We start from the raw sequence: 71,720 nt of genomic DNA, 5'->3' as shown, positions 1-71,720 counted from the left end.
AACGCAGCATATAATATTCATACCTTGTCAGTGGTGCAGTATAATACCTCACTGTGAGCGAGTGAGTAATTTTTCGCTGTGTGAGTTTGAGTCTGAGCAGGGGAGTTATTCTCCGCCTGATAACTGCCAAAATAACAGCAGATAATTAGGCCCTTTAGAGCACTGGGTGTCTCTTAACAAAGGCACCTGCGTTTCCTGTGGTGTTTGCCGTGCACCCCGAGTGATTGTCATTTTTAATCTAGTGCTCCCGCTGAGACTTCTTCGGGAGCAGCCGAGTCTGTGGGGGGGCCCGAGCGTACCTGCATGGGAAGCGCGTGGGCGTTAGTGTGCTTGTGCACGCCGCGGCGCTTGTGTGAGAGACTCTCCGGTTAGCCAAGCATGTGTCACTGAATGCACATTAAAGGTGATGTGTGTAAAAAAAAATAAAAATAAATAAATAAAAATAAACGTGTGTGTGTGTGTACTTTTTGTGCAATTTAACTATTTAGTTAAAATAGTGGACCTGAACAGTTAACACCAGATGTATAGAGTTTGTAGGCAGTTGACTCTCTTCACCTGTTCATTTACCAAGTCCATCTCTGAATGCTGCTTGTAACTAAATGTAACTAAATATCCTCTGATTTCACATTTTTATCCCCTTTTCTGCGCATTTAAAATATTTTTTAAATTTCTTAACATAAAAATCTCACTAAAACTGTTCATATGTCATTTACTTTGAACATTTATTTTTTCTTTTAGTATTAAACAACTTGAATGTTCCCCTCTGCTGTCATCGTTTGTTAGTTTTCAGAGGTTGTAAAGGGTGCAATAGGGTTATAAAGGGTTAGGGTGCAATACCGCTGCTATATGGCGTCTTGGCACCTCTTGGACTCGCCGTTAGCCTTAGCCTGCTAACGGCTGATCTTTCATCTGAAATCACCAGACCTCAAGAGTATCTTACTGTAGATCTTGGATATTACCTGCTGATAACCTTTTAGCAGAAGCTCACTTTGAAAGCTTTGAGCCTCACTTGTTCTGAAGATGTTTCCGGTCATTGTAATGTTCTCTATGTTTTTTGGGTTTTTTTTTTTTTACAATGTTATAATTTTTTTAGACGGTTCACTCTAACAAGAAATGTTTTACATGTTTCGTTTCACACAGGAAACTCGTTGATTAGGCGTATCCTCCTACTCTGTTTCCCATGCAGTGCATATGATTACCATTTCTTTGTAAATCACCAGCAAACACACATAAAAGCATGACAAAAACGGTGTTTGGACAAACCACAACAATGCAGATGCTGTTCATATAACTTCGTGCAAGTTCTTCACCAGTCAAAGCTTTATGAAAGATCGGTAACAAAAAGCCACTGTGGAAGAAAACTCATCAAGTCCTGACTGGAATTTGCCAAAAGGCATGAGGAAGACTCCATGGTGAAGTGGGAGGAAATTTTTGGGTCTTTCTGGCCATTAGACAAGACGCTATGCTACACTTGGCGGACATCAAACACTGCACAGCACCACAAACGCATCATCTCCACGGCCACAGACGTACCAGAGCGTCACATTTGTCATTGCACTGATATGACACATCATTGGGCGTTTGGGTTTAACCCAAGTGAGAGTCCAAATTCTCTCCTGAATACGCCGGACTATAAAATACTGTAACACTCGATGGAAACAAGGCATTGTTTTCTATCTAGACAGGAACCCAAGAAATCCTGCTACAGTCACATGGAAATGCTCTGAAGACGACAAGGTGGGTGTTCTGGAGTGGCCCAGTCAAACCCCAGACCTCAATCCAATGAAGACACTTTGACTGGTCTTAACAAGGACCTTTCACATCTGACCCCTAAGCGAACTGACAGAGATTGAAAAGTTTCGCAAAGAATTGTGCAGTTCTTTTCCAGATGTCCAGCCTGAGATGCTTCCACTAAACACTTGAAGGAAGTGAATATTTGCATTCACTTATTTTTATTCTCTATGTAGTAGAAATCTATTTTCACTTTTACATCAAAGATTTTTCTGTAAAAAATTTTTTGGGGTAAAAAAACAAACAAAAAACTTTTAACCATTTTGGTGAAAAAATAAATACATTTTGCTTGAGTTTATTTGCAAAAGCAATGAAAGAGTAGAATAGGATAGATTTTTTTCTATAGGCACTGTAAAGCAAGACACCGAGAGTAATCCACTGGAGTTAAGACATTAACTGCTTATAACCTTTTCAACGTCGCCTCATTTCAGCAATGTTGAACTGTCCCTTTAAAGTTGACACCAGTAAGGGTTAATGGCATCAGTGGGCCTCTGGAAAAAATGATTCCATGTGTGTTTTCCAGCTCCCAGTCAGGACTGGCATCTCCAGCAGCCAATGTTTGCAAATGTAACGTAAAGAGGTGATTTTTCACTTCATCTGAATGAAATAATTTGCTGTGAACGTCCTCCCTCGTTCCGACTGCTCTGACGGGGAACAGAAGTCCTCCTCCTCTTCCCCTCCTCATTCTTTTCAACTCTTTTTCTCTACTCCCAATAAAGAAACAAACCGAGAGCCAAATAGACCCGACGCCGCTCCTCTCCAGTGCAGCCATCCACATCCTGGACCGTGCCAGGTTGGGGAAATCATTGCAATTGTTTACTCCCCGCCCCAAATCACACACACACATGCCTACTATCTTCATCTCCCTTTCCTCCACCCTTCTCCTCCTCCTCCTTCTCCTCTACAAAATGAGATGCCCGTGTCTGATCGCCTGAGCCAATTTGCAGACCCATGTGGCACCCTTCCCTCCAGACCTGGGCATTGTGCCTCCCCGCTCCTTGGCAAAGAGGCGAGGAATTATTTTTATCCCCCAAACACGCGGATACGCGCCGGTGATTTCAAATGCCTTCCTCGCACATTGTCGGGGATGATTTTGGCCAGGTGCCAAACCCATTATATTGATCTCTCTTTCTCTGTGTTTCAATAGCCGCAGACAATGCAGATTTACTGCGCGCTATATTAGGGAAATAAAAAAGATAAATAAAATTTGAAGAATCGGTTGCCGGGTCCGACCTCGCTGAAACCGACGGCGTGCGTGGCGGTGTTTATCAGAGTCTAATTGCTCTGAATGGCGGTTCGTAAATTATATTTATGATGGTAATGTTCCCAATTTGGGTCAATTCTGGTTGCAACTCCCACACCCACTGATTTAATTGCTTTACCTGTAAAGCCACCTCATCCGACCCAAATGTCTAATTACACTGTGACATATTCCCATCATGTTTTTAACTATCATAACACTTCAGCCATTTTTTTATTTTTTTTTTCTCTCACTACCTCGACTTATTACCTTGGCACCTAGATCGCTTTCCTTGGAGTGTGTTGCTGGCACGTCAATGCTGACTTTGCCTGGAAACGACGGGACCTCCGATGTTTGCCGAGGCACACGCGGGAATATTGAAATGTTGAAATTGGCAGCGAACGGCTTGTCGGCTAATGAGCGTGTCTACGAGAAAATGATTTGGTTGTTTCCTGAGAGGGAAATCACAGAGAATGGCTAAATGGGAGTTCTCCGAAGAGACTCAGGCGAGGCTCTCTGTACGGCGATGAGACCGTGTTGGGAGGCCAGCGGATTGGATGAGCAGTGTCTGTCTGCCTCTGTGCCAATGTCATTAGCGTGGAGGACTGAGAGCGACCACGGCGTCTCTTTTGATTGCCATTAGAGCTCGAAGCCAAACAAAGAACCAAACAAAAAGCCCTGAATAGACTTGGAGTGGAGGTCATGCCAGCCACAGAGCTGTATCAGTGGCAAAGCTACATGTTGTCCTTTAGACCAACAGTTTAAAGCCTTTTTTGGAGCCATGGACCAATTAAAAACAACAAACGGACGTATCAATCTGCTCAGATAACTGAATGATAGCTTGCAGCAATTAATCTAACACACTATGAGTGTTTGTATGAGGCCTTTGTAGCTAATTTTGTAAAGAATTTACATCCAGCCATCAGAAGGAGATGCTCCATGCAGCCAAAAATCTGTGAGATACAAAATACCCTCGATAGTCTTCTGTCCAAACTTTTGTTGGACGTTTAAAACATTACATGCGTCACATGTGTTAGCAGTTGTTGGCCTTGGAAAGTGCCTTGCATGGCAGCGAAAAAGTACTGGGTTTGGATCTCAGCCAAGGGTCTTTCTGTTCTACCAGAATGTTCTACCAAAGCACAGTTTTGTTCTCCTGATACTCTTCCTTCCGTCCATCCACCATCCAACAAGTGCTGATGCCTATCGCCAAAAGGGTACACACTGGACAGGTCGCCAGTCCCTCCCAGACTCTTGCTTCCTTCCACAGTAAAGGAATAAGCCGTATAAGACCACCACTGGATGGATTAGCACTGTTTGCCTCTAAATGATTAAAGTTAAGAGTTGGCGTCAACATGAAAAACGCTCAAATCCTCCCGTTTGAGGGTTTTTCCTTATTGTTTCTATATTGCCATTAAGCATGAGTGTATTCGCACAAAGTTGGACGTCTTGTGTCTCTGTGCCGAACTGTGACAGACTGGGTGTCCAATGACAAATGGAAATTGCCCTAAGACTGTGAATATTATACATGCAGAGAAAATGATGAGATGGACAGTATTTCTTTTGGGGTGCTCTGGAGGTAAGCACCGTAACCTTACAGCAGTGTTCCTCAATTCACGCCCCCTGCCATGCATTTTTAAGGTGTTTCCCTTCTGCTAGACCTGGATTGAATCTGTGGGTGATTAACAGGCTTCTGCAGTAGTTGATGGTTATGCAATCATTAGAATTTGCTTCTGAAACAGAGACACATCTAGAACATGCAGAGCAGGGGGGCCTGACGACTGGAATTGAGAAGCACTGTGGCTTACAGCAAGAAGAGCTATATGAAGTTAGCATGTTATCGAAGTGCATGGCAAGGTTTTCTCCTGCACTTGCATTGTTGTTCTGTTTGTCTCTGTCAGCATTGTAACCCCTCTCTCCCCCTTCACCAGGCTATAAAAACTACAAAATATTTGGTATACATAGAACCCTTTTCACGCCTGAACTACTCCAACACTCAGAGACAACAGCAAGCATTTGAACAGTGTCTGGTCGCTCAGGCAACGTCGGATGTGATCTGAAGTCCTTAATTGAATCGTTCTTGAGAGGTGTCTCTTGCAACACTACTTCAAATCAGCCTCTCAACTGACACATCAACATCCGCTGTGGGTTACTGCCATTAGCATAAAGTTGCATTTAATCTCAGGTCAAGTTGCGGGGTAGCAGTAGGTCGGTTCCTGGATTCTACTGAGCGTCTTGGGCACTGGTAAATACAAAACACACTTGGTTTTTCCAGTCAGAAAAAACATTTACGGATGATAGCGAACCACACATGAGGTCAATCAGGGCATGGAGGCAACCATGACCCCTGTAATATTTTTAAATGAGTTTTGGAGAGCTGGTTGTGTGTCGGCGGTTCGATTCAAGAGACATCTTCACCTCGTTGCAGCTGTGTGCTAATACTGTGAAACATTTACAATCCCAAACAGAGAAACTCTAATGAGGTCTTTCAGTGACCTCTGAGCATATTGGAAGAGAGCAACTCATCACTGTTTGGCCTTGAGTTTTTCACTCACTTGTTTAGATCAGCTTCCTTGTTAATTGAGGTCAAAATGTCTTTGCAGCTGTGGACAATTAGTTAAATACTTGTTTATATTTCAGTCTCTCATAGGTGATGGCCAGGTGCAGGAGCCTTTTGGAGCATAGCTGCATGCTGCCGGGAGATTTTTCTCTCTTTTTTTCCTGCTTGGATTGTGCCCAGGCATTCCCCGTGTTGATTATATGTATGTATGATAAAATAAACCTTTGATACAAACGACTGAAAGAAATAAACATTTCTTTTGTTCTAAAATCAGAAGGATGAGGAAGATCTGGGGCTTGAATATCAGGGGTCAAGTCAAGCCTATTTATATAGTACATTCACCAAGAAGGCAGTTCTTGGCGAATGTACATAATAAAACCATCACACAGTCATCAGCTGTGAAGCAAGCATTACACAAAATCATCAGCATCAGATATGTGGATCATAATTTTTATATATTAGAATGTCCCAGTCAAAGCATAACCACTGACAGACGTAAGTCATTTGCAGTTGACTTTTTTTTTTCAAGAAAAAAATTGGCAAATATTTCAGAATTGACTTCAGGGACTGATGGATAAGTATTATGTAATTATATTATGCTTCCATGAGATTTTATTTGCATTTTTAACCATATTCAGACATTCCTCCTCTTCATAGTTATGCTTTACTTTCTGATGGTCAATCCGATAATATCCCAATAAAATACACAGACGTTTGGGACTGTAACATCACAAAGTTCAAGAGACACAAGTCACTGCAGCATTTAATGATTATGACATATTTAAAGCTTATCAAGCCACATCCAGTCATTCTTGTTTAATATTTGTGCTTGCGTGCGATTCCACCGCATCTATCACTTGGCAGGATCCGCTCGCCGATCTCGCAAGGCTCCTTTTTTGGCTGCCGTCCCGTCAGAACTCGTCTCTTGAATGAGGGATGGCTCGATGGTGCTCAGATGAGAGAGCACCGCCTGGAGGAGCTGCGTGTGACTAATCAGGACCGGGCTCGGCTCCCTGCCTCCCCAAACCGTATTCTGCTGATTCAAAAGGCCACCGAGACTCCGCGGTAATGGAAACGCGTGAAGGGAGTCGCACAAAGTCAAGAAATAGTGTGGCTCGTATTGCTTTGGTGGATGTCCAACGCAATATGGGGCAATATATCAGCGGAGCTGTTGAAACTTATTATGGGATTCATTATATGATGTGCATAAACAACTGAGTGACCCACCCTGATGTCAGCAGCAAACCAAGTTATGATCAAACATATGGGTTAGCCGTATCTAAGCAGCTGCCTCTGCTGCTTTCCTTGCCTTCTGCCATATGCTACCCATTTCCACGTGTCTGTCTTCTTCCTCGCTCTTTCTCTCTCTTTTATTCTTTTTATCTCTTCCTGTTCTGTCTCTGGTCATTCTTGGGCTTGCTCCATGCCTCCGTCACACATAAAATGGAGGGCAGCGGCAAGCTTCCAATTCAGAACTCATTTGTGGCGCTGCCGGCCCCGCAGCCCCTCCTCCCCCAACCCACTCACCGGTCGCCGAGGGGACCCAGGGGAGCCCTATCACAGCTCTATATGCAAATGTCCTCGCACCTGGGCAATAGCGTGGGCATGCTGGGTCCGTCCGTGTGCTTTATTTATGCAAATCTCTGGGAGACAGTCGGAGCACAGCACACAGAGCCGGCCACGGACGCCGGTGGCCGTATCTCTGCCCGGCAGCTCAAAAAAAAAATAAAAAAATAAAAAAATAGTTGAAAGATGCGGAATCTGAGGCAATAGGGAGAGTGGTCTATATGAAACCTCCGGTAAATAAAATATTACTGATGAATGCACATTGTGTCAGAATTTCAGTTCCGCATTACAATTTATAGCATCCACACATCATGTCAACATTTTGACAAAATCTAATGTTCGTAGCTTGTTTCTCAACTGGTTTTTATGAGGTGAAGCACTTTGAACTGCCTTCTCGCTGAAATGTGCGACACACACAAACTTGACTTGATCTCGTGTTTCATATTAAGTGTAAAGTGATGAAAACGGCTCTAAAACTCTCAAATTTGAGATTTTTTTCCTAACCCAATAGACAGAGCTCACCCTAAACAATCTCCAGCAGGTGTACATGCAGCCACACACACACAAGCACGCACACGACAGAGGTGTTTGTTTACCATCGCAATGCCGCTGACAAGAAGCAATAACGCTGAATATGTTAAAGTGCTGCACAGCGAAAGCAGAACAAAACCAATCTCTGTGTCTCAGCTGGCCCTGCCTCCCCGACTGGGCCGCACCACAGTGTGAGACATCACACAGGAAAATCGCAGCCTCTCCTGCATCCAGCGGGCCGCATCAGTGTGCAAATGTATGCAGGAAAAAGCCAAAATTACAGAGCCAAATTAGGTAGCTGCTCTCAAATTGTTGGGATAATGAATAATTACTCCACATTCTCGGGAACTTTCCTCAATTTGCCGTGAAACAATAGCGGCTGTGGATTAACTGGGGAAAATCCCCGGTTTGAGTGGGAAGTTGGTGTGAGTTTCAGTGGCCGGAGCGCATGGAGGCGGCGCGGGGCAGTGATGGCGTTTCTCAAGACTTCTAGGATGATCTGTCTTCTCTTTGTCAACCTTGTTAATTAGCTCCAACATATCAGAAAAGATCTATGTTAAACAGTTAATGTCGGTATGTAGCATGAAACACATAATCTGTCTGATGACCCAATTCATAGTTTTTTAGTCAAATGGCTGGCAAAATGAATTGCCCATCATTACCATAGTGGGCAATTGTGTTCTTATGGTGATAGTGTGTTGGACAACTCTGTTAAGTTAGTTCTGATTTGCTCTTTTGGACGAGGCATTGCTTTTCTTTTTGTTTTGTTTTTTACTATTATTTTCTTTTCTGGATGCTGCACTTTTACTTTTTTACCTATGGAGAGATGTTATGATGCGTAACTGTGCCAACAAGGTTTAATATATACACATATATATATATTTTATTTTATTTTTTTACAACCAGGAGTAACTGATTAGCATCTCAATAGTTCAGATGATACCTGAAGTATGACCTTGAATTCAAAACATGAGCAGAACTTCCTTCTTCACAAAATGTAAACAAGAATGGAGTGGAGTCAGATTGAAGTGCTTGTAGAAATTCTCTTTTGTCTTTGGTAAAAGAGCAGGAGCCATTTCTCCCCTTGCACTAGACTTATGTGTTTGTTTTGGTTGTACTTACCCAGAATGCCCTGGGTCATAGTGTACTTCATGGTTTTGGAGCGGTCTTGGCGTTCCCAAAAGCATTTTGAAAGTACCACAGTTCATTTCAACTGATTCGAGACGGACCATAGTTCCCCTCCTCACCTGTGGTGGCGCTGCGCCAAGAACCACCGACACACAAACCTCTGAAGAAGACGCTGAGCAAAATATCCTTCTTCATAAAATGTGAACATAAACGGAGTAGCATCACATTTCAGTAGGATTTCATTTTTCCACATCTGGTAAGTTGAAAACAAACCTGCTAGACACGCAGGTTTGTTTTGGTTGATTTTACCCAGAATGCACTACACTATCGTCCGCTTCCTACTTTTGTAGTGGTCTCCGGGCCACTTGGCTTCCACATATGCATTCGAATCCCACCAGATTCAATCCAAGCGAACATAGATCTAGGTTTTTAAGCGGACCAGAGTTTGTTTTTGGTCCGCATCAGATTTCGATTGGATAGTCACGCCTCCCAAAACAAACGGGTCTTTCTAGGCAACTAGAGTTTAATTAAAGTGGACTAAATAGTGTGAATGCACCGTTAGTCTGCACCAACACTGCTGCTAGATAGTGGAAATGTTCTTATCTAGTCTTAGTTTAAGCAAAGCCCTAACCTTAAGTAATTGCTCTACAATTTGAATGTTTGTCCAAGTACAGCAGGAATGAGTGGAGGGTTTGGAGTGTTTATGTGAGCGGTGGACATGTTGTACCCTAAAAAGCGGCGGCCATTGGGGAATAAGTCTCTCGTAGTATTGTAATCCACCACAAGATTGAAGCACCAGCCTGGGGGCAGATTGGCGGCTTTGATGCTCTGATCACTAAGATGTTTCCTTCTCACCTTCTGGTTCTGAAATGTGGGGAGACGGAGAGAGAGACAGTGAGAGAGAGAAAAGAAGAAGACAAGAAACGAGTTGGTTAAGCGTGATGGCTTTTCGACTTTGTGGTTTGAAAAGGGCGCAGCAACAAACTCGAATGTGACGTAAGGTTCTTTAAAAAATAATAAATAAATAAAAAATGTAGATGAGTCCATCATGAAAAGGAGATGAAAGGAGTCTTTGGTGATGTGGACCAAAGAAAGTAAAATGTCAGTGAGGAAAATGACTTAAAGAAGAAGGTAGAAAACGATAGGGAGGGGTAAAAGGAGGGCTGGGACTGTTGTTGTTATTGTGTTTGATGTAGTGCTTGACAAGAGAGAGAGAGTTTAAAAATCCTAGTGCAGAAGGAAGACAAGGTTCATTTAAATGCAAGCTCACTCTGCACCCATACAGAGTGGGAGTCTGCTGAGAATTCATCATGGTCTCACTGATAAAGCCCCCATCCTCTTAGAAAGGGGAAAGGAGAGACAGATCACTCTCTTGAGGTGAGATTGCCTCATGGATGGACACTTGTTACGGAGAAATACACGGCATTAAACGACGTTACCACGGCATCCCTGCATTCACGCCTGTGTCTGTCCTTACACCGTCTCCTGCTGCGAAGCGAGTGTTCTCCAGCTGAAGACACTTAAAGCGTGGAGAAAAGATTGTTAAATGGGTGATTTTAAAAAATTTTTTAAGAAACATAGTCATAAAGATTGGTAGGGATCAAGAGCGTCAACAGACGTCTACATGTGAACAACCCAGCGTTAGCTTTCGAATAATGATGAGGTTTATTGTCCCGTTTTTTGATCTGTCTGCGGTTCAAAAAACACAGGTGGAAAGAAAAAAAACGCATCCTTCATATTTTACGTCACAGCACTTTTTCTCCCCCAGACTGAGATGTCTTGTTATGCGATATTGGCTGAATTCTGAGGACGAAAAGTGAAATAACTTTTCAAAGAGAATAGCCAGTCGACTGTTAGGTGCAGCACGGCGTAAGCTGAAAAACGCCTTTGATTGTTTTTATTGTAGCAGGGCTGATTGAAAGGCACAGATACAACCTGCTGAGATGTATCCCCCAAAAAACAGACTGGGACATTTATAAGCTATTGATTGTGTATTTTTATGGTTTTGTTTCAGTTTTAGTTGTGAACAGTTTCACGCTAACAAAATCTGCACGCAGTTTAAACATTTTTTTAAAAATATTTGAAAAATTTATTTGTATTATTTGTTTTGTCTAGTTGAATAATTTTTGTGTGTGTGTTTATGAATCTTTATTTATCTGGTGTTATTTCACAAAATTACAAAATCACAATGCCTAAGTTCCTGATGCTCCTCAGTAGTTTGATTTATATTAAAATCCAGTATTGTTTGTTCCATTGATTTTACAATTTCTAATTAATTTCTTCAAATTGCTTAAAATGACCATTCTCTGCTTAAAAATTGCTTCACAAATAAAGACTGGCTGGCGAAAGTGGGGTTCTGTTGAGTCATCATCACCAGTCAGTGTCTTTCCAGGAGATTTTGGCTGCATTGCTGCCATTTTCAAACCATGGCAGAAATGAACTTTGGTCATCTTACGCAGTCCAACATTTTACGCCAAAGACTTTGTTGTCTGTAGTTCTTCACAAACAATTATTTTGGTAAATAATATGCCAGACATGTTTATAAGAACTGCTAAAAACAACACTGTTTGGTGGAAAATCTGTACCAAAACGATACAGGTTTTAGTTTTTGACACACTCCTGCACAATAATACGACTCAACTACATCCCGTCCTTTTAACTCTGTGCTCCTGAGTGCTTACACCCAAATTCTGCATAAATACAAATAACTAAATTGTTGTTCAAGACGCCTTTTCGTTTGTAGAGCACAGCAGCTGTTCGGCAGTTTAGGCAGCGACAATATTCCGTACTCTCTGAAAAAGTTTCGGCATGTTTTTGAACCCGACACGTGTAAATCTGCCTGAGAACGGTCATGTGAGCCAATGCAATTAAATTACATCATTCAGCTGAGAGAAGCAATTAGCAGGGATCTGAGCGAGCAGACAGGAGAACAATGGCAAGGTGCTGAGTGCTGAATATGTGTTTCTCCAAGTGTGTGTTACAGGTTTTTTTAATTTGCATGTTTTAAAAGTTAAGCAAAAAAAAAAAAAAAAAAAAGAAATCCAACTAGCTTTTTTATGTTCCATACTTAAACACACTGGCAGATCGTCAAAAGCAACAAAAACATTTTTTATATATATTTAATTATAATTTGTGTTCTCTGCATATTTTAAGTCTGAGATTTTACTCATTTCTTTCAATATAATTTTGTATTTAGATGAACTAATCTTTACCCCTGGATGATCGGTTTTGTGAAAGCAAATTCTTTCCAAGCATGTGAGCGAAGTGGGAACATGGCGGTGACACAGCTGTTGCCGTAACTTAGGTGTTAGTGAGTTTACCTTATTGCTGAATCGGCACAATTGTTGTGCTTGTATGCACAATTATCTTTGGAAATTCCGTCTTCTTATCGGACTCAGATGTCCTCCGTCCATCCATCTTAGAAACGAGTGCGTTGCAGACGTTTCTGGCTGTAAGGTTTCATGCGCGAAACAACTTCTGCTTCTCTTGACTCTGTTTGACTCTTTATCTGTTTTCAAACTGAAACAAAGGGAGTTGTGAAGTAAGCGAAAAGGGGGAAGAGGGGGGAATCTGAAAAGTGTGGCTTGCAAACGTATTTACCCGTGCATTTATAATACAGTGCAATCAGTAATTGAATAAAAGTCCATCTGTATGTGATATAATCCCCATATAAATAAGGGAATTTTTTAAAGAATATTAGTAAGTAAACATGAAGACCAATGAAGACAACAGACACGTGAAAACCTAAATTTTGAATCCACCATCGATGGCGGAAAATACGGAAGTGTGGTAATGTGGTAGAAAATACAGCACAATGTCTGGAAGCTGCAGCAAAGGCTACAAAGTATTGAAATACCATGTGCACGCCACACTTTTTTGATCTTATTTGTGAAGAAGTCTGAAAACCACATGTAGTTTTCAATTTTCACTCTGCTTCAGGTGAATAATGTTACAAGGCACCGCATAAAGAACTGGGTTTTTTTTTACATGTGAATGTTTTGCTGCCAAACACAGCATTCCAGTTATAACAGAAGAACCGACCTCAGCGACATTTCATACAAGAAAGACATGAAACACATCCCCCAGTCATTATAAATTAAGACGGGTCTTAATTAAACCTCACCTCTGTCGTTGAGGTGAACAGTTTTCAAAAGCTACTAAACGGCTTAGTTGACTTGTGCCTCACCTCCGCGGTTCACCATGACCCGGCCGACTCTGAATCCACACAGGTAACGACGCTGTCTGCAGTGCGATCAGGCAAACGAAATCCTTGAGTCTTCATTTCATTGTTGAGCAGACAGACTGCAAATGTTCCAGAAAAATGTTATTTTTGTTGTTTTTTTCTGTGAAATTTGTGGCATGAGGCTGGATTTATAACAAGTATGTTTAGTTCTGACTGGTTTTTTTTTGTTTTTTCCATAAGGTGCAGCGGATCAGGGAATTGTTTTTTTTTTTTTTAGAAAAAAGAAACTTAAGTAGGAAACGGTTTGTCGTTGTCCGCATTGATGCGGTGACGTCAACAACAATTTAAATTTTCTCCACAGCTTTAGTGTAAAGACCAACCTCTGCCGCAATGAAGTTACGCGACGATTCGTCTGGTGCAATGCTTTACTATTTCTGCTTTTGTTTTGGCTGGGGGGAAAAAAGTTAGCTTTAGGAGAGTTTTACTTTAAAAAGTACTTTTTCCTCTCATTTTCTTCATTTCATAATAATGTCGACAAATGTCATGTAGTCAGGCAAAATGAGAAAGGAAAAATATAATTGCAAGAAAAAAAAGCCAACCATTAGAACATGTGGTATGGTATAATCTGATGGATTTAGACGGTCGCTGTCATTGTCAATGTTCCCAATCAAGCGTAAAAATAGTGTTTTATTCCTCTCCGACTGTTTAATTGGCACAACAACCCGCTGTAATGTCTGGTTTGATATTTTATGGCATGATATCTTATGTATCTTGATCGTTCCTCCTTAGAAGCATGAAGAAGTGAAAATGAGTGGATGTGTCTCTTCTTCCAACCTAGGTAACAATTTAAGCTCAAGCAGAAACACGCTATGTTTACTTACATTAAGGAAATAGGAATATTTTTACAGTTTCTCACAATGTGTCGGTCACGGTTCCAAGAAAAAAACAAGGTTATAATAAAACTAAACTTGGACAGCTAATTAATAAAATAATCCTGTCAAAATAACACTTGAAGTTCATGTTTTAAGCAGTCAGTATCTTACCAATCCTAAATTACTCTCTTAACATTGTCACCTTGATGAAGCAAAAAGTTGGTGTCAAAAAGTTTCCGTTTGTGCCACTATCATTTTAAAATATATTAGGAAATGTTTCCAGAGGTCATGAAAGGTCGACCAACTCCTTCCCCATACCTCAACCAACTGAACCACGTTTTGTTTTTTGTGCTGCTTTGGCTTTGAAGAGATTAATGAAAGTTTAAAGGTCAAAAGGTTAGCCAGCTCCTTTAAACTTTCATTAATATCTTCAAAGCCAAAGCAGCACAAAGATTTTTTTGCTACAAATGTAGTCGAGTTGATTGACACCAGTTTTATCTGAGACGGTGGCTTGTTTAGCGCCAGGTTTCTTGCCAAAAAGTTCCGCTTTGGTCTCTTTTAATCAGACGTTTTTGTTGCAGCCTACAGATATCTGCATATAAAGAGGACAGTTTTTCTTTAACAGCGACTTTCTTCTTGTAGTTCTTCCATGGAAAACGGTTTGTGGAGAGAACAACTACCAGCTTCTGTACTCTCACATCGTAATGTACTTTTTTGTCTCGTTTTATGCAATTATTCAAACTATATTACAAAATGTTATCTAGTTTAATAAGTAGGTTGATCGTAAAGTTTATTAAAAACACAATGAGAATGCAATCGTGATTGACCGTCTGCTTCTACTACAATGCGCTGAAAAGTCACACATTTGTTTTCTTTCTTTTTTTTTGGTGTCTGCCTTATGTGACAGACGAGGAAACTTTTCTCGGAGTGCAAGGGGGTTTTGGGGCTGGCATGGCGGCGGCGGTGAAAGGAGGCAGCAATTAGAGTGGCGCTAATGAACTCCCGCTCATTATCGGTGAATCAACAGGCCTGCGCTAATTACGGTTAGCAGGACAGATCCTCTCTCCCACTGCGACCGGCTTCAAGGTCCCTCCGGAGTAGCGACGCACCGGATGGTCTGCCAGCAGCCACAGGTGCATGGAGCTCTCTGCCAGCGTTAAAAACAGAACCGAACGCCCACAGACGCGGCGCTGCAACGTGACCTCTGTCATGCGGTGGTCATCTCACAGCAGACAAACTTTTTTTCCTCCCCCCCCCCCCCCTTCTACAGTATTTTTTAGATTGAGATGTTTTTCTTCCTTCATGAAGTGACACCAAAGATGCTGGAGTGCAACACTTGGTGTGAATTGTGTGCAGCACCTGTATTTGCCGCAAATGTGACTTTTAAACCTGTGTGAAGTTGTAACATTAGAAGTGGTGTTCACTCCACATTTCAAATGCATGCGTTTTTTATCTTTTCTGATATAATTACTCTGTAACGCATATTAACATAGCGACTAGTTTCACGGTTATGTGCTGGAATCAGTTTAAAGAACATTCCCAACATATCTGACAAAACATGGATTCATGAACCAGAGAGCAACAATAAATAGTGAGCATGAGCAACAAATGAGAAATTAGACATTCCATATGCAGAATGGAAACAAAAGGGAAAACAGTACAAATAGTTTTATTGGTAAAATATGTCCTACGCATATTGTTGGAGATGCTTCTGTTTCAGGTATCCAGATACATATAAGTGTTGCCTTATTGTGATTAAAGAGAAAACATTTTTTATTTGCTTATCCTTTCAGAAATGTGCTTCTTTTACTGTTTTTATTTTTCTAATTGTAAAGTTATTCATTTTAACATTTTTTCATTCTGACTGAAACCTGTGCAACCAGACATGTCCTGCTTGGGTTTTTATTTTTTCAAATTATAGTTCATCAAAATATTTGTTGTTTTTGCTCTGACCTTTTCATCGCTCCAGCTTCATTTCCAAGGACGTCCAATCCTGGGTAGTGTGGCAGCTGTCGTAAATAATTTCGACTTGTAAGATCTTTCTTTGTGAAACTATTGGACAAGCGGACTGGAGATCACTACTATTGCACAGATTCATGTGTGACAATAATTGTCTTCTGCAAAACAATGGCGTACAAACCTTTCGTCCAAAACTGGCAAATTCAAGCGCAAACTGACTCAAATTAAAATTGCAAAAAATTCTTGTTTTTTATTTACTCCATAATAAACTTTTTTTCTGTTTATTAGAAAACAAAACATAAAAATGGCTTTGAACTGTTGCCTTATTAAAAGAAAAACAGGCAATTTTCAAATTTTTGAGTCATCAGTTTTTTTCTGTTTCATTGGTCTTTTTTTTTTAACCTTTCTGGACTTGTGGTTGGAGCCAAACAAAATCTGTTCAAGGGCCACAAATGATGCCCCCAACCACACTTTTGACACCCCTGCTCTAAAACCATTACAAGCTGATGCTTGCCTTTCCCGCCATTACGCTGGCACACTTCTGTAAATTAACGAACTTCATATTTATGACTGGTGTAGTGGATGGCCACCTACGTTTGTACTGGCGTTATGAAGGTGACTGTCAAAATCTGACTCAACATTCGAGCGACTAGCTTGTTTTAATACAGACTAGCTGACATAATACAGATTTACCAGATGTATGTGAGCTCCGTGAGACATCTCCAAGAAGAGTGAGAAAACACTCCCTGAATCCAGAACTGGCTTCTCATTGAGACCAAATTTTAATCACTTCAAGCCCTGCCTCACATCTGGCAAAATGTTGATGATGCAACTTTACCCACAGTACGTAAAGAAGAGCTGCTGACAAACAGGCAAATCAGACCAGCAGCGTGAAAACTTTGGCAGGAACCACTTTGACTTCATCACAACTTATCTGTGTAAGTTCAGCATTGCTGTATAAAGCATCACATTATAAAACAGCAGAAGCTACAACCTCTAGCCAATCTCACACTTTAATGAAGCTGAACACTAAAGCACAGTTTTTATTTGTTTCTTAAGGTGAAGTAATGTGTAAATTGAACAAAATTTAAGAAGACTTTCATACTAAAATTGGTCACCAAAGTGTTTCAGGAGTTTCTTCTTCAGAAAACCTTCAAAACAATCTTTAAACATCTACGTTTCACCCGTCAATTAGTCCTTATCTTGCTTAGAAGCTAAACGTAGGGGGAAAAAAGTGATTTGAATGAGCAGAAGAAGTTAGGCATTCTCCACATATATTAAACTTTCAGTCTCAGTTTAATTTGACAGCTCTGCAAAACCTCTGCTTTGGTGGGTCAGTGCTGCTCCTTCATTCAAAAATATTGAATCCATCTGCTTCAACCTCATGCTCCTTTTCACATTCATCTGATTCATCAAACAGGTGCAAGCTGGCTTCATTTAGAAACAGAAAACAGAACATCAAGGCATAAATACAATAAAGAAAAATGCCACTGTTGAAGGCCAAGGAGAAGACACAGCTAGCATATGGAAGAAGTTGCTACTGTATGGTCAATTGGGTGGGAGACTGAATTTCTTCGCCGATAATCCTGTTGCAGTTCAATCCAGTTGTGGTAGACATGCGATCCTCATGAGACAAATGTCAAATAGGAAAGGTGACAAAAATGACAACAACAAAAAGAATTCTACTCCGCCTACAAACCTTGGTCTCGGTTTGGTTGAAGTGAACTCTGGTGCGGTTTGAATGTATATGTGGGCGACAAGCGGACTGGAGATAACTACAACAGCAGGAAGTAGACTATAGTAAGGGGCATTCTGGGGAAATACATCCAAAGCAAACCCATGTGTCGAACTCTAGCGGGAGAAATGACATTTGCCAAAGACAAAAGAGAAATACTACAACGGTTAAAATCTGACACCTCTGTTTTTGTTTACACTTAGTAAAAGAAGGAAGTTGTGCTTCTGTCTTCTTCTGAGGTTTTCTTGTAGTTTCCTTTCTTTTCGTTCAAATACCAACTGCCCTTTTCCGATTTTATTTGAAAAACGATGCATCGGTTCCCTCCCACTTAATAATTATGTTCTACTGTAGTGATAGCACTCTATTCCTGAAAAAATTTATAGTTCTAATTCAGTCAAACGTAAAATTTCAAGAGGTATGAAAACTTTCACAAGCCATTGTAACTCAAAGATGGATTTATTCCACTGGTCTTTCCAGACCTCTTCAATAGGTGCCGATAATTGTGCAGTTTCCTGCTATTTATCGCCAGTTTGAGATACTAGACAACCCAGAACTTTCCCTGTTGAATGCTTGAAATTTGACCTTCTAAACGTTGGAAGTGTCTTTAAAGTAGTCGCGTTGCAGCCACAATATCCTTTCTAAACCCAGAAAAGTAAGACCACCTCTTAAAGACGACTTAAAGACAGTGTGGGGCCACGCTGAGGTTTGCTCCTTTTCGAAACGGTAAATCACCAAAAGACCTTCCATCTACCTCCCGACAACCTCCCAACAGTCCCTTGTTCCGCCAACAATTGTTTTACAATAGACCCGGCATGCTCTATTAATCAAATGCCACTTGTGAGAGGCGGCGGTGGCCCTCGCCTATCAAACACTCTAAATACTTAGCGGAAAGCACAAGTTCCAGCTGCACTGATAAAGGCACTTTACGCTTTTTATTGAGTCTCTGAGGCGAAAGACGAAGATGACGAGAAAGGGAAAAAAAAAAAACACCAAAAAAAGATTTCCAGTGTCAGCCCACAGCATGAGCCATAAGATGGGACCTGGGCATGTTAAATATAACCCCCCTCCTTTTCCATCCATAACTTAAGCAGAGATCAGTGGCTAACACTCTTAATCCCAAGGGGGTGCTTTCTGAGCTGTAATTTAAAAATAGCGTTTTAATAACACACCACTGCTACAGTACATTAATCTCAGAATTAATTATCTACCCCACCCCCAGCCTATTTGCTTGAAAGAGGCTCTTTGCTGCATTTCTTGTGTTTTAGTTCTATTTATTCCACGAATGAGCGGATAAAGAGATGCATGTGGAGTGTCTTGTGGGGAGTGCAGCAATTATGCGGCAGCTAGTATATTAGCAGCGTGTATATGAGAACCGGCAAGTGAATTAGAGCCGCAGGGTGTTGGTAGCATAACGGTCAGCAAGGTGATTGTACGGAACCGTCTCTGGGTTTGCAGGACATAAACAGGAAATGATCTGATTAAACAGTTTGCTTTGAATATAAATTATCTTGAAGATGTTGGAGGGGAAGAGCGGCAGTATGGATAAAGTCGCCATGATTGTTCAAATGTTTTTCACTCAAGAAAACACTTTTAATCAACCGACACTTGAATTAAAAAAAAAAAAAAAAAAAAACAAGAAAAAGAAAATCAATTCCAAGGAGAAATTAAAAGCGGAAAATGCATCTTCAAGCCAAGCCCAAAGGCACTACAAATATTCAAAAACAATATTAAACTGCAATAAATAATATATGAGCCTTCTTCGGGCAATATAACATGCGAGTGTCGGGGGATGTGGGCACTTAGTGCAAGTTAATGAAACACAAGAATCATGTTTAAGGGCCCCGGCAATCACGGTGCATTTGTCAGAAGGTGATGATGGAGCTGACCGAGCTTCAAGGTGGATGTCGCCGGCTGACAGGCGAAGTGGAGCTGACAGTGATTATAATGGTGTGACCGATTTGTCTTGGAACGGCGGATGACGTCACACCCCGTTTGAGCGCATTCTAATTGCATGTAAGGTTTTCTATGGTTAGCGGGGTATTTTTTGGTTTTCTTTTGAATTCAACGACTGAAGATCGTGTTTGCAAATAGAACTTGCATAATCAGGATTGCAAATTCTCACTCTTTTGAGGTGAGAGACTCAAGGTTTTCTTTGATTCACTCACCCTGTCATATTCTAGTTAACATTGAGATGTGGAACTGACAGCATGACTTACTTTTTGATTAATCCGGTTAATAACTATCAGGACTGCGTGGCATTTTAATTCCAAGGTGGTCAGATGATGCCTAAATATGGAGAAAAGCAAACAAACAAATAAAACCAAATTTTCAAAAATAATCAACCCTGATGCAGTTAAACATGGGAAATTTTGAATCTTGATCCCAATACAAACTTGGATCACAATAACTATTAACATTTTTTGTAATTTACTGTAAATTATATGTTATGTGTGTTCATACGTGTGTGGATCAATAGTTGTTGTTTTTCTAATGTTACTATCAATCTGCTTGGAAACCTTAGATGAAAATTACCCCATCTGGAATATTTACATGCCAGATTTAAAGAAGCAGCAATATGTGCCACTGTATTCTTTAAATGGGGCCTGCCATAGAAATGTATGGCAGACACCTATTGTTCTTTACCTCAAAATAACTGCTGGTTATTTTGCATCAAAGCGGTCGGTACCACTGCGTGGCCCCCTCACAATATATATATCAAAACATGCGGCTCGGTCCCGGCATTGGAGTTATTACTTTTTTTGGCATTTTGAGTAAATGTGGCGACGTAATTAATAAAAAACGAGCCAAATTCAAGTCAAAACAAAAGACTAACTGACACAAAACAGAGTCAGTTACACTCAAAATAGACATAGTTTCTGCCTCCCCCTGTCTGACAGCTGGCAGAGGATCCATTACCATAGCAATGGAACACAGCAGGCCAGAGCAGCAGATTAGGACTACAAAAACGCATCACTGTAGTTTTAAGGATGGAAGAACTCTGAGGACTGAGCTGGGCTCTAACATTAGCACAAACATTAGCATTTCACTGCCCCCCACTAGTGCACTGCCATATGCAGTACATTAAGATTACCCTGCATTATATTTTTTCTTGGGTTAGGGCTCTGCATTAGCATTAGCCTTTTATTTTAAATAAGGTATTAGCTATTTCTCTTGCTTATTAGCCATGTTTAGTATACTGAATGGAACATGCTGATGATGCCCCACATGCTACTGACAGTATTCATGCTAACATTAGCATGTTGGCTAATTTTGGCTGATACACTACTTTAACATACTGAATGGTGCAAGTTTATGTTAGTCAACATGCATGTGACTCTCCAGGGGCTACGTTGTTTGTTTGTTTTTTTTAGCTAAGCTTAGCATTTATGCTAATTTTTTAGCATTCGAATGCTGGGTTGAAACCAACCGGTACACTTTGGCAGGCCCCGGTTAAATTTCTCCAGGAATTTTCTAGTATTTCATTATAACAATGAGATATAATATGATATCTCATTATGTAGTAATAAGACATGAGATGCAACAATATAATATTTAATTATGAGATTGTATCTCACAGTGTCTCATATTGAGATAACTATCTCATAATAAAATATATTGTAGTATATCATTATATCTCATGACTATGTTTCTTCCTGCTACATCTCATTACTATGTAAACAACTGTTCAGTGTATATCTCATTGAGATATTTTTGGAATGTTTTGACCTCTCTTGGTATTGGAATTGGGAGGCCAGATGGCCACATCTGTATTATATTGAGATGTAATACTATTTCGATATCATGAGCTAGTATTATATCTCATTGTTGTCATGAGATATAATACTATAGAGTATTGTATATGTTTAAAACTAATGTTTGTGATGCTGTCATTAATTGTGAAATGTATCTTGTTTTGTTAGTTTTTGTTTGTTTTGTGTTTTCTCCATTGATTTTGGAGTTAGGAATTTTAGATGTGTCAAGGGACTAACCTCATGACCTAGTGAAACATCGTTTGGTACCACCTGGGTGTGGGTCGACATAAAGGCCGAGCCGGGCATAATTTGGCCTTCATGCCAACACCAACATGAAGGCCCTCCATGCAAACGGTGGAGGTTGGTCGCATGGAGGTCTGTCTCTCCTTGGACCTCCATGTTTAATTGTAGGTCGGTATTTCGTGACACCATTCTGGTTGATTGGAGGTCCATCTTGCTGCAGACCTCCCTGATTGATTGGAGGTCCGTCTTTCGTGGCATCTAGGGAGGCCTGTCTTTCTTCAAACCTCCCTGATTGATTGGAGGTCTGTCTTTGCTTGGACTCCTCTGGTTGCAGGGGGACCTCTGGTTGGGTGGAGACTCTCGGATGGTTGTTTTCATCTGAGATTTTAAACTTTATCTTCAGGTCTGCAACCAGATCCTGCAGAAATTTCACGGTTTCCTATTGTTCTCTGAATTTGGAAACTTGCTCAGAGTGACTTTTGAGCTGCTCCTCATACTTAAGTCTCACTCTGTATTCTTCCATCATTACTTCAATCAGACCTTTGTTGCGGGAGGCGTATTTTTCAGCCTCCCTCTTGAAATAATCCGGCTATTGAAAAATACTCTTGTCAGTTGTAATCTTACAAGAGCAAGAAACCTTTGAGCCACCTGTAATCTCTTGACCGTTTCTTCCATGGTCATGCTTGATGTTCATGCGACATTCTTTTTCTAGCATTTTTTGCAGTTTTTGAATCTTGTCCTGCTGGGATATGACTTCAGTCTGACATGCAGTCCTTTGCTCTCTTTCCTCATTGAGATCAAAAGAGTTACTCTGCAGTTCTTTTTTCAGATCATCTACCTGCCTAGTGAGATCACTGATGTATTGGCTAGTCTCTTCACTCCAATCATTCTTGTAGGACAAGGGATGAGAACACTCATCCCTTGTGGTACTTGGTTCCCCCTGGTTCTCTGTTGCTTCATCTTCCGGCTCACACATTACTCATAAATTAAACATGGAAGTATGTTGTTGACATGCATCAGTCTTATGACGTAATATTTTCTGAGGTTATCCATGAAGACAATGTCTGTATCAGATGTCACTGTGTTAAATAATCTCTTAAAGGGGTGAGACATACACACTGTGGTTCAGAAAATACAGAGTGCTGACTCAAACTGTTGATCAGAACCAAAGGTTTCCATTCAGTTTGACCGGAAATGAATTCTTGAAGCGCTCATTAAAGTTTGGAGCTGCAGTCCAATGACTGCAGTCTCACTGGAAATAAAAAATGAAAATGACATGACATAAGCTAAACGCTTTTTAATTAGTAGCTGTATAATGAAATGATATTAAGTGTTCATTATAAAGATATTTCAGGAAAATGAACTCGAAAGGTCTTTTTTATTCTTTTTTTTTTTTACTCACTTAAGGGTTAATCAAAAAGCGAGAGAGGAGAATAAAATCTCTCGTCTTCAACCCTCTCCACTACTTCTTGTTTCCCCTCCCTCTTCCAGAATGACTGACTGACTGACCTGCATTGTCATACGCAGCCTGGCAGCTGACAGTGATCTCCGCGCATGCATTGCCTGTGTACGTTCCTGGCTGAATGGCGTCGATGTGCGCGGAGGCAGGCTGCCCCCGGGTCTGTGTATCACTGATAACCTTTACAAGGAGGTGCGTTCACCGCCTCCCCGGCCCCTGCACCTTCCAGCTATCACTTCAAAGGATCTGGATCTGGTTAAATTCACACACTGGAGAGACATTCAGAGGCCTGGCGCACATGATTGATGTCGACTTTGTAACATTAGGTATCATAAGGTGTAATATGGTAGATAGCGGCGTGATTGCAGCTGAGCGCGTTCAAGGAAATAGGAAGCCGCCTGACAGCTCTCTGTGTTTTATGGTTCTGCTGCTGCCGTACTTTCTTTCTTTTTTTCTTCCTCTTCTTCTTCTTCGCTCCGGATATCTGACCATAGCAATAAAATAAAATGTCGAACCCGCTATTAAATCTGTGTTACGTAATGAGGAACACTCTCTATCTGCTGGCTTTTTCTGCTTTTTCAAGAGAGAGAGAGAGAGAGAGAGAAACGCTTCACACTCTTGGAGAATCTCTCTTTGACTTTCATGTTTCAATTAACGTTTGATTGAGTCATGAAATATACAAAGAAAAGAAAAGCCAATACATTTGTGTTTGCGAAATGACAACACTCACATTCTCTGATTAATTTAGTTTGCTTCAAGACAGGTGGTTGTCTGTAAAAGTCATCTCTCTTTTTCTTTCTTTTTTTTTTTCGTATAGGCTATTTTTTTAAATGGGGGGGAAAAAAGTTGCTAATTTTGTCAGTGCTCTTTCTAGACACTGCAGGTTTAATTGCTAATTGTTAACTGGGAATGAATGAATTTGCATATTAATTAGTTAGCCCATTTGCATTTTTAATTTGCTGCCTTCAAAGGGGGTGAGATAAAAGGTCGCACAATTCTGAATAATTTAAATAATTTATGCTCCATTGGTGAAAAGAAGCCGAACAGAAGTGTTCCGCGGATATTAACCCCTGAGAGCTTTTACCGAATAAAGCACTCCAAAAATTGTTTTAACAAATCTAATTAAACGGAAAAAGGTCTGAACACACAACCACCCAGAGCACCAGGCGCTTAGAGTGTGTCCTCGGGAACCAAAAAAAAAAGAAAAGAAAAGAAAAAACGCTCGAAAGAGTGATGGCGGGAGTATGGGTGTTGGAGGATGAAACTTCCAGCCCTCTATCCGGGTATGAAGGCCTCTCCATCGTCTTTTCATCATTCAGATTGATCAAATAGCCCTACAGGAATGCTGATGGAGTCGGTGCTCGGTGATAGTAACTCTCTCTGAAGTTCATCTGCTCTTTGCGACGTGACAGACTCCATAGGGAATCAAAGGCGTGCATCTTCTGTGGTGGATCCTTGAGACTAATTTCAGTTACGATTTCTTACTGCCATCTTAAAGGGACAGTCCCAATTTTTCTTTTTTCTTTTTTTTTCAATCTATATATTGAACAGTTGCAAGCAGTAAATATCCTACCTGTGCTAGACGACCCTCTATGTCCTCTAAATTAGCATAAATTAAGGTAGACCAAATCAGATATAAGTTTATTCAGTCATTCATTTATTTCTTTTGTCACATTTTGACAATAGATCTGCCTCAGAAGGCAGCAGGAAAACTGCTGAGTTACAAATTTCATACAAATTGTACCCAGACAGTCTGTGCTAACTTGTATATAGTTAGCACAGACTCTGCGGTTCCCCAGAGGTCTTTGAGGTCTTTCAGATAAATTTCAAATTGAAGATTGTTTCAGGCGTATCATGTTTTTGTTGACATATCAGATTTACTTATATTTTCAGACAGAACTGACCTTGCTTTTGCTGAAATATATTGCCCTCCCCCCACCCCCCACGACCACCACCACCACTTAAAAAAGTCTTGGAGATACCCTCTGCAGGATGTAGTGGAAAGCTGAGGCTGGAATGCTCAGTCCCAGGCTATTACTATCAAAAACAAGAATGGACCGAGAACTGTACCTTGTGAAACTCCTTTATAGATTTGGAATGTGTCTGAAGTCTAAATTTTGTAGCCTACCTAAAAAGCTATTTAAAAACCATCCAACCACTTGTTCTGAAGAATGAACATCTATAAGACATGTCGACTGTCTCAGTTTAAGTTTATTATGAACTTCCAACCATCGCAGCATTTTCAGTTGTTGGTTATTTTGACATTTTACAAAGAAAAACTCAAGAGACTCATCTACTGCAGGTAAGACTTCTTGACACCTTCACAGAACCTCAATTCAAAAATCCTGAACTATCCCTTCAAGAAATGGACCCCATGAACCTCTTGGTAGCAGAAAGAGAGACGTTTCTTCATCTTTCACCTCAATAACTTTGTTCTCCTTCTATTGCTACTAAGGAGTCCATTTTAAAATATATGGGTATTATATATATATGTATGTCTTCCATTTTTGGTGCAAGGAGTTGATATTTTTCACACCCCTCTTCTTCAACCAGGTCCCGACTGCATTGTCGAACTGTCTCCTCTCCTTTGTCCCAGTGATCTTAATTACAGGCCCTGAGCCCTGAGCAGAGAAGCCCATTTAAATCTGAACACAACCAGCTTCCATTATGGGCTTGGCATTTGGTCTTTGTGCCCATGCTTTTAAATTACATGCTGCCAATCCTAGTGGGCACGGGCGAGACGAGGAGCGGAGGATGGGTGAGAGATGAGGTGAAAGAGGGATGAGAGAAAGACAAGAGAGGAGGGGAGGGTGGGTGAGCGTAGGATTGGTGCCGTTGGGGGAGGAAGGGGTTGATCTGGGGGGCACAGGCTTGTAGTTCTCGTCAGAGAGCTCACCCCTCCCTCTCCTCGTCTGCCCTCTTTATCACCAGATAACTTATGTAAAGCAGCAGATGAAACCCATTCCCATTCATGTCTCCCTGATTGTCAGAATAAGCTTGCATTCCTTTGAAACGTGATTGACCGTCTGAAAGCGTACAAATTAGGGGCCTGTTCGTCTTTTCTTCGGCAGTCGTGGGGTTTATTTGCGGCAGATTCACCCAGGCCCAAAATTAAGTGAACTCAGGCAGGGATGAATGGGAGAGCTCTGATTGAATAATTGATTTCCTTTGTGTGGCCTGTGTTTAAGAGGGATAACTAGACATCCTTTGGAGTGTAATGATTGTAATTACTGCGATGACTGGTCATGTCAAATATGACACAGGAAAGGACTGTTATTAACCTTTATTCTCCGCATAGAACAAAAAAAAAAATCTAGCCTAATATCCTCTTGTCTCCCTGGTCTGCATATGGATTTCACCTCTGGTGAAAACGCGGCTGCTGTAGGTTGAATGCATGGATAAACTCATTGCCTGCCTTGTGCTGCTGTCCCATGAAAGGTAGATGTGTAATTGACTGTGCAGTCGAGACGCTGGTATGTCAATGACTCACACGCTTACTGAGCCTTGGGGTAGCTCTGTTGTACAGTGCGTTATGCACGCAGAGTTTAAGGGTAAAAGATAGGAGTTAAAGCCATGTTCATTGCATCTGTCAGAACCCCCTCCACCCCTACACGCCGCAACCTCTTGAGCACTGTGGCCTGAAATGGCTTGTAAAGCTCTTGACGCATCGGAGGGCTTCGGCGAAATGGACATTTATCACGCAGCGATCCGACACGTGCTGCCGAAGTCACTGGACATGGGATCCATTGGAGCTTTTGCAAGGTTTTGGAATTGTAGCGTCGGCGCTAACTTACAAGAAAACTGTAGTTGGTCTCCTTCATAATCAAGAGCTTAGGGCTTCTTCTACAAGTCTGGTCAAGGATGGAAAAAGGAAATAGAGTGTTTTCTTTTTATATTTTCCTCACTGTTATGTCTTCATTTACTTCCTTATTTCTTCTTCTGTTTTTCTACTTTTTTCTTTTCTATTTTCATATATTTTTCTTTTTTCTTTCCATTTTTATCTCCTTTCTTCTTTCCTTCTTTCCTTCCTTCCTTCCTTATTTTCCTTGCTTTTCCTTCTTTCCTTCCTATATATATAGAAAATGGTGGGGGCACAAATAAAGCTTGGTGGCCCGCCAGGCTTATAATACACTGAGGAAAACCTTGGAGTTGTTGCTGGATTCTAACAGCGTCTACTTGAAAAAAGTTAGGAACAGGTTTCTTTTCACTTCGGGACAGCCTAAGGTTGCCTTCAAAGATTCTGTTGTCACGGAGGAAGACAGTTTACACAAATCACACGTCTCGTGATTACCGTGAGCAGATGTTCATATAGTTTATAAAGACAGTTTTTAAGCAACTGCCTGTGTTTATTTATAACTTTCGTTTACAGCCGGATCAAGATCTGGACCATGAGTTTCAGCACAAGACATGACAATGCAAAGATTGACATTGTAAAAGCTGTCGATGCCGATAAAGATTGATAGACAAAGGCATTCCGCGTTGTAGATTTGACATTTGCTCTTATTTTTGGATGTCAAGCTATAAACCTTAATCAGCGACTAAGCTTTAATCTTTTAACCCAACGGAAATACACGTCTACCTTAATATTTCAGCGTTTGGGTGAAATACTGGAGTGATGTTAGAGTTGCATATTTTGAATCTGTCACCTGAAACCAGGGACTCCTGTCCCTCTGCTGAACTTCTGGTGTCAGCCATGTCCCACCCAGGCAGCTGTGGGACTTTTTTGCAACATTATTTGAAGCTTTTAATTAGGCTCCCTCAACTAGTTGTATTTGGGGGAAATGATGAGTGAGAGCACCAAACAGATGGCACCCGGGAGCACTACTGCATTTTCAACATGACATAAATGAGGCATGGAACATTATCAAAACATTAAACATTGTACTTTTTTCTTTTTTCACATAATACTGGGATAAGACATCTTATTAATAATTATGTTTCAGAGTTGACTTTTATTGGGAAAAGGGTTTTATACAAAAAAAGAAATGATCTGGATATGAAACAAATGCAACCAGTAACTTGCATCTTTCTCTCCTTCTATCAATGAGGACGCAAATGTAGTGGGGAGTTTGGTTTCGGCAGTGCCATCCTGCTATTTGTGTTCCTTAATGACTTTCTAATTCCTCATCAGCGGGTAGCTAGCCTCCACAGCAGGCAGACAGAGATCAGTGGCAGAGTGCCATGCAGGAACAGGTGCTCCTCCATGTCCTGCTTATGGTGTCCGTAGGCCCCAATTACATCCGTTAGGATGCCTACAAATTAGGTGCCTCCTCCGTTTTACATGTCTTTCTCCTTTAATTTTGTTTGTCTTTTACGACAGGATCAGAAATGTGATTTTTATGAGTTTTCTTCAGGGAAACAACAGAAACCATGACACGTCACATAATATGTCAACCTTCAGACAGTAGATGTAATCTCAGTTTGAGCATTTGGTCATTTGTGTCCAAAATCATCAGTGTTACGTCATTTGTGCTCTATGAGACACATCTGCAGTTAATTAGCGTGTTCATTTCTCAAAGAATTTTCTTTCTTTCTTTTTCTTTTTAATCTTTTGCTGGCTTAGCTTAATGCTATAAGCTTTTTTATTTGCGATGCTGAAAGGCTGTGGTTGATTTAGAAATTGTTCGGAAACCTTACACTGGCTGCCGTCAAGGAAGAATAACTTTTGCACATATCTTTTAAAATAGAGCCTGAATGTATTTCATGTACATTTATGAAAAAAATAAAAATAAATGTTACGTTTTTGAATTTAAAAAAACAAGAAAAAATTATACGTACAAAATCAAACGTGTCCTTGTCTTGACAAAGGAGAGCCGTTTTTTTTTTTTTTGGAACTTGGAAATCTGTTGATTCATTTTTATTTCCTCATGACTTCTCTCAGTTTGCCCTCAAGTCAAAGTGAAATATTTTTGGTCAAATTTGCCCAAAGAGACAAAGAGACCCCTCCCAGCCCTACTAGGGACAAGGGTGTAAGGATGGATGGATGGATGGATGGATGGATGGATGGATGGATGGATGGATGGATGGATGGATGGATGGATGGATGGATGGATGGATGGATGGATGGATGGATGGATGGATGATGGATGGATGGATGGATGGATGGATGGATGGATGGATGGATGGATGGATGGATGGATGGATGGATGGATGGATGGATGGATGGATGGATGGATGGATGGATGGATGGATGGATACCACATCTGGTCTAGCCAGATGTCCCCCTCCATCTCTCTGAAGGGACAAATCAGCTGAGCTACTGCTGTTTTATGTCAGTTGTTACACAATTTCTACTTAGAAATAAATCCATGCAAACACATGCAAATCATCTTAATTCAGTTCAAACAAACAAGAGTTTGTTTGACACACGCCGAAAAAAGCAGCGTTACATTCACGATTGAGGAAAGCAGCTCGACTCTTTTGGACCGGCATTGTGATAAATCCCAGCAAGGACAAATTGATCGACACGAGCGTGTGGTGAAAGGGAATAACAATTCTCTCCCGCCACACTGGTCAGATCAGACTGCTGCGCGTCTACCAGGCCTCCTCTGATCTCACCCAGGAAGAAGACAACATTTTCACATCAACAGCCTGTCATCTCTCAATGTGCCATCTTCCCCTTTGAAGGCGCGGCAGCATTGCTGCAGTCGCTCAGATGTGAAAGTCCAGCTTTTATCATCCTTGTTTTCAGCAAGGAGAAGAGAAGCAGGAGATGAAGGAAGCGATTTCTTTTTAACCCGGGCCCACCAAAGTGGAGGGAAACAGCGTGTTGACAGGTGTGTGAAGGCAATCCTGCTGGGTCAACTGGGATGCTTCAGAAACCGGCTTACGAGGCTTCATGATTCATCCCTGAAAAGGGGAACAATAGACTCTCCGGCAGCAGAGCAACTATTAGCGCTGGTTTACACTGATGGTGGGTTTCACTGCACATCGTTGTTTTCAGTCTGAGCAGAACACTGAAAGGCTGCTCTATGTGCCACTTCCTTCACAAAGACTCTCAGGACACAAGCCAGAGAGATCAGCTCCTTGTCCTAAATTACCAGCCAGCTGTAAACTACAAGTCCCATTCGACTGCAGGAGGATCTCTCCTCCCATTAGCCCTGGCACAGAGCCCACTACAAATGGGAGGTTAGTCGTCGTCGTGGAGGCCCGGCTGGGACGGGACCCTCTGTCACTCACCGCCACGCGTGTCATAAACTCATTGTCTTGCCATCAATCGGAGGACCTAAGCACCTCCACAGCAGATGGAGGCCCAGCAGGACGACAGGAGGCCACGCCCGGAGCCCCCGCCCCACACAGAGAGCACACGGTAGGAGGAAGAGAGGCCACAACTTTAGGGGTGCCCCATGGCCCAGACTGGCCCTCCTGTGGATACGCCTCTGGATGAAGTCCTAATGTCTTCCATGATTAATCGGAGGCAAATATGACGGAGCCTCTCCTGTGAAATATCAGTTGGTTAGGATCTGGAATCAGTGGCATTTAGATCAAAACTAAAACTTTTCAGAAAGTCTCACTAAACACTGAAGCATCTCCTCTGAGCTCTTATTCTGGATTGCAACTGAATTTGCCAGCGAATGTTCAGACTAGTCCTGATATACAGGTTCTGCTAGGGATAAAGGTGTCTCGCCTCCTTTGAATGGGGATATGTAATGATATTCATAAAGAAACCCCCCTGCTGGGGAACGCAGGAGGAATAGTTTCTTAGCAACAACATACACACGCTTACAAGCCTCATCTTGGGAAATTTTGACCAACTTGGGATGCAAACGACAGGAACCCTTTAACTAGGCCATGTTATGAAGCTGCTCCCTATGGCGGAGTATCAACGCGTCTCGTCTGGCACAAATCTCCTCCTGATGAAACGTACTCCGCATTCATAAGGCCCAATAAAGAGAACAATAGCCAGCTTGGTTTGGTTATCCAAATCGTAAAACAGTTTTTTTGTTGTTTTTTTTTTAGAATGATTACAGTTGAAGGTGACAAATTAGGGAATGAAGGCTATAATGTCGGCTAAAATGCAAATTACAACAATTTGAGTGTGTAAAAAACATTTTATAACTGTAAATAATAATTGATGTACATTACATCAAAGAAAGACACAGTTTATTCAGGAGAATCCTACAATGAGGGCAAAATCAATCAATCAAATCAGATGTAGTTTGATGCTTGTTTTTGTAAATGATCAAAACTTCTTGCTTATGATTAAATGTGTCAGAAGCCATGAGGTGGCGAATCTTAATCCAGACCCATTAATTCTTTTATACTATCGCTCTAGTTGAGCGTTGATATTACTAATACCCTTTTAAAAATTCATTTTTGAGGATATTAATTATTAATCATTAGAAGAAATGAATTAGACACAGTACTGTGTAAGGGCAAAAGTCGCAAGCGGCTAAATTAAACGTTAGCCACTTTATTCCATTTTATTTTGATGAGAATTATTTATGTTGTTTCAATCAAATGTTAGCTAATCTCTCTTGTCCGGAAAACAGGAAGGCTGGAATTTTTTACAAGGGTTGTGTGATAACAAACCAATGTGTCGTTTTTGGAGCAAGGATTTAAGTTTGTTTCAAGCTTTAGCTAGCTTAGCAACACCGCTAATGCTAAGGCGAATCTTTCTAACTAGCTAAGCCTCTTGACCCCAATGAATGACACATTTTAGCTTGTTTGTCAGAAACAAGTCACCTTAAAAAAATAAATATCAACATTTTGTTACTTTTGTAGTGCCTTAATCACAACTTGATTTTCTTTTCTTTCTTTTTTTTTTTTGCTTCGTTTTAACATGAGAGGACAAACATGAGACTGTACATGATCTTGATAATTAGCAAGTATTTTGCTAGTGGGTTTGTTTATTTCGGTTGTTAAATTTACATAGCTTCAACCCCCCCCAAAATAATGACAAAAATAGTTTTTTATGTAAATGAAATTCCAACGGTCCTTTTAAAAGTGCGGGAATCCCAGTGGTATTTGAGTTTGGGCTGGAATTAATTTAAAAAACCAGAGAACAAAGTTCATGGAAGAAAAGAAAAAAAAGGAAAAAACTGCATTTAGCAAAAAGGCTCAAAGAGTTCAGCAAACAATTAGCATCGTCAACATGCTGCCAGAAAAATCAAAGAACAACGATGCGTGTATTATTTAAAGTAATGTTATATATTACGCTTTTGAAGACGGATCACAACGCGCCGCATGAAAACAAAACTACAAACATTAACAATTACAACATATCAGTTAGGCAAAAGCAAAAAAAAAAAGTAGTGAAAAATAGTAAGATTATGTCATCTTTAACATTAACAGCAGATAAAAATTGTTAGAATCAATTTAAATCCACCCATTTTTCTTACTTCTAACACTGGAATGTATTTGTAAAAAAAGATCCACGAACATAAAGGTTCTCCAACACCTCTAAACCTCACCAGTTTCTCACTGTCACCAAAGTGACAAGTCCTTGAACAATGTGTGTTTGGACCAAATGCCACTATGACTGAGCAGAAAGGCTTCATTGCCCTCTTGTGGTGGAAATACCACATTTGTCCCAACGAAGCCACAAACCTTCAGTGAATGTCATGTGTGTTGTCTGTGAGGAAGACGAAACAAGGTGGGAGAATACCTTCCTGCGGGAACAGAAATGTCTGTTTGTGATCTGTGGAAGGGGAATAAGCTGCATCTTCGCTCAGGGTTCAAGGAACATCGATTAGTTGGACTGAAGGTGAGTCCTTTCAGGTAAACATCAGACATTTAAAGGAAGTTAATACAGTTCAAGAAGTTTCAGCATACCTATTATCACGAGGGGACAGACTTTGACTGAGCGAGACTCTTAAGGAATGTTAGTCACAGCCAGTACATTTCTGTTTAGTAGCTGAAGCCTTCAGAAAGGGACAACAACGTCCTCCTGTCCTGCGATGCTCAGGCAACATTTCCCAATGACCTGTGAGAGGTTTTTGAGAGGCTGGGTCATTACCAACGTTGAGTTTATTACGTGATCTCCGGATTAGGAAAGTGATTCCTCTGTGAAGACCTTGTGGAGGGAGAAAGCCGGAAATCAGACGCATGTAACTTGTAACTTTGAAATCCTCGAAAATAGAGCATCATCAACATATCAGAATACTTAATGCAATGAAGAACCTCATCGTGTTTTATCGTTCTTGTTTTCATGCACTTGACATAAATGGTGGTGTATCCTATGCATACAAAGAATTGGTTTCAACCATGACGTAAAAGACAACAATTACAAACATGAAGCAGAAATGGGATTTCTGAATTTAGCTATTAAAATTTTTTTTTTAAAACAACAACATTACAATACATAGTGACAAAACACTTGAGAAAAGCACATTTGAAGAAATTACCAATCACTCACATTGTTCTGTGTTTATTTCTGAAGCAGGCAGGTTCACTGTAGGCAACCTGATGAATTACAGCCAGGAAGATGGGCATAGTTGACCTTTGACCCCATGGGACTATATTTCTGGCAAAGTAATTAAAACTCCCTTTTTCAGAAAGGTGAACTCTGTACTGTGTGTGAAAATCACATATTAAACCGAAGAGAATTAGTCCAAAAGGAGTATTGTTAGTTAGGAAATAATTTATTAATCTGTCTAATAGTACGCTGATTAAACTCTTGAAAGTGGTTATTACTCATATTTCAAGCTGCTTCTTCTCATCAGCCCAAGAGGCCTCCAGCATAATGTAACACCTGTAAATGTGTGAGAGAGAAAAACACAGGAAACAACTTCTGTTCACTAAAAGTATTTTTTTTTCTCTAATGAATCTTTTTTATTTTAAGAATGATCTCAACTTCAAATCAAATCATTATTTTGTTTGTATTTAAGTAAGAAAGTTGAATAAATGCATAGTAATGGTTGATGGATAAATCAGCTGGAAATGGTGGGAAGTTTTAGTTTTCACCTCTTTAATGAATAGTAAAATATATATTGATTTTTTTCAGTTATTGATCCACTGATCACCAATAAGTGATCAAAGAAAAATCAGCTCGAGTTGGTTTGCTGTGAGAGTGAAATGCGGCGAAAAGGTGATTTATATCTGAAGTCAACTAAAGAAGCAAACAGAGATCAGAAGAAAGTAGACAGTAATTTTCTAAAACGCGAAACAATACGACCTGAAGAATTTAGAGGGAAGCTGAAATATTAGCCACGCCCTTAACAACACACTTCAGAACAGACATGAAACCACTTTCCTTATTTGTGTCTACAAAATGATAATAGAAAAAAAATAATATGCAGCAAAGAACTGACAGACTTCTTACTTACATTACCTGTGCAAACTGATGTCAAATTGAACATCCGATTGTCACGTTCATTTACATCCAGAATTAAACAAAAATGGGTACAAATCTAAATTCATTACAGCTGCAAACAAAAGACGATCCCCTTTTGAATTGCTGCGAGGCTGAGTGCTGAATAAATTACCACATCCTGGAGAAAGTTCTGGGAGACTGTTCTACATCCCGACAATGAGCAGGAAACGAAGGTAAATCAAAAATGTGATTTGCATGAAATGGAAGTCACATGCAGCAACAGATCCTTTACCAAACAGGTAAAGATTCAGAGTGACATCGAGGATCATTTTCCTCTCTTAGTTTGTAATAAAACCAGCTTACAAAGGAGTTATTATGAGTCATGAAGCAGATCAGAGGAAGCGCAGCACATTTTTCTTATTGGATGGTGCAGGTGACCAGAAAAGTCGATTCGATTAACTTTTTTATATTTAACAGCTTTGTACTGTTACACATTAGTTGTTTATTATTATTATTATTATTATTTTATTATTATTATTATTATATTATTATTATTATTATTATTATATTATTATTATTAAGTATGTCTTGGCTTTCATTCATATTATTAGTTTTTGGTATTTTTTGCCAATTCCATAATTGGCAAAAACTTAGTATTTTTTTTTTTTTATCAAACTATTTTTTTTCTCATTTATTTATCTGTGATGTTGTGATTGTTGTGAAGCACTTTGGTCCGTTTATAAAGCCACGCTTTATAAAAGTGCTTTATAAATAAATCTTGACTTTCCAGTTTACCTATTGTAACTGCTAAAATCGCCTGCTTTTCACTAGACTTTTCAATAACCTTAATAGAGGAGCAGAAAACTTGTCAGCACTTCAGAAAATGAATGGATTAACTGAATGGATGTAATGTTTGATAAATATCTATTCCAGGTGAAGTGTTGTCATTTAAAAATGAAAAAGAAGTAAGTGAGACCAAACACGTTGTTTATATATTAATTCTGTGTTTTGTCTTGTTTTTTAAAATAAGAACACTTTCACAAAAATAGAAAAGTAGGATATATACATTTTCTTCTGTGTGATGGAGGAATTTGTGGAAGAAAGACACTTTGGGTAATTGTGGGCACTTGGTGGCAGTGTTTCTGTTCATTTACCTTTCAATGCAGAAGAAAACGCCATCATCAGACCATTCTTTAAATGTTTTGTAATCGACTAATCAGCCAAACTAAATAATCGTAAAATTGTATCGTTCTGATATCTTACAAATAGTTTTCAAGTTTGAAAACTGAGCCCAGCAGGTAACTGGTAAAAGTGTCAAATTACAGTGTTTATTTGTTTTTATCATTATTGTACGTCATTCTCATATTGGGCTTGAATATAACGAGTGTGTTTGCTTACAAGCCTAAGCACAAACTATAAGCAAAATCACATGGCACCTAAATCACAAAAATATATCTTTTTTTTAACCCTCAGTTAAAGGGAACTGAAACTTTTGAGTGCGCTCGTTTAAGTTATTTACGGTTTTATTAATCATTTATATCGACTGCGTGTTTTTTTTTTTTACTAATGATTGCACTTTATTAGGTGTGGGTTATTTTTTGTTTGTTTGTTTGTTTGTTTTTATTTTGGGGGAGACAGATTTTTAATCATTCAGTATTCCAGCCTCTGTCAGGCTGTAGTTTCTCCGGAGAAACCTGAACGCAGCACCGACATTGATGTATTGAGGGTTAGAACGGACGGCGACAACAAACATGGACGTCGACCAAAAATAGCCCGGTGAGACTAAACACGTTGTTTATTCGCTTATGGAATCCGTTGGAGAATAATTGTGTTGGGAAAACGCGCGGTCAGAAAGGAACAATTTATGGTGTATGTTTCCCGAGCAGTCGCTGCTAGGTTGGTTGCCAGGTTAGCCTCGGTAGCTTCGAGAAATCCTGCTAGCTGAAATATATCATTAACGGCGACTGCTGCTCGGAACGTTATTGTGTTGCGAGCTCGCGCGGTTGTTTAGATAATGTGGACGGCGCGTTGTTTGTGTTTCAAAGGCTGCTGATTGACGCCCCCTTTACTCCCTGCTGGGTCAGTCAGCTGTTAATGTTGTTTATCCTACACCTAAACAAGGCCGTCCGTGGCTGCATCGTCATGTAACACGGTCGCATTCGGGTTGATAAGAGTTGACAACAAAGCAGCCATTGCTGAAGAGAAAGCAACCGTTTTGTGCGCGTGTTTAAAGAATAGACTGCGCCCTGTTTGTTCCAGACACTGCTGTCGTTCTCTGAGCGCCCACAGAGCGGCGCTGTTACGTGCCGACTGGAGGGATTTACAATATTCTGTTAAATATTTTAGCGTGTGGTGTCCTTTCCACTGATTCTGTGAAACTCACTTCACGGTTGGAGAAGTTTGGACTGAAACCAATGCCCAATAGCTGATTCTCTGAATACTCATTGGACTTGTCTGTCTTATTCTTTTTAAATTGAGATATGGAGAATATGGAGGCCATGTGAAAGCCTGGAAATTAAATTTTGCTTTATGTCACGGCAACTCCTGCTACTAACAGAGAGTAGTGTGATGAGGGCACGCGATAATGCCCAGCATGAGGGTGAAATTATTTTTATGCAGAACAAAACATTGTTGCATGTCATAAATTTGCATTTTTAAAAAAATTATTAAAGTGTTAGAAGCTATGATATTTTTGATATTTCTTTTAATGAATACGTTTTGTTTTTACTATTTTTCTGGTTGTGCACGGTTTTAATTCACAGGAACGGTTTATTTCAGGGTCTTTCTTTCTTCTTTCTGCCTTGTTGCTGAAATGTGCTAAACTAGAGCCCTCCAGGGGACATGGGACTTTTTTTTCTTTTGCATTTCCTCGCAATAATCTACTGATCAGTTATGCGGCATAATTGAATACTGTAAAGTCTTTCTTATGGTGGGCACAATACTCTCTGCCTTAATACAAGATTATGTAAGGTTTTCCATGTTTGCTAATATCTCCTTGTGAAATACCTGACCTTTTATATCTTTTTCTTCAGGATAGAAAGGCACCACAAACCTATGATATAAACAGAAACTTTTCGTAAGTAGGAAAGAAATAAAAATACATCCAAAATATTTGGACTATTTCTGAGTTATTATCGCCGGGAAATAAGTAATCTGACAGTTTTGATTGTGTCTTTGTTGTGCTGGTTGTCTGAATGGTTTTCATGTTCAGTTCCATCTCGACCTTAACAGACACATAGGAAACGTGGCATGTTTTGTACCCAGATTTTACATTTTTTTCACAGGTTAACAGTGTCAGATATCTGACTGGCACTTAATAATCCGCCTGAGTGCAGAAAGAGAACTGTGTTCATAGACATGGAGGTCCGCTTTGGGAACATCGTGTTTAGCTCCAAGTTTGACTCTGGGAACCTGGCCCGAGTGGAGAAAGTAGAGAAGGGCATCTCAAGCCCTGTGTCTGATGGAGCCCAAGTTGGAAGTTCCCCCTCAGGGCTGCACATCACCCCCGACTACGAGTTCAACGTGTGGACCCAGCCGGACTGTGCTGGCACAGAGTACGAGAACGGAAACAGGTGAGCCGTTGTCAATAAAAATACGTCATCGGCGTCGCGTGGCAACTTGCTTTCTTGACGTTTGGGATGCGTTGTTTCCAGATCGTGGTTTTACTTCAGCGTGCGCGGTGCCATGCCCGGGAGACTGCTGAAGATCAACGTGATGAACATGAACAATCAGAGGAAGCTTTACAGCCAGGGCATGGCTCCCTTCGTTCGCACCTTACCGGTCAGAAACCGCTGGGAGAGAATCCGGGACAGACCCATAGTGGAGGTATGAGCACACCCGCCGCGTCCTTCTCCGAGGCTGTCAGTATCACAATCTGGGAAAGAGGCAGCTAATTATTATCCTGCTAAAAATATGCCTCTCTGTGTCTCTCTTTCGCTTCCTCGCAGACTGTAAACAACCAGTTCATTCTGTCTTTCACTCACCGGCTGCTGGAAGTGCGAGGAACAACCACCTACTTCTCCTTCTGCTACCCGTTCTCTTACAGCGAGTGCCAGGAGATGCTGCAGCAGCTGGACGAGAGCTACCCCAACGCTGCTCAGCTCAGTCCGAGCAGGTGAAGACGAACGGGGAACACCTGAAGTCACGACTAACCCTTCTCACCTCCGCCTTCTTTAAATCAAACAAAATTGGTGCAGAAAAAACGTTTTGTTTGTGATGTTATTATTTTAAAGATATTAATAAATGTTTCCAGACATCATCAAAGGTCACCAAGACCATTCTTTAAATATTGCATTTAAGATAAAAACACCTTTATCTGGAAATATGTGGCATAGTTTTAGCTTCACTTGGTCCCTATTCACTAAGTGAATGCTACGTTATAGCTTCTTAGAGAATAAAAGGTTGATTTTCTTATTTTAAAAAGGAAGTGAATTGTTCATATTTGGATCTTTAATGTAATTCCAATTCTGTATAAAAAATGCTGAAGTGGTAAATGAAAAATCTGCAGAATGTGGCGATTTAAATTTTATTTTTATTTTTTTACCCGATTTATTTGTCAGAATAATCGATGGATTAATTGTTTACTAGAATAATCATTAGTTGCAGCCCTTATTTAGTTTTTTGTTAATATGTAGGGTGGAGGACAGGTTGATCTCTGGTGACATCAGGAAGCTTTTATTTTTTTGTAAAATCTTAAAAATTATAACAGCACAAACTAAACGTTTTGCTCCAACAAACGTTTGACACCAATTTCATTTAACTTGAAGAAGGTGGGAGTCTGCAACTTCGTGGCTGAATTGTTATCAGCATTTTTTCTCCTCTTTGTCTTGTTTTTAGTGCACCGGGCACTGTGTACTATCACAGGGAATTGCTGTGCAACTCTCTCGACGGCAACAGGGTGGACCTCCTCACTGTGACCAACTGCGCCGGCATGTGGGATGAGAGAGAAACCCGTCTACCCAAGCTGTTTCCTGACACCAACACCCCCAGACCGCATCGCTTCCCGGACAAGAGGGTAAAGTTTTCAGCTTTGATTAGAGCGCCAGAGCTCTGGTCTGGCGTGTTCTTGCATCGGGGGCGGAGCTCATCCCGGCCTGGTGGTTTGCTCCTGCAGGTGTTTTTCCTCAGCAGCCGTGTGCACCCCGGAGAAACGCCGTCCTCGTTCGTGTTCAACGGTTTCCTCAACTTCATTCTGCGGCGAGACGACCCCCGTGCGCACATGCTGCGCAGCATGTTCGTGTTCAAGCTCATTCCCATGCTGAACCCAGACGGTGTGGTCCGAGGACACTACAGGTGACGATTCAACAAATGCATCCGTGCCCCTGGAACTTCTTCACATTTTGCCACATTGCAACCACAAGCACTAGTTTGTGATAGACCAGCACAAACTAGTGCTTGTTTGCAAGGGTTTTCAAAGAAGTGTGACATTCTTCTATGATTAGTTTGATCTGAATTAATCCATTCTAGAACCACAATTTTCTTCATTGCAAAAAGATAAAATCTTACCAAGAATATTTGGTCTGCTTTCTAGTGCAAATATCTTGAAATAAGATCAAATTAACTTACAAGTAGCTTTTCAACATGATCGAGGACCTTATTTTTAGTCAACAGTTCCTTAATTTTGATCAAAAAGTACTAGCTCCACTGGCAGATTATTTCACTTACAACTTTCTGCCAGGGGAACTAGTACTTTTCCATTGATATTAAGAAACTATTTACTTAAATCAAGCTCTGATGTTCTGCAAAGTCATGTGTATGTTAGTTTTTGCTTTATTTTAAGTGAACTAAGATATTTTAACTAGAAACTAGATCAAAACCACATAATGAGATTTTGTGTCTTTGCATTGTTTAGTAACGCCATCAACTCTTTGAGATAAATTCCCACCAACTTTACTGGAGACTGAATTTCATTCCCCATTCTTCACAACTTTTAACCTCAATTTTTTTTGTCTCGCCACAGTTTCTTAATTGTATTTAAGCCTGAACTTTGGTGACAATGATGCTTTGATCTAAATAGTGTGAACATTGCCTTTGCCTCAAGAATTTGCCGTTTACGTAGTTCCATAAATTTCTCAACAACTTTGGCGGTTTGTGGTTGTGAATACTTTCGCAAGGCACTAATGTTTTTTTTGTTTTGTTGTTTGTTTTTTTCTCCCCTCGCAGAACTGACTCCAGAGGAGTGAACCTAAACAGACAGTACCTGAACCCCAACCCTGAACTCCACCCTTCCATCTATGCAGCTAAAGCTTTACTGCTGTACCACCACACACACAACCGCTTACACGCTACACAACCAACCGCACACAGCATAGGCACACTCCAGACGCAGCCCACCCCTCTGAACAACATGCTGACAAACCAGCACCAGTCCCCTCCCCTGACGCCGCTGGAGATCAGCTTGAACCAGCGGAACGCGGAGAAAGGCGGGAGCTCTCCCCCACCGGCCGAGGTGTCCATGGTGATGGAGGAGAACAGCTGGAGCACAGCAGAGTTGGGGAACGGGGACCAGAACTGCTCCGCTGACTCCCCGGAGAAGATGGCGTCCGGAACCGGGGACCGGGGCGATCCGGAGGAGGCGCAAAGCGAGTCGGTGCCACCGCACGATGGAGGCGTGGCCTATTACGTGGACTTACACGGCCACGCCTCCAAACGGGGATGCTTCATGTATGGAAATAATCTGGCTGACGAGACCCAGCAAGTAGGAGGATCATTGTACATGTGTACTGTTTTTGTCAAAAAAAAAGGAATATTTTGTGTTAAATAAGCCTGTGCTTTATTTTCCCGTTGTTGATTCTTTCTCTCCAGGTGGAGAACATGCTGTATCCCAGGCTGATCGCCGTCAACTCGGCCCACTTCGACTTCTTGGGCTGTAACTTCTCCGAAAAAAACATGTACGCGCGGGACAAGCGGGACGGTCAGTCTAAAGAAGGCAGCGGTCGTGTGGCTGTCCACAAGGCAATAGGAGTGCTTCACAGGTTACTCTTCTACAAATGTATCAGTGCAACATTCGATTTTCACCGTTACTGAAGAAGGCACAGTGATTATTTGTCAAGTGGCGATGATTAGCTTTATGGAAGTCTTGCTGAAATTAACCTGCAGAAAGCTGCTGATGTATTTCTTTTAACAAACATGGTGATAATCACTTCTCTCTCTTTTTGGTGGTCACCAGTTATACTTTGGAGTGCAACTATAACACAGGAAAATCCATGAACTCCATGCCGCCCGCCTGCCACGACAACGGCCGGGCGACCCCGCCTCCACCCTCGTCGTTTCCTCCCAAATACACTCCAGAGATATTTGAGCAGGTGGGAAGAAACATCGCAAAAGTATTGACAACTTCAATGTATTCTGTTGAAAAGAAGCCTCCATAGCATCCCACACTTCTGGTTGAGTAACGAGAGAAAAGCCAATGTTGAAACAAAACCGTAAAGTCATACGGGCAGCTTGCCTCGGGCCGCAGCCATGTGGAGAAGATCCTCTGTTCACATGAGATCAAAAGTGAACTTTTTGGCCCATAATCCAAATCACAATAGTACACCATATCCACAAGAAAACATAGTGGTGGCAACATCAGGCTGTGGGAATGATAGATGGGAAGATGCATGGAGCTAAAAATGGTACAGAAATGGGGAGAAAAAAACTGTTAAAGGCTGCAAAAAGATTTGAGACTTAGACAGCATTAGAGCTGCAGCCAATAATTAGTTTTAGTCATTTATAATTCTGGAATAATTCTATTAGTAGATCAACTGGATAAAAACATTGCTGCATTTAGTAGATTTTTCTGTTAACCACTTGAGTTTATTTTATGTAACATTAGAAATACATTCAATACAAATAAATAAGTAATTCAATTCCTTTTTAAAAAAAACATTTTATTGCCTAAAATGCAACAACATAACATACCTTCTGTGATCATTTTCAGCTAAAGAAATACTTCTAACATCAGGATGTAAAAAGCTCAGCCCTTTCTGCCTAACATTGATACAGCATAACTTATTCAGATTAGCAGATTAATAATTTACATAAATTTTTTTATCTTGAATTCAAAATTGTTGTATCTTGTGCACAGTTTTTGCTTATTTATGTGTTCTTCTTACAGCAAAGAGTCTGAATACTCTAATTAGCAATTAATCAATTACTGAATTAATTGACAATTATTTCAGTAATCAATTAATCAGATTCTACATAACATACATCCACACCACGAATGAAACAGCTTGGATTAAAGCAGACTCATGTGTTAGTGATCCAAAAATAAATATTTTTCTTTGTAATGAATTTTATAGCAGGACTAGCTTAGGATATCCTCATATGTCTGTAGTCATAATAGCTGACATACTGACCATTTTTTGTCACTAGTTTTCTTTCCATTTCATAATGTTGACCTTTTTTTTACTTTTTACATCGTACTTTTCCAAGGCAGTGTTGTTCATTGCTGTTTGGTTTTCCATAATTCTTGTCGATGTGCACCAGGTGGGCCGTGCCGTGGCCGTCTCAGCTCTGGACATGGCGGAGTGCAACCCGTGGCCTCGCCTGGTGCTGTCCGAGCACACCTGCCTCACCAACCTCCGAGCCTGGATCCTCAAGCACGTCCGCAACACCAAAGGCCTCAACACGCAAATCCAGCCGCCTCCCAAAGTACAAAACAACGGCAGCAAGGTGTCGCCACCGAAAAGTTTCAACAAGTGAGCCCTCTCCGTAAGACTTTATCGTCCCTGCTTCTAGATAACAGTTGGACCAACTGGTTTGTTTTCGTCCCGTCCTCCGACAGCCTTCTGTCTGGGTCAACATCAGAAAACAGGAATGGCCGCATTCGCTACAACAGCCAGAGCAGCAGCAGCAAGACTCCCTCTCCAAAAATCCAAAGCTCTCCGAGCTTCACCTTCGGCTGCACCCCGCCGCCCCGGCATCACACACATCACCACAGCGCACACGCCAGTGGACGTGGAGGCAACAAGTCACTCGAACCTGTCAAAGGTAAGTTGATGTCCAAACCGTCTCGCCGTATCACTGGAGGGGATTTTACCTCATAAACTCCATTCTCATGTGTTCATCCCTTTTCTTCTGCTCATTTCTAGTTGACATGTTTGGTGGATTTTTAAGTCCGACCATTAATCTTCAATGAGTCATTTTAAATGTTTTCCTTCATATTGTTTTAGGTTTTGCATTTATTATGTTGTTTTTCTTCATCCAGGATTATTGAGAGGAAGCAAATATGTTTTAGAAAAAAATGATTGCGTTTGCATTCCATAGTTTCGGTTTCTATAAGCGGGTAAGGATTTTTAATTATTCACTTTGGAGAAAGAATTATTTTGCTTTTTTTTCCTCTTGCGTCTCGAAAACGCTGACCTTTACAGTCAGATTTATTTAAAATCAGTATATATGCTTATTTACAAGGGTCCCTTTCCCAAGTTCATAGCTCCAATCTTACCTATGCAAAATATGCAAAATACTTTTATTTCATACATTCAAGCAAATTCCAACACAAAACGGCAACTTTATCTTTGAGTATCACAATGAAGATATTTACTCAGGATGTCCATGCATCCTTAAAAAAATTCTGAGATTAATTTATCTAAAATTAAGGCTTTAAAAAATGTCTTAATCTTGTTTTTAAAAAAAAAAGTAAGTTTTCCTTAAATAAATTCATCAAGCCTTACATTTTGTTGTGGCAGGACTATTTAATATCATATAATCTAGGTAGTTTATTTTTCTCGATGTGCTTTTCTCACAAAGCGAACGTCTTAGTTCCACGCAGATGTTCTCATTCTGTTCTGACTAGGCGCTTGGGGCTACCGTTGACTAGCTCTTAATGTACCCCTTTTTAGCTAGGAAGCTAGCTTCTTTTGCATCTGTTAGTGTAAATTTATCACCAGTTGGCTGGATGATGCTGGACAACCCATACGATGTTACATGCATTTTGTGAAACACTTCTTGTGTGTAATATAGAATAGGCAGTTTTCTTTTGTAAATTTCTGTTGTGGTGCAGGCCTTAAATTTGAATTATGATTGTTTTAACAAGGCCTTAAATTTGATTTGGTGAAACTCTATTTTTGTGATTATTTAGATTTCATGTCCTTTCTTTCTTTTCCATCATCACAATGTCCCCCCAACTCCTCTTCAAGTAGAAAACTTGGAAACCATTTTACCTCTGTGTGTGTGCGCACAGTTCCCTGCATGTTTGTGAGCCGGGTGTACGTGTGTGTCTCTCTCTCTTTCTTTCTTTTTCTTTCTTCAGACTCTAAGCCTCAGGAGAAGAGACGTCCCTCCCACAGTCGTTCTGTTCTCCGGTCTCCCAGCAACAGCCACAAACCCCCCCGCCACCCTCGCTCGCCCCCTTCCTCGTCGTCGTCCTCCTCTTCCTCTGTGTGCGCGGCAGGTTCTTGTCCTCTACCGACTCCGGTCAATATAACAGGTCTGTACACCCTTCAACCTCCCCGCCTGTCCACCTTGCTCCCCTCCTTCCAGGCTTTGCCTCGACCCGGCTTGCTGTCCAAGCTGAGCCCGCTGCTCCTCCAGAGCCTGCCGCCTGCCACCAGCTCCCCGACGGGGCCGAACTCGGACTAAATCTAACCTATCCCACCCAGTGAGGCTGAGCGTGTGTCTGCGTGCGAATGGCAAATCATAAAGTGTGTCAAGTCCCATATAGAAACTTTGCGCGTTTCCGCGTGCTAAAACATCGACGGTGCTAGTTTTGTAGGCACATCAGTGCCGACTGCATTCCGTTGTGGACGTTTTGGAATGTCAACAGTACATATACACTCACTGACAAAAACAATGTTAAACACCCTGAGGGAATGGTCTGGTTCAGATGTGGTTTCGGTCCACATTCAGAACAGCGATGCTTTGACTTTAAAGGAGCAAAAGTGGGCACAAAGTGTAAAGCGTTACAGGTAGATGCAAGAGTACATGAAGGTCAAAACAATGAGAGAAGGTGTTTTCAGTGCTTTCTTTTACAGAGATCGCATGTTCGGTTTACAGGAGGTCAGGCGATTTTATTGTAGCTGATTTGGGATGACACAATTTGTGGGTGTGTTCAGATACCTTGAGGAAAAAAAACAATTTTTTCTCCATTTCTCAAGGAAAATTGATTTATATCAACTTGACATGCCAGCATGTTTTGTAAGTCAGACGTTGTTTTAACATTATGCTTCTCAGTCCTGTAATTTCCAGACTATTGAACAGAAAAAAAAAATGTACACAAGTATAAGCTGTACTTGCATATAAGTCACAGGTTGCAACATACAGACACGTATAGTTGGCTACACTGGTGATTACATTAACATTTAAATTTAGTAGTACCGTAGTCCTGAAGTTGCTTCAGCTTATTGTAGAAGTTTATTCTTTTTTTTACTTTTCTCTTTTAAGAGTAACACTGGCAGTGTAACAAGTTTTAGCTGATTGGCTAGCTGGGCTACCAATTGTTCTTTTAAAATTGGCGCTTTACCTTAATGAGAGTAATAGGTGTCACTGTGTTGTAAAAAAACTGACTACCTTTGTTGTAAGGAATGGATCACATTAAAAAGATTTGGAACAGTAGGAATGGTATGGTGGGAAGTTTACGTTGTTTTGGAGATGTAACTTCTTACAATCTTTCATTGCTAATTAAATTCTTGACATAACGCAGACCTGGTCTCCATGGGTACCAAATTATGTCCAAACTGGACCATTCCTTATGGGTGATTGTCGTGGTGCTTAACTTTTTTCTTTTTGTCCGTTTGTCAGTAAATGTAGATGTTGAAATTCTAATATGATAACATTCACTTTATAAAGAAGTAATAAGCTACAAGAAATTAATGTAATTTACATTTTTAAGAGCCGATCCATCAGTTTCCATTTTCTTTATTCATACTTCCTGTTGGATTTTAAAGGGAGTTCCTCATTACCACTCAGAGAACAGAAATGTTCCCATGTTGCACTTATAACTGTAGCATTATTATTTTTCTGTTAGACTGAACTTTTCTTGTTGTGTTTTAGTTCTTTATATATAAAACAAGTGCTGACTGCCTCCTAACAGTCATTTGGTTTATAGTAGATGTTAGGATTCTCTTGAGTCTCTATTTTATCAGAATTTGATTTAAAAATGAGCTATATACATAAACATATGTGTATGCAGTTCAATGATTATTTGTTTTTCTATTTATCTCAAAGCTGTGTCATTCCGGTGTCGGACCCAAACGGGTCGTGACACGATGTTCACTGAGTAGCCTAATGCCAAAATCCTCATCCAGACCATCACTGGCTGAAATCCTCATAAGTGGTGCAATCATACTGTTGCTTGAAAGTAAGCAAGGGATGCCAACATTCAGTAATAAAAAATGAAAAAAAAAAAAATCAAACATCACATATTTACTAGAAGATGTCAGTATTAGTTGTAAATAATATATGTGGGTCATTATTTATTTAATGTATTGTGGTGTAAACAGGACACCGTAGGCCACCACTGGTTAAAGTCTCTATATTTTTAGCAGCTAGAAAAACCATAAGTGATGACCATTAAAAAAACAAAGATTTACATATATAAACGTCTTTAATCAGTTGTGGAATAAATACAGTGATCGTCTGCACTTTAGTTTTATGTGTCGTCCTCCTGGCACCTAGAGGTGGTGTGTGTTTTAGTTGGTGCCAAGGTGGAGTATCTGTGATATTAGAAGGGTTTATTAGCAGAAACATGGATGGGTTGATTTGGATCAAAATAGTTTCTGACGTGGCTGTGCTGGTCCTGTGCTGTGAGCCACTGTAGTTCTAGCGTGCCTTGCTTTGCTTGTGAACTGTTTGAAAAGCTCTGTTCATATTTTTGCTAACTTCTTTTCAGAGTTTTTATGGTACAACTTAACATGAAATGAAGAGACGGCTGGCGCACAATGTTACAATGAAGATTTTAGGAAAATCTAACTTTTAATTTGGATTTATTTATTCAGTGGGGGGAGAAATAAAATCCTATTTTAAGAGAGAACTTTTTTTTTCTTCTTCTTCTTTTTTATATACACATAATTTAAAACAGTCACGATCCCATGCACTCTTAACACGACATCAGGAGCTTTGGAAGAGAAACAAGCCCACAGGATTACAAGATCTCTACCATACCCAAACGTTTGCTATGGAGACTTACTGAACCAAAAATAACCCAGAGACACTGGAAGTAATTGATTACTAATTAGGAGTTAGGAGTTGCTACAATCTGCAATCAATGTGAAAAAGTCAAATATAAATGTGAAATTACATTTCAAGGTTACATTTATGTGATATTTTTAGGGGAACCAAAAATTTTGCAATTTGATTTTTTTGTTGTTGTTAAGACCAATTCTTTCTTATTTTGGGATGTTTTCCTCACTTGAATATATTTGCTACAATTAAAAGTTGTACTTTTCTACACTTTTCTTTGTAATATTATACTACTGCAATAGAAGAAGAATTTATATTAAAGCTTTTTACACACCTTGACAATTAATGAATCCAGAACCTTTATAAATTATGGTAACATAGGTCCTTATCTGTAAATTACTTGAAGCAAAGTTTCAGCTTTTGAAGAGCAAATGAAGCAAACAACTGGAAGCAGGTTGGTGTTTGGGGAACGAACAAGTCTCATTTAATGCTCCCCTCAAATCTCTAAGCTGATTATTTCCATGTAGCCGTTTTCTAGTGTTCAGCCAAGTGGGGAGAGCCGTTCGGTGCGTCGAGTAACGACCGGGATTAGCATACTGTAGTCTTATTCTACTCACTGTGAATTTTGATGTCTTTGTCCGACTTGGTTCAACATTAACGTGCGCCCACCTTTTTATTTGAAACCAGGAAAGCAGCTTTAGGTGCGTGGTTACGTAGATGCTTATGCTTTATACTCTGTGAGAATCGTGCCATTTTCCTCAATGTGGTGCTAACCTCCTTCACCAAACAGATGTGTGTTTTGTCCTTGTAACAATTGCTTAATATCATCTTTCTTGACTGTGCTGCTGTCTTTCACCACCTCACTGTTTGACTTCTGGAATAAAAAAAAACGTCTCCCTACAAAGCAAATGTGTTGAGTCCTCTGATCTCTTTTGTTACAGAGTAATAATTTAAGCTAACTTTGAATTATTTCAAATAATCATTTGAAATAAGGATTCAAATGAATCCTTATTTTTTTAAATAATACAAATTTTTTCAAATAATCATTTGAAATCATTCCTTTCTTAGACAGGAACCCAGTTCCTCCATTATTCTTATTATCGTCACAGTTCAGATTACAGACACTCTCAGTGAGTGCCGGTTGGAGACATCCTCACAGGAAGCGGATCCAAGTGGAATCCGCTTCCTGTGAGGTAGAGTGCGACTAGCCGTAGAGATTGAACATGTTTTCTTTTTAAGTGTTGTGCATAAGATGTCCATGTACTCATGTCCCTTCCTGTTGTCGACAGGCGTCAGCAACTCAGATTTTAAGCTTTATGGAGCCAGTTCAAGTAGCTGGCCCAGAATGCCTCTGCACGTGCGCGCCGGGCGGCCAGGCCGAGGCCGCCGAGGCTTTGCGGGCTCTCATCACCCAGCAGACACCTGTAGAGAGGTTAGCTTACGTAGACCCTCAAAGAGAGGAGGAACTGCAAAAAAAGTCTACTTGCAGCGCGAGGTTCCAGACTCGATTTATGACATCTTAATGTGTCGATCTGTCGCAGAAATCTAAAGTCGCGGGCCCTGAACATATCCTGTCTTCCATCAAATTCAGCAGGTAAGTCCAGCTTTTTTTGTCAGATGGGATTGTCAGCCACAAAAAAGTTGCGTGGAGATTTGTCAGCTTAAAAAGAAATTATAGATGCTATTTTTTGTTTAGTTTTATTTTTTGGTAAGTTTTCTCTCGCCTGCATAGGTGTGAGCCTCCGCCGCACGGAAGCTGCATCCCGATTCGCCGAGCGGTGTCAGCTGACGTTACTTTCCCACTCCTTAATACGTCGGCCACCTTGTCTGGAGACAAGGAGGTGTCCTCCACCCTTACAGTGTTTAAGCTGTTGAGACCTGGGATCCACCGACATATGACCATATCAGGCATGTATGCCCACTTTTTCAACTTTTGTGAAATTATCCAAATTGCTTCCATTTGCCTAAAGATACATTTCAAAACCTGAAGATAGAAGAGTCTTACAAAAGTCTTTAGTTTGAATAAGCTTGAGCTATTTTGCAAAAAAAAAAGTCCCAACTCCAATCTCGGGGTGTGCGAAGCTGGTAAACAAATTAAACAGGGCCAGGTCTAGAGATTAAGGGCCTCAGATTAAGCCAGTTTTTGTGGCATAAATTACTCATTAATAAGTAGGCCTACATGTTTGCCGGTATGAATTGATGGATGAATCCATGTTGGTCCCAAAAAAAGTATTATTTTTAAATATTTGAGTGTTCGTTTTAGTTAATAATCCAGCAATATTTTAATAAAACACTACATGCAAAATGAGCCCTTGATTTCAGTGTGAATATGCACAGTACACATTTTAAAAAAATTTTAGTTTTGGGCCTCCACCCCAAAACTTGTGGCCCTGGGCTACTGTAAGCCCTTTTTTCCTTTTACTTTCATGAATTTCCTCATGTAATCCCTACAAATGACTCAAAAATGTATTGTGTGGTGAAAAGGTTTAATGGATATGGATTCTTTGTATTTACGTTTTTAATCCCTTAGTGGAATTGTAGATGATAATATTAGTTTCCATCTTTCTTCAGGTTTGCCAAAGAAAGATGGCGACGGCGTCCAGCTGGCCTCTGCAACGCTGCTGGTGAAGAACGGAGACGGGAGTCCAAACTACAAAATAGAAGCTGTCACAGAGACGACAGCAGAGATGGATGAAACTGAAGAACAGGTGAGAAGCTACATATTAAGATTCAGGTTAAAAAAAAGGAAAAAAACTGTTCAAAATAAAAAGGGCATTTACATTTAAAACCTCACAAGTGTTTCCCTGTAAAGGCTGAGGAGGGTGCCGTTGTGCCGTGCCAGAGGTGATGAACGTGTGAGACAGTGAGCCTGTGTGGAGAAGCCCAGAAACTCCACCAACTTGGAATTAAAGTGCAGTATTTTTTGGGGGGGGGGATTGCCAATTGTTAGCCTACATTCCTGTTTCAAAAAATATATATTTACCAACATTTAGACTAAGAAGCGACAGCGTCTTTTTCTAGAGCGTTTAACGTGCAATACAACTGTTTTGTTGACCTTTTCCAGTAGCTGAGCAGCATTAACAAGTGTGCATTACAATCACTGAGCAACTGAGGATTAAGTGCCTTTCCTCGTGACGCTAACAGCAGCTGTGGCATAAATGATGCCCCTTCAGATTTTCTAAGCTGGTGAAGAAAGAAAACTTGAAAGATCCATTTAACACTTCAGCTCCCATCACTGTATTTCATACTTTATTTTAGTCTTATTTTGTTTTTCCAGCAAAGTTTAAATATGCCCTGACCTGTACAGTTATGCATTGCTACGTGTTTATTTAACTTGTATTGCTTATTTTGTTTTGTTTTCTCTTTTCAATACTGAGCACCACAGCACCTTTTTAAACATCATTCGTTAAAACATGAATGAAATCGACAACTGTCATAAAATGGACTGTATTGAGTAATGTGTGTTTTGTTGTAGTTTTGGTTAAATTATATTTTCCTCATGTGAACTTGTCTTTTGTAGCAATGGTCCTTTTAATAAACATTCGGTCATGTGATTTCTACATACAAATAATCTCCAGAATTTCTCACTCTTGTATTCCATATGCAGATGAATTTTGTGTTTCTTATTACAGCTTATCGCAAATGAAATAAGTTGGAAGTGTCCTAGGAAATTTTATTAAAAGTGCAAGAAACTTTATTTTAATACAAAAATGTTAGTGGTGAAGAATGGGAAAAACTGTGTTTTTTTTGTTTGTTTGTTTTTGTCTTGAAAACAATCATGTTGCAGCAAAGCCACAAAAGGTCAATGCTTCAGAATCTGGCTAGCTGTAGTGCAGTATGCATAAACCTATGGAAAGTTGAGTGGAAGGAAAATCTGGTCACATGCAATAAATCTACACTAATTTGACGTTTTGAATTCAATAAGATTACGCTCTTAAAATATCTGTAGATGTAAAAATCTCTAAATATATAGACCGCCAAGTTCCTCAAATCAGTTATAGCTACCAAATCCAATCTATAGCTGTTTTTACTCTTCAAGAATTGTATTTTCCATGTATAATCAAATAAATCACTTGAAAGTTAAAGTTCAGCATATTTCAGCCCTTATATTTCTGTTAATTTTTCCCTCATATGCAGGGTTAGTGTCTTGACAATTTGAAATAAAGCTGAACATTTCAAGGAAAAAGATGGATCACGACTAATTGAATTCAGACATTTTTAATAGTAATACAAAAGCGTGGTGCAACAGAACTTCATCTTCTACAGGGGAAGATCAGGACTCCAACTATCTCACCTGAGGAGAAGAAGAAAAGTAATGCGTGTTCAGACTGCAAGTCAAAGATTTCATTGCACCTGTCCCTCAAATCAAGCACTTTATGGAATGAAAAAAACAAACAAACATTTCAATCAGGTAACATAATGCTGAAAACCCCCAGGAAAAGTTAAGTAGAAATACACGCAGTAGAAATACACGCACCTCCTGGGTCATTGTAGTGAAACCTACTCCTGCTTCTTGGGGTTATTTACAGCAACATAATGGTAGAGCACAACCAGCAGGAATAACGACACGCCAAGCATGTTGGCGAAGATGGCCAGCTGGACGTCGGTCACCATCCTAGAGAAAAGAAACAGCATGTCAGCTCAGGCCACGGATTTAGAACCGGTCGATCGCTGCCTTACTCCACTTTGTAATGTATTATTTAACAACCATTGTTTATTTAATTTAACCAAATACACATAGGAATTTTGCATGCGGTTACAAAAGCGAACAGTTAAAATTACTTAAAGGAAAAATATGGGTACCATTTCAGTGATAGCTGTCCTAAAGTCAATGTTTACCCTTCAGATAAGAGAACAGAGTTCCAGATAAAGCTTAAATTAAGTTGTTTCTCCTATCAAACGAACACAGCTGGGAAATTAATAGATTTCAACTACAAGATTTCACACAGTTGTTTCTTCTTTAACAACACCGAAGGAAAAAAAAAACACTGCATGCGTTACATCAGAATAATCAGGCTGACCTTTTGGTTTTATGACAGCTGAGCAACTTTTATCACGTCTATAGACGAATTCTACAGCTTGATCAATGTCCTAGAATCCCTCCCTGGTGGATGCTGTCTTAGATGAAGCAAATTGAGACGTTGACAATGACAATCCAAAGAACTGATAGCTGGTATGAATTTACTTACTCAGAAGTCTAAACTCATTCACACAAAGTATGACTGATCAGATCTATCTTCCTAGTAGTTCTTCACTTATTAAATAACATTGTGGTCATGGTACCGTTTTAGCTACCTTCGACCAACAGATATGACTATTAGAAGCTTAACAGTTTGCAGCACGATATGCTTCAAGCGTTCGTGGCGCAACCAAAATAAATACAAAAACACATCTGCACCCTATCATGCAACTTAATTTAAATGATATTTTCAAACAGAACATCTCTTAATCATCAAATTAGCTTGAGGAATTATTTAAAGATGAAAATGTCAGGGGCTGATGTTAGCTTAGCTTGTAGGCTAAGTAGTGCAGCTAATGCTACACTGAATGAAGAAACGTAGTATCTACTTGTTTGCACGTACGTGCAAACAAGTAGATACTAAAACATAATCGATATGAAATGAAATTTATGTACTGTAGTTGTTACCTTGTTCTTTAAATTAGTTTTTTCTTTTTTAATCACGTACAAGTGACACTCCAGCTCCTCTCGGCATACGCAAGTAAACCTGCCTTCTTCCGGGATGCAACCTAAAGCCACGTCACGTTTATTTCACTAGTGTAATAGAAATTCCTGTTATAGATCGCACTTTCGTCACAAATGAACAAATTTGAAGCCTTGTCTCGGACATTTTTAATCTTTCGTTTTCAAAATATACATGTTATTACTACAAACACGATCTGTTTCGTACGTCTTATTCGAGATACACATTTAATTCACTTTTGTGCTGTTTTTTCTTCTTTTTTTTACCTATCATCCAGATCTGAAGGGGGCGGCAGTGAGCACGACGAGCTGCGAGCGCTCGTTGGTGAAGGAGTGGCTCCGGTGGTTCGACTCGACATCACCTCACCCGGCGTGAAAGACGGCGGCTAAGCTAGATGGTTCTCCGAATCGGCAGCTAGCGTGAAGGATTTGCACCTCCAGAGGAAGAGATAGCGAGCCAAACTGAACCGTCATGGCTCTTTACGAATATGTCACAAAGGAGCAGCTGGCGGGCTTCGACAGATATAAGGTAAGGCGGAAAATGACGGGCTGATAGCTGTCACGACCCTGTTCGCTGATGCTGGGAAATTACACATTCTAAGCCTCGATAAAGCTTTTTTATCAACCAAATGTATTCGTGTCATGATAAAAATGTTCTTTGTTGGGTTGGCGATTTAATAATTTTATAAAATATCCCTACTGCTGGTAATTGTTGTTTGTGGCTTATCCTTTGCGGCTGCTGAGCATTAAGGCGAGTTTCTCGCCATACCTGATATAGTGTTCTTAATTAAACATCATTTTTATATTGACCGGAAGTGTAGATGCACGCAGCCTCCTGCTAATGGCTAGCCGTTCGTTCTTTCTCTCTCCGATTTGACAAAAAGGCTTCTTCCTTTTTTCAAAGTTTTCAGATAGGTTTGGTGGGTATGGAAGGCTCATTTGGTATTTATTGTTGTAGTATATCTGTAATAATACGCCAGTGAAAAAATATTTAGGGATTTCCCAAGCAGAAACGTCACAGTTCGGATATTTCTCACTTCCTGTTTGGAAGTGAATTTGTCCCAAATTTATTGATCATGCAGTTTATCTCTAAACTGAGCAGGAAAAAAGATTCAATGTAATGTATGAGCTATGTTTATGGTTGGTTACCTCCTACAATTACATTGCAAGTTGCACTTTAATTTTCTAAGGTGTGTTCTTGTATTTCTTGTTAATCATGAGAGGCGTTTTGTTAGTAATTGTCTTTTCATTGTCTTTTTTCCATTTGTTACGTCACTGTGCTCCAAGTAGGCATTCAGCTGGTGTTAGTGCATCTATATAAAACAGAAAAATGACAAAATATTCCTAGTGCTAATTTTTTTTAAAGCAACACATTGATTATGCCTATCCATTTAATGTTTTCTGGATTATTATTATTATTATTATTATTATTATAGTTTGAACATATAGACCTCAAGCAGGGATAAATTAGCCTCTCTTAATTGATGTAGGTGTGAAATTTAGAGGGGTGTCCAGACTTTGAATTGTAGAGTGGAATCGACTCATGGGCCACAAAAACTTGACTTTTAATTAAAAACACACACACAAAAAAAGAAAAATTAAATTGTCTCATTCTTGCATATAGAAGCTCAACAAAAAATTAAACATAAGGTATTTTAATGAAAGAAACAAATTGGCTTGATTTTTCTTTTTGTGTGTGTGTGTAGAAACTCAATCTGTAATTCATGATTCATTCGTAACCTGCTTCTTAATAGTATTCAGAAACAAGTGGGGGTCACTCCAGACCTCCTTGCAAATTTTTATAAGACTTTCAACAGGCAAAACAACACGATGGGAACATTTTTATGTTTCTATTTTAAACCACAAGCTTTAAAACCTCTGTTACCCGCCATTGCTTGTGAAATCATTTATATTTTAGCTCCTTCAGTTTGTTTGTAACGGGAATTGATTTTCAAATAATTTACCAAAGCGTACAGATGTGTGTGTGTGTGTGTGTGTGTGTGTGTGTGTGTGTGTGTGTGTGTGTGTGTGTGTGTGTGTGTGTACTGTGCTGCTATGATTAGTGTGTGGTTTCCCTGCCCCAGTTTTCTTCCTCTTTCGGAGATAAGAATGCAACTTAGAAAAGTCTTACAGTGTTGATTGAAGTGTAGAAATTCTCACTTACAGGAACAAGAAAAATACAACATTGATACAGCTGTATTGTAGTAACATTATGTTAAACATCAGTGGGGTGTGGTTGCATTTTCTTGTTGCTCTGCTGACAGTAAACACAGCTGTGGCTCCTGTGAAATATTTATTTTAAATAAAGTGGAAAAGAAGATCCTGCTCCTCCTTTAAGAGATCCAGATTGGAAGGTAGATTAAAAATCCACAGGAAAGGGGCCCTGTTTACCAAAATAGCGAGGTGATGAGCGGCGGACAGCGTGTACTCCTGACAGCAGCCACCCGCTCCGGCCCCACTGGATCTCTTACGCGTGTTTGTCTTACCTAGATAAAGTTTCAGACACTGGAGCCGGGTTTGTTTTGGTCTCAAGGCTCACAGGATGAACCTGTAGACACAAAACACGTGGAATGAAATGACATAAAAAAATGTGTGAATTCTTTTATGTGTAAAAAAAAAATATTTTTTTTAAATGACGTGATTTTTTTTGTTTGTTTGTTTGTTTGTTTACACAGTACAGTGCCGTGGACACGAATCCCCTGTCCGTCTACGTTATGCATCCTTTCTGGAACTTTTTAGTGAAGGTAAGAGTGAGACCTGTGGAGCACTCCATCATTAATGAAGTTTCCAGCCATCGGCGACAGTGGGAGACAAAAAAAAAAAAAAGGATCGATTTTTAATTTGAAACGTATACATCTTTTTTATCTTTACAATTCTTTCATTTACATATTTCCTGCCATTTAGAGCTGCATATCTTTGCGAAAAAGACAATTACGAGTAAGCAAATCTGATAAAGTGATATCAAAACACGATCCAAAGGTTGTTGGCCGACAGCTGATTGCGCAGCAGGGTGAAAGCTATAAGGCTTCTGGCTCGCCTTACCGAGGCGGCACACCTGAAGTGTACCTGGGGCGTTTAGGACGGGTTTCATTCCCATTAAGAACAAGACGACAAGCCTAATATTAACACACTATTGGTAGTACGTTGGACACACTTTCTCTGAAGCGTGGCGTTTTTGGAAAAATGTCTCACCAGACTTCACTGTGTTTCCACAAAACCTGGCGATTCATTGAACTACATAAAGTACTTTTGCTAGATGCTCTTGAAAAAATTTTTAAAAATTTCCAATCATCACCTTTTACTGACAAAATAAAAGCTTCAGCTTGTGACGTCATGTCCGTAAATGGTAAAGTAGAGGCATTTTCCATATCCAGCCGGCAATGCAAAGCATAAAGTATTTTTCCTGACCCCAAATCATCCAAATTGAAGAAAAATATGTCAAAAGGGAATCTGGCAGATTTGCTTATAATATTAAAATATTGTTTTGTGTGTTTAATTTGGGGGTAAAAATAAAAAAGGTTTCTGCAATCATTTTTAAAAAGAAAAATGCAAAACATTTTATGAAATGTTAAACTTTTTGGCCCCCAAAATTTTGGACTTCCAGCTTCCTTTTAGTGTAAAAAAAATATGAGGCAACATATTTAGGCGGATAAAAAGTTTTAATAAAATAAGAGTAAAGTATGACTCAGATTAATCTCTGTGGCCTGATTACAAGAAATCTTTTTTCCAAGTACTTTGCTTCATCTATGCACAGAAACATGCTCTTTTCATCTTGTGCTTCATTTCTAATGGATAAAACTCCATCAACTGTGTTTCTCTCACTCTTCCAACAGTTTTTACCAACATGGCTGGCTCCAAACCTCATCACGTTTACTGGTTTCATGTTCCTCGTGCTGAACTTCCTCATGTTGGCCTTCTACGACTTCGACTTCACTGCCTCTTGTAGGTCCATCACTTCGGTCCCGCTGGGCCTATGTTGTCATGACAAACGACTGCAGACGCTGTTTTAAGGGGGAGCCGCTCCGTCTTTGTTTATGCGGGGCCAAAGTGCGTCACTTATGGAAACGGGATCGACGCGTGTTCCTCAGGACAATTTTTAACTTATTAAATCCTTCGCACACATACTCAGAGAATGTTATCAGTGTTGCCATGTTGGTGCGTATCTGTAATGCAGAAACAAAGGCTAACGCAGTCTCTGTTGACATTCTGTGTTTTAGTGTGTCGTCTTACCTCAGACACTTTGACCTGAAAAAAAAAAATCACTGTATGTAAAATGGATTTATGTTGAATAATAAAAGTAGAAACCAGTTGTTTTGTGTGTTTCAGCTGCAGGAAACCAGCATGTGCCTAGCTTGGTGTGGGTGGCTGCTGGGATCTTCAACTTCTTAGCCTACACTCTCGGTGAGTTCTGACCCCGTCGACCTCTGGAGTGACCCCCACCCCCTCCTCCCTCTGTCTTTCTGAGAAGATCAGAGATGGGGAGCTTTTCTCAGAAATCTGTTTGGTGGTCAGTTTATTATTTTTGCCTGGGCGTCTCGAAGGCTCTCAGCAGTGCTCAGAGTGAGGGGTCACACGTAGCGCAGACGCATGGAAACGGGTCACATGAGGAAGAGCAGTCAGTTTATAACACACAGCAGTCGGGTAACATTAGAGGTGCAGAAAGAAATCGATTATGTTGAGAACTGCAATTCCTAGCCCTGGAAAATACTCAAAAATTGATGTTAGTTTGTCAATTATTTGGTAAAATTATACTTTGCATACATTTTTAATATGTATATTTTTTTTACTAAAAGATTCCCATTTTTAGTGAGAACTTTACATCCACTTTTCTTGAGCGTGACTCTGTACACCTCATAAATAATGAGACGTACATCTTAAAATTGTTCTCCAGCTTACTTGTTGGGGCTTCGGATCGATGTACATCATTAACTGCTACCTTGGGTCTATTGCCATTTTCAATAGATCAGAAACGACTGAATTTCCACTTCAGTCACAACTTCTCGAGTTTATTTCCCAAAGACGCCGCCTTAATAATCATGTGGCTGTTTAAGTTATAGGGAAACCCAGTCAACTGTTTCTCCATAAGCACCTCTTTGTTCTGAAGATTGCTCCATAAATCATATAAACCCATTTCCATGGGATTCTTGGGTGGAATATATATGTGCTGCAGCAGCAGTGGGACGTAGGAATGTGTGAAACTCTAAAGAATTTATTTGGAGTGGGCAGCAGCTATATATGGGCGGAGGTGTCACACCTCTACATCTCTTTGTTTGCATCGTTTGTCCGTAAACGTGTATTTCATTATTTCTTTTTCCCTTTTCACCAGACGGCGTCGACGGGAAACAGGCCCGCCGCACCAACTCCTCGACGCCACTGGGGGAGCTGTTCGACCACGGCCTGGACAGCTGGGCGTGCATCTTCTTCGTGGCCACCGTGTACTCCATATTCGGGCGCGGCGAGAGCGGCGTGGGCGTGGTCACGCTCTACTACATCCTGTGGGTGGTGCTGTTCTCCTTCATCCTGTCCCACTGGGAGAAATACAACACGGGCATCTTGTTTTTGCCCTGGGGTTACGACATCAGCCAAGTGGTGAGGACTACACACACACAAACACACGTACATCTTATGTAGTGATTATGGTTTCAGTATGTTGGGCTCACAAAAGATTATTGTTCTTTTTGTCACGTCTCCTTCTAGACGATCTCCCTTGTTTACTTGGTGACTGCTGTGGTGGGAGTGGAGACCTGGTACCAGCCAGTGATCTTTAACCTTCTCTACAGGGACCTCTTCACCTTCATGATCATAGGTGGGCTCTGATTGGCCGCTTTAAAATGTTTTGTGTTTTTCCTCTGGCTGTTTTAACATGAACTTCTGCTGGTTTCCAGGCTGTTCGTTTACCGTGACGTTACCCATGAGCCTCTATAACGTCTTGAAGTGAGTATTTAATGAAGGTGTTGCAGAAGCATTCATACTGTTTCAACTTTCTCCACACTTTCTCACAATCCAACCAAGAATGTCATCTTGGTGTTTTATTGTGATTTTTAGTTATCAAGTAGGCTGTAATTGAGCAGGCCTGTCACAATCACAAATTTAGCTGAAATTGTCCCAGAAAGCATTAGCGATAAACGCTAATATTTTTATTTTGTTTTTGCCCTGGGGCTACGACATCAGCCAAGTGGTGAGGACCACACACACACACACACATACATTTCATGTAGTGATTATGGTTTCAGTATGTTGAGCTCACAAAAGATTATTGTTCTTTTTGTAATTTGTGATGATGGCATAATAATGCACGTTTGCCCTCTTTTAGATGAATCAGACTTTCATTTTCAACTCTTCACACTGGAAAAGGAAAACATTTTAAATATGCAAAACAAAACACAATAACCAAATATAGAGGGTAAAAGGGACATAAAATCCACAAGTTGCCGAAGTCATAAATAAAATGGATCAGGAAGCTTTTGAACACAACCTTAGTCAAATTTGCTCCTACTTTCCCAGTTGATTTTTTTCCCCAACTGTGAAGTCAGAATTTCCCTGTTCAGAGTATAACTAGAACGTAGCATAAAAGTAGTCCTGAACAAAAACCTGTCAGAGGCTGGAAAAGACCCTTAAATATACAACCAGAGCTAAAGAAGAATGATTTATACCAAAGCACAGTGATGTGCTGGATTGGCCTAGTCAAAGTGTAGATCTCAGTCCACTTGAATTGTCAGATCTTTCCATGTCTAGCTGTCAAAAAGCTGATATAAACCTGCCCCCTAATGGCTTGCAGAGGTAATTGTGTCAAAAAGTGGTTCTGCAAAGTGTCGACCCAGGAGGCTGAATCCAAATGCACCCCACATTTTTCAGGTTTCATTTGTTAAAAACCAAAAAAAAGAAGCGAAATCTCCCATCTTCCAGGTGTGCGCTACTTCTTGCTCTCAAACGAAACCTTTGAATTGTGTGGTTGCCTTGCTACAACGTGACGACGTCTCTGCCTTGCGGATGTTTCAGGGCTTACAGGAGCAACACTCTGAAGCACAGCAGCCTGTACGAAGCCTTCCTGCCTTTCCTGTCCCCCGTCCTCCTCTTCGTCTTGTCAACCGCCTGGGTCGTCTTCTCCCCATCCAAGATCCTGGAGCTGCAGCCCAGGATGTACTGCCTCATGGTGGGGACGGCGTTCGCCAATGTCACAGTGAGTACCAGGCGTAAGTTGTTTTTTTTGTTTTGTTTTGTTTTGTTTTTTGCTGCTGTTGGTTTTTTTTTCCCCCTCAAATTTCTCTGTTTAATCGTGATTTTGCGTCTGTTTTCCAGTGTAAGCTGATCGTGTGTCAGATGAGTAACACCCGCTGCGAGCCGCTGACCTGGCTGCTGCTGCCGATGACGGTGGTGGTGGGTGGAGCCGTGACGAGGGTCTTCACCAACGAGACCCTGCTGCTTTACTTATGGACCGCCGTGGTCATCCTCACACACATACACTACGGCGTGTCGGTGGTAAGAGCTACTTTGTAAATGGCTGAAATCCAAGATTTCCATCTTAGGTTGGCCGAAATCTGTTGAAGCCTTCATCCATTTGACCAAACAAGGTAGAAATCTGGCTTTACTGTGCGTTTATGCCAGGTTTAATTTAAGAGAATATTCAAATTTGACATGAAATGAATAAAAGAAACATTTTATGTCTCCCCAGTGTTCATGGTAACCATACATTCTGATCGATTTGAGTTGAATTCATACAAAATTACTTAAAAAGTACGTAATAAACGCCTCATCATAATTTAGAATGCAGTTTTGTAAATGGCTTTTTTGCAGATTTTGGACATAAAAGCAGATATTTATGTTTATTCATGTGGAAAGCTTGATAATCAGCCTGTTTGTCACTGGTTCACAGCAAAAAACACAAAATCTTACCAAGCAATTTTAGTCCAGTAGGTTTTCAGCAAGAAATAGGAGCTTGTGTTACGTCAATAATATTGATGGAAAAATTACTAGTTGGAAGTGAAATAATCTGCCAGTGGAATAAGATATTTTTTGCATGTCAAAGTTTATCCAATTATTTAAAATAAGCAATGCTAAGCCTGGTGGCCCACCAGGCTTATAATACACTGGGAGAAACCCTGCATATGTTGTTCTACTAGTTAGAATTGAAATAACCAATTTATTTCAATTCTAACTAGTACTTTTTTCATCAAGGAAGTGCTGAAAAGTGACTTGTAAGTTAGTTTTGTCTTATTTCTAAAGAAGTGACATAAACGTTGGTAAGAGTTAGCAGTGTTGCTGCTACGCGACATCTTTGAATTTGGAGTTTGACATTTGTCGTTGTCATCGGCAGGTGAAGCAGCTCAGCGACCATTTCAGCATCTTTGCCTTCTCGCTGAAGAAGCCCAGCCGGGACTGACAGGAGGAGGAACGAGTCGGCCTGACGGCGGCGGAGGTCTAAGCTGCTCCTCTGTTCCACCTAACGACACTTCACCCTCACCGCGGAAACAGAGCCCCCTCCCCCTTCACAAAAAGGACGCTCCAAGCGAAACGGACAGTGGCCCTCCTCTAACACACACGACACACACAGTCACACTCGAACACACATTCCCAAAGCGAACCGATCAGAGTCCGGTCACGGCGACGGGGTTGGGCCCCGGGGCCTCTCTGGCTTTTGTCACTGGTGATTGGCCGTCTTTGTCGAGCCAATGAGGTGCTATTGTTTCCTACGGAAATGCGCTTCCGTCGCGGCGGACGGGAGCCCGCAGGAGCCATGAGACTTTACCGAGGGGGGCCCCCCCTCATTACCCAGAGCATTCAGGATCTCTTCATCCAAACCTCAATAATTAAACTGAAGCTAGTTTTCCGAGTCGAGACTTTTAAGTCTGCTCCGTCGGGCCGGCTCGCAAAGACGAACGTGTGAGCTCAATACAGATTATATGGGTAATCTCTGAAGCCACATAGTATTACGACTGTATAGTAATGCCCTGGGGAAACGCCAATTCAGTCTAAATGTCTGAACAGGAATGTCTGAAGGAGTGTTGTCGATCGAACCTGGGAGCACTGGGAACACTGGGAAACTGTCGCTCCAGTTTTGTCCAGAATTTAAACGTTTGGTCAATTCCCCTCAACCCCCCCCCTTTTTTTTTTTTTTTTTTTTTTTTTTTTAAATCTTCCAGTCACTCATCTGTGGTAAATGTTAGTAACTTGTATATATTCTAAAAACATTGTTTGGGGTGAAATTTCTGTAACAAAGCCTAAAAGAGTGTAAACCATTGGACACATTTCCTTTCTAAATAATTATTCTCCTTTGCGCTCGGAGCTGATTATTGACTAACTGGGGCGAGACTCAGATCAGGTTGACCTCTACTAACCCTTTCTTAGTTTTTACTCGGGTACCAGCTCTCCCTTCCCTCTGAGGTGTCGTGTTTTCACGCTGATTCGTTCTTCTTCTTGCTTTTTCCATTTTTTTTTTTTCATTTCATTTCTTTATCCGTTTTGGCTACGCTTCTCTTTGCGGTAGTTGTTATGTTGCGCAGCGCTTGAATGAAGAGTGTGTCCAAAAACCGCCAGTGGAGCGGACTCACTCTGAGGGACCAAGCCTCCGCACAGGACAGCGCAAAACCTCTTCACGCCGCTTGTGGTCATGGGTTTTCTTTTCATTTCTTTTTCCACAACGTGGCGTAGAGCTAGCGTCGTTTTCGTCTTTGTTTTTCAGGATATTGAGCGCCAACCGTCTTTTCGTCTCCGAGTTGGCGGAGTTTTTATGTTCGACTTTTTCACAATGCAAGGTTTAAGCTTGTTGAGGCGGACAGACATTTCTCACAGCTGAAGATGTACCAATCGGAGCTTCCCTGGCTGATACCGATTTTTTTTCTCCTTTTTTTCTTAGAGGTTTGATTGCTACGTTTTCTTCCAAGGAGTACAGTAGAAATGACTTCCACAGGTCCTCTAATAGAGATTGTAATTTTGAATCTAACGGAGAGCGAAGGAATATAAGTGGCATTTTTCTTTCATTTCTCTAAATGTGTCTCAAAGTTTGTTTATTACCTGAAACTGTGGGCATTTCCTAGCTTTGATGTGCTTAAAGGACGGGGAGAAAAACAAAATCAGATCGGATCCCATTAGGAAAAAATCGGCCCGGTTCCTATCGCTCTGCCATCGATCGGTGCATCTGTGCACGCAACTCGTCTGAAAATGTCAGCAACGTGGCATCGTTTACGTGTGTTTGTGTCCGAATAAGTTAGAATCACAAAATTTGAATATTAACGTTGTCTCAGTAGTTGTGATTAATGCAGCTGAATACAAATACCCATCCACAGTTCTGTTTATCTTGCATACTGGGTACCGGGTTTTAAAAACATCCTTCCGTCATGCCATACGTAAAGAGCTATTCTTCTCTTCCCAACATGCCAGAGATCATGCCAGAACGATTAGAATTTTCTCCAGTTGTATAAAGAGTGGCCCTTCCCCCACCTGTTGCTGTGCATGTGTCAGATGTACAGATTTGGATGTTTGGAAGTAGCAACCTGGACAGATGACTGTACTAAATGACCAGCTGCTTGCATCTTGTTTTACCTGCATTTCTCCATGAAAAGCAGATAAGAGAAGGAACATTTTGTGAAATTAGCACTTGAAAACTACTGTTAAATCTAGAGGTGTTTTTATTAAACATTTGCAGCTCAGATCTGTATATCCAAATCCAAGAAATTATAAACAAATGCATATTATGCTATTGAGACATTACTAATCAGTATGTTGTACTAGAAATCATTTTTGCTCTTTTGTGGAGTATAAAATAGAAATTGAGTCATGTTATACATTTCTGTTTTAAATCTGGGAGCAAATAGTGCTTTATTCATGCAGTTAAAAGTTCTGAACAAAAATAATTAACATGATTGTTTTATTTAAAACAGAAAAGCAAAAATGTCCCTTCATCTAAAGTAACCTACTTTTATAATATAAAAAAAATTACACTGCCTGGCCAAAATAAGTTGCCACCTGGATTTAACTAAGCAAATAGGTACGAGCCTCCTATTGGATAATTACTGCATAGGTGATTATCTTTCAGCTGGCAACAAGTTATTTAACCCCAGCTGATGCAATGAGTAACTCCTCATTTCTTAAACAACCATGGCAAAAGACACATCCTGTGGCCATGGGAAATACGTTAGACTGTTCAAGAAGGGTCAAATCATTGGCATGCATCAAGCAGAGAAAAGATCTAAGGAGATTGCAGAAACCACTAGAATTGGGTTAAGAACTGTCCAATGCATCATAAAAAACTGGAAGGATGGTGGGGAACCATCGTCTTCCAGGAAGAAATGTGGTCGGAAAAAAATCCCGAATGATCGTGATCGGCGATTACTTAAACGTTTGGTCAAATCAAATCGAAGAAAAACAACAGCAGGAGTATTTTTAATTGTGAATGCAAAAGAATTTCCACACGCCCAATACGAAGGGAACTCAAGGGGTCAGGATTGAACAGCTGTGTAGCCGTAAGAAAACCTCTAATCAGTAAGGCTAACCAGAAAAAAGGCTTCAGTTTGCTAGAGCATAAAGATTGGACTCTGGAGGAATGGAAGAGGGTCATGTGGTCTGATGAGTCCAGATTTACCCTGCTCCAGAGTGATAGGCGCATCAGGTTATAGAAGAGAGGCAGGTGAAGTGATGCACCCATCATGCCTACTTCTTACTGTACAAGCCTGTGGGGGCAGTGCTATGATCTGGGGTTGCTGCAGTTGGTCAGGTCTAGGTTCAGCAACATTGTGGGCCCAAAGAATGAGGTCAGCTGACTACCTGAATATACTGAATGACCAGGTTATTCCGTTTTTTTTTCTCCCAAATGGAACGGGCATATTCCAAGATGACAATGCCAGGATTTATCGGGCTCAAATTGTGAAAGAGTGGTTCAGGGAGCATGAGACATCTTTTTCACACATGGATTGGCCACCACAGAGTGACCTTAACCCCATTGAGAATCTTTGGGATGTGCTGGAGAAGGCTTTGCGCAGTGGTCAGACTCTCCCATCATCAATACAAGATCTTGGTGAAAAATTAGTGCAACACTGAATGGAAATAAATCTTGTGACACTGCAGAAGCTTATTGAAACAATGCCACAGCGAATGCGGGCTGTGATCAAAGCTAACAAAATATTAGAGAGTGTGACCATTTTTTGGTGGCGATGACAGTGTATGTCATCATACACTGCCTGGCCAAAAAAACAGGCAGTGTATAAACTTTTGTTAGATTTTTATCCATACTCATGCAGAAATTTAACAGAGTTGCATTCTAAATGTAGAGGTTTTTAACTGATTATTTCAACAGATTTTATTTCTTCTGTTCTGTGTGTGTTTTGGGGTTTTTTTTCTATTTTTAAATAGACAATAAAAACCTGATATTGTCGTGTAAATTTTTAATCTCGAGTAGCTAGCCTGTTGCTAGCTGCTTAGCCGCCATCTTTCTCATGGCTGTAGTTTTTGGGACCGGAAATATTAGCCGATTTAGCATTTTGTTTTCACCTCTAAGGTGCGGCAGCAACAGGTGAGAGAGGGGCTCCAGCCGCTTCCCATCTCATAAAAACGACTTTGAATTCTCGGTTTGGTTTTGACGGGATAACTGTGACCTTGGAAAACTAAAAACCCGAGCCATTCCCGTACAAACTTCTGTGGTCCCGTTTAGGGAAAAGCGCCATAGGAAACATTGAGAGAAACGGCTAGCACGCTCGTTAGCCATTTCGAGCTAACGAAACGGCTCGTTTGCCGGTGACCCAACGGTTACCAAGCAACACCAAACAGTTTCTATAACCTACGTGGGGTCTGTTAAGCAGCTCGCTGTGGTTTAGAGCTGCTGCGCTGCATTGTGGGAAATCTGTAGTCCTTTAACGAAGCCCGGCTTGTGTGGACGCTAACGGCCGTCGTGACGTAACGGAGTGAATGCACTGTCTTCTCTGTATAGCTCCGTGTCCACATGTCTTATTCAGGAAGTACGATTGTATGTGTGAGTATGTGTAAATACCTGTTTTATTATTTAATTTTTTTTAAAACCAAGTGTTTAACCGTAGGCAGATTTTCTCTTGTGACTTGGACTCAATGCCAATCAGCACTGCAATCCACAAAGCTGTCTATGCTACAGCACTTAATACTGTCTGTGTATTTTGTTTTGGTTTGTTTGAATGTCTCATTATTGTTGTTATTTTTTTGCCGAGTTACCGTCTGATTGGATCAAATCCATTTTCTTGTTTTTTTGTGTTGTTTTGGTGGGAATTCCTGCTTTGCGTGAAGTGAACACTACAAGCACTGCTTGGATGCAGTGAAGGATCACCTGGGAGAGAACAACTGTGCCATTCAATAAAACAAAAATGACATTTTCATGCAGTTACAGTCCTCGCTCCTTAAGATTCTAATGTTCCGTTTATGTGAAGCTTTTGCTTGGAAAAAAAAAGTCTCAACCCTGCCTGGGTTTCTCTTTTTCTCCCCCCAAAATCTGTGAGCTAAGCTGTCATGTACTGCAACTCAGGCAAACACTCCAGTCTCATTGTGACTTTTTTTTTTCTTTTTGGGTGTATTTAACCAGTGAAGGACGGGACCGCTCAGACACAAATAAAAGATAATTTTTATTAATAAAAACCACTTTTGATCTATTCTTCCCAGATAAAGGTTCACCTCTACTCCACTTGTATTTCCTCTAATCTCCACATGTGGGCAGCAGAGAGCTAAAAGGTTTGTTTACTTTGCCCGGTGCAGTCTGATCACACTGCAATGAGGATATGTCAAATTTACAATTAAGTCCAAACTTACTAGATTCAGATTCAGTTTGTTTCTAAAAGCAGACAGATTTCTGGCTCAAATCTGCTTTCAATTCATTAAATGTGTCTAAATACAGCAAGCATTTTCAAAGACAGAGTGACCTGGGTCTTGATTTTTACAAAATTGGGCTCTTTTCTCCTTTTAGGAAAAATGTGAAATTAATTTCAATAAGACAGACATGCAAAATGTTGTATGTCTGGCAATTTACTCATCCCTTTCCAGCAACAAATCTGAGTACTTTTTTTGTTGTAGTTTAACTAAAGTATTCAATGGTTATTTTACAGTTGAGTAAGGAGTAAGAAAAACATCCAGTCCTTTTGACTTTATGATTTTGGCCCGTGTGACAAAAGGTTTGGACTCTTGCATTTGCAGGGAGTTGTCCTCAGTGTAGGATAATATATCGGCTGATTGAATTACTCCATGGCCGTTTTGCAGGAAACTTAACACGGGGTCGAGGTCAAAAGTTTGTGTGGCGTCATAAACGTTTTGTCACAACAAACCTAAAAGCGTGGCGTTTTCCTGTTTTTATGAGGAACAACTGAAATGATACCGAGGGGCTTTTATGTGAAAAGTCGACTCACGGTTGATGCTGACGCATGTTTTTCTTCCTGCTTTTTTGGAGGAAGAAAAACATGCGTCGTAGTGCTGGGATTGCTAACAAAAGTTGGTCATGGACGGCTTTTTGATCCAACCTTTCATTAATAACTCCATTCTTCGACGGCTTTGTGTTACAGTCAGTTTTTTCCCCCCATATTTTTTTGGGATTATCAGTCATCATTCAGAACTTTAGTTTCTACTTGGAAGTTGTCATTGACATTAGGAAGGATTCAAATATATCTGCATTTTTTATTATAATAAAAAATATAATAATAATAAATGTTTATTATATAAAAAAATGTAATAGAAAATATATTTAAAATTATATATATTTTTTATTATAATAAAAAATGAAGATATATAGTTATCTTCATATTTTATGGCGGACTACTAAAAAAAGACAGAAAAAAATAACACCAAAACTAGATCTACTGCAGGCATTATAGGTGCTAATCAGGATTTTATAACGCGTAAAACAAGAACATTAAAAAAAAAAGTCATGTTGCTGATTGAAAATAAGACCTGCACTTATGAGAGGGTCCAGCAGATGGCGCTTCAGACCAGCAGATTCCTGCTGCCGGCTCTTTGATCACCGAGGCCTCGCGCTTTAAAGTGGAGACCGTAACAGTCTTTTCAGCACCGCTTCCCCTCCACTGAACGACTTTCACAGATAATGCAGCCTTTGGCATTTTTACAATCTTATTCACAGTATGAACAACATGTGCTGAACTTAACACCTCTGACTCATGTGGCTCTGCTCTCTTTTACAGACTTCATTAGTAATTGATATGTATTTGTGCCTGCAAGCTTGTCTGGCAGCAAACATCTATTCCCCCCTCCAACCCCAAGTTTTTTATTTTTTTTATTCTTTTTTTGTTTCTTTTTATTGTCCACACACAGAAACGTTTAAATCAGCCTCACTGGGAAGATATGAAAAGGTCAGCGGAGAAAGTCGATGTGAAGGTTAATACGATTCAGACAGAGAGAAGAGAGTTGGAGTCATCCAGAGGGATAATGAAGAGAAGCTGGCAGAGGACCCGCAGGTCTGCTGTAAATAACATCTCATTAGGGGTTTTATTATTATTGTTATTATTATGAGTATTCAGAAATGCTTCGTTTGTTAGCGGATTCACCCAAACCAAAAGTTGGGATCGAGCCAGGAGGCTCCTGCGTGTGTGTGTGTTGGGAGTGATTTTCAGAGAAGGGGCCAATGCGTCAGTGCCTCTAAGGAATATCTGTAACCCTTGGACTCCCTCTCTCGCAAAGTCCATCCGTCCGTTGGCTGGCATTGGGAAACAAACCACATCATCAAGATCAAGAAGCACAGCAGGTTGTGGGGACGTTTAAAGGAGCGTTAAGTTACATGACAATTGTTTTGTCATCGTCTAAAGGTAGAGCATGCATCAAGGCATGGACAGTGTTTGTCAGAGAAGCTGCCAATAGCTGACAGCGGAAGAGATTTCCAGAGTGAAGGACAACTTTTGTCCACTCCACAAACCTGGCCTCAATGGAGAAGTAGCGAGAAAAACGTGGTAAAGTCCTGTTTGAAGTTTGCTACAGGCCATTTGGAGAACATCATAAATCTGTGGAAGATGCTTTGGTCAACCGAAAGCAGAATTCAACCACCAGTGCACAGTGGGAAAATAACACTGTGGTGGCATGAGGATGTGCTTTTCTTCTGCAGGGACAGGAAGTCTCAGGGTGTTGCATGATTTAGGTCAGAATGGTCTAGTCAAAGTCTAGACCCAAATCTATTGGAGGATCTATTGGCAATCGATGTCCACTGACCCCGTCTCTCTTTCTTCACAACAAAAACATAAAATCTTACCAACTAGATTACAAACTACACCAAGTATTTCTGGTGTAGTTTGTGATGCAAATATCTTAGTACACTTGAATTATTATTTCATCTGTACAAATATATATGCGCAAGAACGTCGACTTGGTAAGATTTAGTGTTTCTGCAGGGAGTTCTATGTGGAGGGGTTTGCGTATTTACAGATGCTCTCGCTTGAAAAAGTGGAACCCAAAATCCATTTCACGGTGTTCAGACTCCAAAGTCCAGAGTAGATGATAAACTCTGCTGTGTTTGGTAGTTTAAAGGAAGATAACCATCTTTGTTCTCTGTCAGCTTGCTATTCTTTCTGCTCATCACCCAGTTGAGTGCTTTGAGCAGTCAAGTGTTGGGCTTTAAGCGATTGCGTCCCCCCCGTCGGTCAGGCCGTCTTTTTAATGAATTGGCTGGTGTTGATCCTGAACTGACAGTTAATCAGACGTGACATCTATTAAACAGCGCCGGGCTCGGGTTGCTGTCCAGCGCCGCTGGACGTTTTGTGCGCCGCTGACCCCCCACCCCACAACCCCACCACCCCTGACACAAACACACCGTCCCGCCGAAGCCCAATTAAATGCCATCCCACCCCACGCTGTGAGGTCGAACTCAATTATGGATGACCATCATTAGAAACCAGACACTCGCCAACACACGCTTGGCCACACAGACACATGCCCATGCAAACGATGCGATGGGCACTGCGATTATTCCCAGAGACACCCAAGACTATTGGAGTGCTAATAGAGTAACAGCTTCAGTTTCATGCTGCTGATGCTCCTGTAACCTCCAGATGACCACCGGACTGGGCGCTGCAAAAAAAAATCTTCCTTTTTTTTTTTATATGTTCTTGTGCTTACATTGCCTGGAAAACGTGTCTACCTTTTCACATTTTGTCGCATTACACTGATTTATCAGAGATTTTTGTGTTAAAACAACACAAAGTGGCACGTGATTGTGTAGTGGAGAGAAAATAACTCATGCCTCGCAAACCTTAACGCAAAGAATCTGAAAAGCGACTCCTATGACAACCATGAATAAAATGCTATGCTTTCAGAAGTCATCTAATCAGTAAGGTCGTCTCTGTGAAGGAAAGCCATCACCGCACATTGCCTTGATAGCAAAGTCCCCACAGTGAAACATGGTGGTGGGAATATCATGATATGTGGAAGAAAACTCTTTAAAGCTGCAAAATGTCGGTAGCAACCCTACAGGCAAAGCCTCAGGGTTTAGACGTCCAGACCTACATCAATCCAAGAATCGGAAGCCGGACCTCCAAAAGCCACAGATGATCCATAAGGAGTAATTGGTTGCATTGGGCTTTATTTAGAGGGATTTCAGATCTCGCTAAATAGCTTTTTAGATATTTATTTGTAAAAACAAAAAAAAAAACACGTTCTAATCATGTGTTGGGTCTGTCGCACAAAATGCTCAAAACACATTGACCCTCATTCTTGGACTGGGACACGTAAAAATGTTTAGTGGGTGTGAATACTTTTATATCACTGAGGCAACAGGCTCATCTCATTAGTTAGATGTGAAGGGTGACGATAAGGGCATGTGTCATGTCGAATCACCTCTTAACCCTGCATCTGCTCCAGGTGTGAGTGCAGACAGAGGACGTCTCTCAACGGCCTTCAACACAAGGATTAAGCTGATGATGACAGAGGCCAACACTCACGAACCAACAATGCATGACCCCGCACACACATACACAAGCTTTCATGTCTGTCCTTATTGGGACGTAGTGTTGACTTCCTTTCATTTGACTGACCGTGTTCATGCATAGCCCATAACCCATAACCCTAACCCGAACCAATACACCAGTAATCTAAAGATAAACTCAATTCCAACCTGCATCCTAACCCCAAAGTTGTTGATCTGTCTTCAGAAAGATAGTTGTTATGTCAAGAAAGGTCGTAAAGGAGTAACAAAGACTCACATTGAAGGCACTTAAAGTCATCAGTGAAGATGGTGACCTGGAGTACCTGTCTATGGTACATTTACCACAAAAATAGAATAACTTTATATCTGAATACACTTTACTACTCTAGCAGCAACTTTGTAGGGCATATTTGATTAAACAACAGGATTACCATCTTCTTAGATTTTTTACCAATCCTCCAAGTTTTTCTGGGCCTCTTGTAATACGTAACTAACTTAAATCCAAACGAAAGTAACATGAAACCAAGCAGATACCAGTAGACAAGTCCGGACGTGTTTAGTGTGACAGAGCAAACACAGTTTAGTAACTACGGAGGGACAGCCTTTCTCTGTGCTTGACAAAGTGGAACAGCATTGACTTGGAGTTTTGGTGAAAGATCTAAGAAGTGAGAGATTCGGTTGTACGTGTAGAAATTTGCGTAGGAAAATCTCATCTCAATTTGACACCATTTCTCTACCGTCCTCTCAGCAGGACTGAAATGGATTAGGAGAGCGTGATCAAG

The 71,720-nt window shown here is 40.5% G+C and overlaps 3 protein-coding genes across 6 annotated transcripts; 2 read left to right on the top strand and 1 right to left on the bottom strand.

Moving 5' to 3' along the window:
• Positions 1-35,963: 35,963 nt before the first annotated feature.
• On the top strand, positions 35,964-51,003 carry agbl5 (AGBL carboxypeptidase 5). 3 transcript variants are annotated; one of them, XM_055044181.1, is made up of 17 exons: positions 35,964-36,046; positions 37,555-37,842; positions 37,924-38,095; positions 38,218-38,384; positions 39,107-39,284; positions 39,384-39,562; positions 40,433-40,967; positions 41,075-41,244; positions 41,439-41,574; positions 42,743-42,954; positions 43,041-43,246; positions 44,508-44,684; positions 48,664-48,806; positions 48,916-48,968; positions 49,107-49,282; positions 49,946-50,082; positions 50,187-51,002. In XM_055044181.1, the coding sequence occupies exons 2-17, from the start codon at positions 37,628-37,630 to the stop codon at positions 50,220-50,222; spliced, it is 2,892 nt and encodes a 963-aa protein (XP_054900156.1). In that variant the 5' UTR covers positions 35,964-36,046; positions 37,555-37,627; the 3' UTR covers positions 50,223-51,002. The 3 variants fall into 3 exon arrangements, with proteins under 3 accessions (XP_054900156.1, XP_054900157.1, XP_054900155.1); XM_055044182.1 differs by lacking the exon at positions 35,964-36,046 and adding an exon at positions 36,643-37,346 and having other exon boundaries at positions 49,107-49,286; positions 50,187-51,003; XM_055044180.1 differs by lacking the exon at positions 35,964-36,046 and adding an exon at positions 36,648-37,346.
• Positions 51,004-51,576: 573 nt separating this feature from the next.
• ost4 (oligosaccharyltransferase complex subunit 4 (non-catalytic)) lies at positions 51,577-53,133 on the bottom strand. 2 transcript variants are annotated; one of them, XM_055044183.1, is made up of 3 exons: positions 53,022-53,133; positions 51,852-51,989; positions 51,577-51,668 (listed from the first exon to the last, which is right to left on the bottom strand). In XM_055044183.1, the coding sequence occupies exon 2, from the start codon at positions 51,986-51,988 to the stop codon at positions 51,875-51,877; it is 114 nt and encodes a 37-aa protein (XP_054900158.1). In that variant the 5' UTR covers position 51,989; positions 53,022-53,133; the 3' UTR covers positions 51,577-51,668; positions 51,852-51,874. The 2 variants fall into 2 exon arrangements, with proteins under 2 accessions (XP_054900158.1, XP_054900159.1); XM_055044184.1 differs by having other exon boundaries at positions 53,062-53,122.
• Positions 53,134-53,367: 234 nt separating this feature from the next.
• On the top strand, positions 53,368-64,853 carry selenoi (selenoprotein I). The gene is made up of 10 exons (XM_055044179.1): positions 53,368-53,604; positions 55,751-55,819; positions 56,909-57,017; positions 57,402-57,476; positions 58,402-58,664; positions 58,773-58,881; positions 58,961-59,009; positions 60,075-60,255; positions 60,375-60,554; positions 61,390-64,853. The coding sequence occupies exons 1-10, from the start codon at positions 53,548-53,550 to the stop codon at positions 61,495-61,497; spliced, it is 1,200 nt and encodes a 399-aa protein (XP_054900154.1). The 5' UTR covers positions 53,368-53,547; the 3' UTR covers positions 61,498-64,853.
• Positions 64,854-71,720: the final 6,867 nt, after the last annotated feature.

The sequence above is a fragment of the Poeciliopsis prolifica genome, unplaced genomic scaffold, assembly GCF_027474105.1.
Source record: "Poeciliopsis prolifica strain line A6 unplaced genomic scaffold, Auburn_PproV2 SCAFFOLD020, whole genome shotgun sequence".
NCBI lineage: Eukaryota > Metazoa > Chordata > Actinopteri > Cyprinodontiformes > Poeciliidae > Poeciliopsis > Poeciliopsis prolifica.
Note: the sequence above shows the minus strand (reverse complement) of the source record. Positions and strands in the feature narration are given on the sequence as shown.

Excerpts from the sequence above, each read along its gene's own strand:
- agbl5 (XM_055044181.1), top strand. The coding sequence starts at position 37,628 with ATGGAGGTCCGCTTTGGGAACATCGTGTTTAGCTCCAAGTTTGACTCT. Across the intron at positions 42,955-43,040 it reads CCACCGAAAAGTTTCAACAA|CCTTCTGTCTGGGTCAACAT; the intron begins GTGAGCCCTCTC and ends GTCCTCCGACAG. Across the intron at positions 50,083-50,186 it reads TGGATGAAACTGAAGAACAG|GCTGAGGAGGGTGCCGTTGT; the intron begins GTGAGAAGCTAC and ends TTCCCTGTAAAG.
- ost4 (XM_055044183.1), bottom strand. The coding sequence starts at position 51,988 with ATGGTGACCGACGTCCAGCTGGCCATCTTCGCCAACATGCTTGGCGTG.